Below are 66,589 nucleotides of genomic sequence, written 5' to 3'. Positions count from 1 at the left end.
ATTACATTTTTGAACTCCTAAGAAAATGATTACATGGACCTTACATAAAAATAAGGTTTGCAGAATCGTAAAAATTCTTAAACATCCTGACTGGCAATATCGACTTCTGCCTGCAGTCTTGTCCCTGGTGTTTATTGCCCAAGTTGGTCTCTGACAATTAAGAAACCAGCTTTATCCAAAGAGTGAGGATTAATTTTAATCAGAGTGTTTCCCTCCCAGGGCTAGCTGCTTTAAATAGCACAAACTGGTGGAAATAGAGGACTATGGGCGGTCCCAGCAATTTGTCTATGGAGCTGATCATCTTTGCCTGAGCTTTGCCCTCGAACAGCTTATCTGCACCATCTTTGCCCCCAAACACCTGGTCTTTGCCATCATTGCCATCAAACAGCTTATATGTGCCTTCTTCACCAACATACACTCTGGCACACATATATAAAAACACAAATTTACACATGATAACACACCTACACTGCTTACACATACACTTACTCATACTCAGTAACACACATGCATACACGCATACACAGGATTAGAGCATCTCCAAAACTGGTCTGCAGTGGTCGCTACCTATCAAAAGTGGTCTAAGAAAAGAAAAGGGGTGAACCGGCAACAGGGTCAAGGGCAACCAAGGCTCATTGATGCTCCGGCGGGGCGAAGGCTGGCCCATGTGGTGAAATCCAACAGACAGTGGCGTCGGCCATTTTTTTTGTAATAGACGCGGAGGAGAGAGAGAGGCGCCGAGCGATCGCTGAGGAATAAGTTCTCAGCAACCGTTCGGCGCCTCTCACTCTTCTCCGCGAGGCCTCTGCCTTGGTCGCAGTGCCGGCATTTCAAGCCGAGCGCCGGTATATGATGTCATATCCGGCGCTCAGCAGTGAAGCCGCGCACACTGCGACAGAACCAGGGAGACGGGCACTTCGCGATCCCACCGCTGGACTTCTACAAGCCCAAGGTAAGTGAACTTCAAAGGGGGGAGAGGGTAGAAAGTTAGGAGAGGGTTAGAGAGTGAGAAGAGGTAGAGGTAGGGAGAGGGAATAGATAGGATAGATTGGGAGGGAGAGGGGATAGATAGGATAGATTGGGAGGGAGAGGGGATAGATAGGATTGATTGGGAGGGAGAGGGGGTAGATAGGATAGATTGGGAGGGAGAGGGGGTAGATAGGATAGATTGGGAGAGAGAGGGGATAGATAGGATAGGGAGAGGTGGTAGATAGGATAGATAAGGAGGGAGAGGTGGTAGGGAGGGAGGGAGAGGTGGTAGGGAGGGAGAGGGGTTAGATAGGGTAGGGACGGCAAGGGGTTATATAGAGTAGATAGGATAGATTGGGAGGGAGAGGGGTAGATAGGATAGATAGGGAGGGAGAGGGGGTATATAGGGAGGGAGAGGTGATAGATAGGGAGGGAGAGGGGGTAGATATGATAGATTGGGAGGGAGAGGGGGTAGATAGGGAGGGAGAGGGGGTAGATAGGGTAGATAAGGAGGGAGAGGTGGTAGGGAGAGGGATTAGGGAGGGAGGGAGAGGGGTTAGATAGGGTAGGGACAGAGAGGTGTTAGATAGGGTAGATAGGGAGGGAGAGGGGGTAGATAGGGAGGGAGAGGGGGTAGATGGGGAGAAAGGAGGGTGACAATAATATTGAAATAAAGAGTCAGAATGAGAGAGATAATGAATGGATTAATGTGTGGATGCATTAATGAATATGTGTAAATAATTTGTGTGAAAGAATAAATGATTGTGTGAATTAGTGAGTGACTGTAAAAGTGTTTGTGAATCATAGGTGTATTATTGATTTGTCAAAAAAGCAAAGATGGTATAAGCAGGGTGTTTAGGCAGTGGGGACAAAGATGGCACAGATAGTGTGTTTATGGGGCAAACATGGCTTACGTTCAGCTGTTTGGGGACAAAGTTGACTCATGCTGGGCTGTTTGGCGACAAAGATGGCACGTCCTATGTATGTGTAATTTGGGTGCTGGTCAGGTTCTATGTGGGCAATGTGAACGCCAGGGTTGGCTTTGGGGTGTGTGACCAGTGATCTATGCCTGTCATTTAGGAGGGTTTAGCTTTACCTTTAATGCAGAGTTTATATGTAATTTCCAATTGATATATACCTGCAAAGCTGGGTTTTGTGTTATTCTGTTGATCTGTATCGGCTATATTTCCATACATTATTTATGTTTACCTGCAAATATAGGATTTGTATGTCTTATTCAGTTGATCAATACCTGGAGTGCTGTTTCCATGTGTTGTTTATTTGATCTATACCTTCAGTGCTGAGTGTACATGGGATTTCCAGTTGATATATACCTGCAATGCTGGGTTTGTGTGTTCTGTTGGTTTATACCTGCAATGCTATGTTTCCATACATTATTTATGTATACCTGCAAATACAAGTTTTTTTTATCTCATTCAGTTGCATGTGCTGTTTCCATGTGTTGTTTATTTGATCTATACCTGAACTACAGGGTGTAAGTAAAAGAGCGGTATGGTTTAGTGAATGAGGGGACAAAGGGACTCTGGGGATGATTACAGGGGAGAGGACCTCTCAATGTCACGGTGCAGGACTGACTCTCACGGTCTTCCTCTGATCTGAAGTCAGTGTAGCGGAGGGAGTGATTGCATGCAAGGAAGCGTTGAGCAGGGCCCAAGCTTGGGTAGGGTCCACTTTTTTCACTATAAAATATATTGGCAGCAGGTTCTAATATTTATATATATATTGGCAGCAGGGGCAAATATTTATATATGTTTTGGCAGCAGGGGCTAATATTTATTTATATATTGACAGCAGTGTTTAATATTTATATATATTGGCAGCAGCGTCTAATATTAATATATATTGGCTGCAGGGGCTAATATTAATATATATAGGACGCAGGGACTAATACTATATATATCGGCAGCAGTATCTAATAGTAATATATATCGGCAGCAGGGGCTAATATTAATATATATCGGCAGCAGGGGCTAATATATATTGGTAGCAGGAGCTAATAGTAACATATATTGGCAGCAGGGGCTAATATTAATATTTATTGGCAGCAGGGTCTAGTATTTATATTCATATTGGCAGCAGGGTCTATTATTTATATATATATCGGCAGCAGGGGCTAATATTAATATATATTGGCTGCAGGGACTAATAATATATATTGGCAGTAGGGGCTAATATTAATATATATTGGCAGCAGGGTCAAATATTAATATATATCGGCAGCAGGGTATAATATAAGTATATATCTGCAGCAGGGGCTAATATCAATACATATCCGCAGCAGGGGTTAATATTAATATATATCGGAAGCAGAGTGTAATATTTCTATATATTGGCAGCAGGGTCTAATATTTATATATATTGTCAGCAGGGGCTAATATGAAAGAATGAAAAATAACTGCCAGTTTAGCTGTTATTTTGAAATCATATTTCAATCACGGTCTTTACTTCAAAGAGATAAGTGCATATTATGTAGTTAAAAATGCACGTGTGTATGTGTATATATATATATATATATATATATATATATATATATATATATAGTGTATATGTACCGTTTTATAATTGGCCCCCCTACTTTGGTCCCTGGCCCCCCAAGTGCCCCCCCTAAATATGAAAGCTGGAGACACCACTCCCAACAGACAAGCTACTGTAGCTCAAATTGCTGAAAAGGTTAATGCTGAACACACAGTGCATCACAATTTCTTGTGTATGGGGCTGCATAGCTGCAGATCAGTCAGGGTGCCCATGCCGACCCCTGTCCACTCCCGAAAGCGCCTACAATGGACATGTGAACATAAGAACTGGACTAGGGAGCAATGGAAGAAGGTGGCCTGGACCGATGAATCATGTTTTCTTTTACATCACGTGAATAGCCAGATGCATGTGCATTGCTTACCTGGAGAACATATGGCACCAGGATGCATCCATGGAATGAGGTATCGGTTCTGCTAATATTTATTTCAACAAGGATGATTTACAGTAATTTTATTATAGGAAATTCCTAAATATTACCAGTCTAATTTACCCTCTGCAAGGATTTTTATCCAATATTCCCAAGACTCATTACTTTTATTATTTCAGTTAGTGTGGGTCAAAATCAATCTCTCCATATGACATTGGTGTAATATTTGGGGTTTTATCTTTACCCACAAAATTGGGTCTGAAGTTCTCCAATTTCTGGCAAGGACTATTTTTATTGCCGTCGACAAATGTAGCAAAAAATGGAAATTTTGTTTTGAGGTTTTAGGTAAATTTAAATGGAATAAGGCTCTTTCTGGCGTTAATCGCCAGTGGGGGCCAAATATATCTGTAAGCTTTTGGGAGACCTTCAGCCAGACTCTATTTATCGGGGTACAACCTCACCATATATGGAGGGTATCTCCTTTTAGATTCCCACATCTCCAACAGTTCGACATGTTATTAGAGAACATTCTCGCCAATGTTGTGGGTACTAAATACCACCTGTTCATCAATTTATATTGTAACTCATTTAAATTTAAACAGTGTATATTTTTATATGTTAAGTTCAAAGCTCTGTTCCAATCCTCCGTTTTTATTGTAATTTCTAGGTCTTTCTCCCATTTTTCCAATACTGGAGGGATATATTCCTTTTTGAATAACCTTATCAGATTTAAGGATTTTGAGAGCAATTTTCTCTGATCTTCTCATTCAGCTAAATAGCAAAACCCTTAACTCTTAACCCTTAAGTAATTAAAATATTCTCCTAACGGAAGGTTAAATTCTGTTTGAAGTTGACTAAATGTTTTAATATTAGTTCTATCTATCAAATCTTTTATTATATATATGCCCCTTTGTTTTCAAATTTTTTAATTCAAATTACCAATTACATTTTCTATAATAAGTCATGGGAGACCTGTTATTATCTTATCTTCAAGGCCCATCTTTTTTTGCCCAGACTCCCGGGTGTCTTGCGGGGCTGGCGGGGGACATCTACGCAATACGCGTATACAACTTCCGGTGCCGGCAGAGGACAGAGTGGCAGCATATCTCGGGGGGGGGACAGAGTGGCAGCATATCTCGGGGGGGGGGACAGAGTGGCAGCATATCTATTACAAAACTTTTTCTTTAAAAAAGCACCAAACCTTTAGGGAGCGGCCTATATTCGGGTGCGGCCTATATCCAAGCCGATACGGTATATCTTTACATCTATATTTAGGAGGGAAAATTTTAATTTACTAATCACATTGTACCTGTATTCAACCTGTGGGGGAAGCCCAGAGTTCTCAGGAGGGTCTGGAGAGTGGCGCGGTCACAGTGCGTCCTGTGGTGGGTTTTTGGTGTCACTGAATGCCTTGCTGTCAAGGCTTTCGTCATCTTTGATCACCTCCTAAGTGCTTCTAACTCCATCAAGACTGCCATGTTTGCGCTAAATGACCAGAGAAATTTTTGCTATGTCTATTCAACTGTGATTGCCTACTTACTCATTTAGTGAATGAAACAACTTGTGATTTGTATTCAGAAACACCCCTGAGTACAGGAATACCCCATATGCATGGATAGTGGCATTTCTTTTAGGCACGCCGGTTCAAAATTGGAACATCAGCATTACAGTTTTCAAACATGGAATTTTAAAACCTCAGTTTGCTGGGTCCAGGTCTCATTTAAGACACAGTAGACGTCCCATATTTCATTTTAACCCCCTAAAAGTATTTATTTCCAAAAACTAGACAGCTCAGAGAATCTGGTTTGGGGCATATTGACCTATCCCATGCAGCTGATTGCACACCAGGCCCTTCCAAGGTTGGTGTAAAAAAACAAAAAATATATATATTTTTCACATCCATTTTGCAGTTTCACCAGGTTTAGTTTTCTGAGTGGAAATGTGAAAGAACAAAAAAAGTCTTGATTTGCAGTACCAGCAATACCCCACATGCATGGATAAGTCATGTTTCTCAGAAATTGTGGAGTCAAAACTGGAACATGCGCATTTCGGTTTTCAAAATTGGAATTTTGACAGATCACTTGACCCATCCTAGACACAGTAGAGGTCCCAAATATCAATTTAACCCCATAAAACCATATATTCCCTAAAAGCACGCCCCTTAAAGATGGGAACACAAGAGTTTGAGGTTTTTGTTCCACCTTTTCACATACCATGCACATTTTGGGATAGCTGCTTCACATTGGGTTACCATAAACAAAATAAGCAAACATAATAAAATAATTTCACATTTTTCCTGAGCCCGGAGATACTAAATATGTGTGGTATGTCAGCATTACACAAGAGACCACTAAATCATGAGTGCAAAGAGATTTCAACTTTTTTACAGTTGAACCAGAAAGGTACACCTCATGCCTTTGGGGGTAACAGTATACCTAAACACTTAAAAAACCTTGGCGATTGGGTGTTGAGCCTGAAGAATCGCTCCTGTAAGAGCAATCAAGGGCTATCTGTGGGGGACTGAAGGGGTTAAATCAGGAATGTTCTTCCGTGACGCGCCTGGCACTTCAATTGTTTTCAAGGGGTTAGCGGTATATATCCAAAACAACTTGCTTTAAGATTGACGGTTATCAATTCAATACCAGAGAATGTTAGGAAGGTGGCATCATTGTCATTGTTGATGTTAGTTCACATCGATATGCTTGTTTCAATCATGTGTTTGCAGTTAGCCGGAAACTGATTTTGTAATATTTTTGCTTTTTCAATGAAATCTGAGTCATCCAAGCAATTTCTTCTTAGCCGTAAGTACTTGAATGCCCCTTTTAAGATGACTGGAGGACAGCTATCTATAAGTAAAAAAGAAAACTTGTTGCTGTCTTCTTATGAAAGAGTGTGGATTTAATGTTTCCTGTCATATTCTTGGTTACCTTTAGGTCAAGGAACACCCATTTATTAGAAATAATCAATGCAGATAGTAGCAACCCAAAAGGACAAATTCCTGGAAAAGTTTAAAGTCCAAATTTAATAATATATTTCTATTACAATACAGTTATTCCCAAAAATGAGCAGTCTCAGACAATTAAACCTTTCTATTACTAGATACAGTATAAACAGATGCTAAAGAGACCAAAACATTTAACATTTGATAATTAAATTACAGAACTTGAAAATAAACTCAAAGTTAACTTAGAAAAAAATTGAGTTAAATAACAAAAACAAGGAAGCTTAACCAATATGAAAAAATATAATATATAATTAGTATATGCTATTTTTACAATGTCTATTGACCAATGACCATTTAGAATTAATTAGAAAATTGCACAAATACAGTACAAATAGATAGTTTCTGAATTTTATCTGTCACTGATGTTCATTTGTTCTGCCTCAATAGTTGTTTATAAAGGAATATATTGTATTAAAAAAAACCTGAAAGTTACTATGATAACATTTTATTCAGTGAGAGTTGACATGTGAGTTGTGGCTTCTTGACTTCACCACACATTAAAAAGCACCAACTCCAGCAAGCTTCTGCTGCAGAAAGCTTATTTAGCAAAGTATAAGCTATAGTTAAATGAGCAAGATTCTTCAAAATTTTCTTAGAATTATGCATCATTTTTAGTAGTCTTACCAGTTGTATCCAACATGTGGTGCTATGGAACCGTACATGTGAATTTATATTGTCGGATGATCATCATGTAGTCTAGAAGTTGAGTAAAATCATTTTGTACATATGTCTGTACAGCGCGTTTAGTAGTTTGTTGTAGGATATCTACTTGTGGGATTATATGAATGTATACTAACGCATGTGTGCCTTATACATTTACTGAGCTGTTTAAATGCACTGGTTGAAGACAACCAGGGCATTGCACAACCTGGGGCTGAATGCCAGACATTAAGCCATTACATACCACTTGTATGAATCTCTGATGAATAACCCATTGTTTTGCCAGTACGACATTCACTCTTTCAATGATCTTTCTTTCACCCAAGATGATGTCACTTCACATGTTAGATAGGTCACATTTTTATTTTTAGACTTAAAACCTTGCAGGCAGATGGGTCATCACACCTTTCAAAAGTGATTTCCAATCTAGAGAAAACTGAAAAAGTTGATCTGTCATCTAAATGTATGTGAAAGGAAAGGCTATGTTCTTTTTCACAAAAACATAACACCTGCCTAATGTTTATTTAGTAATCCAGTCATCTATTCTTTATTATTATTATATTTTATTTATATAGCACCAACAAACTAGAATTGACCAACCAAGACAAACCAATACATAAGATGAAAAGAGCCCTGCTTACTAACTAGAGATATTCGGGGTTTTTATTTCTCCAGCATAGTATCCTCATTACAATATTTTGTCTTTACAATTTTTTACCTTATCATGTTTCTGTGTCTCAATTATTCTGTACTCATTAATTAAAATGCATAAAATAAAATGAAGGGAACATATAAGCCACACAGTGAATGAGTAAATTATTTCTAAAGACCCTGTTTCACTACACAGCGGCTAGTGGCTCTATGTAGCACTGCAAGCCAAAAACACTATAAATATTTAGACGGAGTCCCAAAATCTTTCAATTAGCAATTGCTCCCTCCCCTGGACATGTGTTTCTCAAGAGCAAGTGCTTTAAGTACAGAATGTATAAGATATGTAAAAGAAGGAGCTATAGTTGAGGGACAAGGTTACAGCAAAAGCAAAGTTTAAAAAACATCAGTCCGAGACACGATGGACGCCAGAAATTAACTGGAGCATTATTTATTATTTTATTTTACAAATGTATTATTATTTATTAATAACTTAACTATTAAGTTATTGGTAAAAAATTTATATAAAGTCCCGAAGGTGCTAAACATGACAACAGACATCCATGTGCCACAAAGCTATAGAGCTTGATAACATTGAGTATTGTTTGTGTACAGTCACTAGTTACACTGCACTGTGAATCAAAGCATTGCAAGAGCAATAATTATATCGCAGTGAAAACCTGGGGTTCATTATTTATCATTCATCATTTTTTATTAATCGGTTGCCTTTAAATCAATATGATCCATTGCAAGCACAGCAAATGCTTTTTTCTGTCAAAATGATACATTCAGGATACATGTCCTTGTGTATATTCGTACAGATGCTTGTAAGGACTTCCACCACTGGGCGAGTGAGTTTGGCTCAGCTTGGATTTGCCCTGTCCAGGGTGGATTTAGCCGTCACAAGTAAAGCTACAAAACTATGCTGCTTATCTATTAATGTGACCCCTGTCCAACACCTTTCAGATTTGTTTTTTTTATTCTATGCTCTATATCATTTTCAGTTATAACAACCAATTATCAATGTCCAAGACCAAAATGCATGTAATATTACTGTTTATGGGAGGCCTGTCACTTTTAACCGATAGACAAAGAAAAAACACATGCCATGTATTTAAAAACCTATTCCGCAAATACCATTCACATTGCTTTTAAATATATTGTGAATGCTTTTGAAGTTTAATCTTTTAATTACACTGTTTAAGTTTCAAGCATCTCACTCAATGTTGAATGATGGGATGCAAATAATATGACTCTGTAGTAGGTTTATGGATTATAGCAGTCATTCTTTTTTTAAGCAACAGAACCTTAGGTCTGATTGCACAAGAATTCTGTATTATTTTTTCATACCTACTTAACGCCACAGATGCTAGGCTTATATTTATAAGTACAACAGAGCATACTGTGCTAAGCGTTACACAAGATGGCAACCAACAATTTAACTCTGTGATTAATAGTTCCAAAGTGCATGCATATTACTGTTCTTCAAGCCCTGGGGGTATTTTGAGTTGTAGCCAAGTATTTGTTACATTTGACTTATATCTGGCTAACCAGTATGTTAGCGGGACTGGCGGGTCATGTGATGGGCAAATAACCCTTATACCAGTTATTATAGAGGAACTAAATACAGCTGCTGTTAAAGAAATAGTTATGCTTCTACTTTTTGGTTTAAATGCCAACTCCTGTTTGTGATCTGTGTGAGATCACAATAGGGAAGTTCAGATGTACATAGCTATTTGTCAAGAGACAGACACACATATAGTATAAGAGTGTGTTACAAATGGGTTGATTCAGTAAATAGTAAGTTTTAGGAGAGGGTTGAAGTGGAAAGAAACATTTCATCTCAAGAAACTACATACACATTTTACCAATTCTCATGTTTATTCAAGCGTGCTTACAGAATTTCCCATAGAAATCGTAATTTTACTGACTGATAATTGCTTTAATAAAGCATTGTTTATGAATTTGTCCCTTATGATGGTTAAGAGGGTTTAGGTCTGCATGCATATGTGTAAACTGCTCAACTATGTTAATTCTCCAGCCTAACAATACCCACATGAAAATGGCTTGGTCAGCGAGAAAATCAATCTAGCATAGAGTACAGGGGTAGCTAAAGCAGTTACATACAACAGTACAGGATTTGCATGGGTAACATTTACTCTTTATTTACTATTTATTTATTGCCTCTCTCCACAGTGCCCATACCCCTAATGCCTTCCACCAGGGATTAACTTGAGTGTGGGATTTCTTTTACATCCCTCCCCCACACACATACTAACACACAGGCTCATCCTAACACTGGTTCAATCTTATATTCACACACACACTTTTCCTCTCCTCTCTTCCTTTCCCAGTTACCACTAGACACTACTAGACACTATACTCACCCCTGACACTCAAACACTATACACTAACACGTTAACATGAAATAAAAGCACACACTCATGCTAACACCATTCATGAACACACATTCTAATGCCTTACAGTAATGTTCATTCATGCTAACAGCATACAGTAACACACTACTACTGATGGGTCAGATAACCAAGGTCAAATGCTAATGCTTGCAAAACAACTTTCTGGATTACTAAAATGAAAGTAGTTTGTGAAGGCCTGCAACTTTACATTTCCAAAAGTACTTGCATGTCCTTGCCTGAAACTTGCAAAATTACCCTGAGCGCTGCAATACATATGAAATAAATATAAGAAAGTACATGGGTCACTAGGACTTCCTATTATCCAAGTAGAAGCAAATATTAGCCTATTTTCCCCCATTCATGCACAAACGAGCATGGGATAATTAAATAAACTTGGAGTGGGATTTTATTGACCAGTCTGTGGGTCAGTTTTTTTCTTTCTCAAGGCGGTGGCATTTGGCCGTGCCCATTCTCCACCTACTTTCGTCCAACTCCACCTCCACCTCAGGCTTTCCTATGAGGAAAGGGGAGGGCCAATCAGCAGTGAATCATAAAAGGGGGGGGTTATTATTTATTGTTTTATATAGCACCATCATATTCTGCAGAGCTATACAATGGGTAAACAGGACATAACAAGTAGCATGCAACACAGCAATTTGACTTACAGAAACAACAGGTAAGGAGGGCTCTGGTCAAACAAGCTTACAATCTAGAGTGAGTTAGGGTAAAAAAAGAGGTAAAAGTTCCACTGTTAGGAATAGACCAGCCACACAGAAGAGACTATTTAGAGATGAGTCAGGAGATGTAAGTAGGGAAACTGCTATAAAGAGCTTCAAAGATAAGAGTCAGGATTTTTAAATGAATCCTGAAGAGTACAGGCAGCCATTGAAGAGACTGGCACAGGTGTGAGGTATAACCCGATGGGAAAAAAAACCTGCCAGTAATGTTCATGGTGAATTGTAGAGGGTTGATGGGTATGGGTGAGATCAGCAAAGACAGGGTTACAACAGTCTAGGTGGGAGATAATGAGGGCATGGACAAAAGCCCTGGTGGCATCTTGCGTTAGGAAGGGACGAATGTGGAATTTTTTTTTAAGATAAAGACTGCAGTTTTTTAAGACAGACTGGATGTGAAAGAGTGACACCAAGACAGGGAGCTCTAAATACAATACATATATTCAAGGTGTATGACAAGATGAGAATTGATAGACTAAGACAAACCGATACATTAGGTGGAGAGAGCCCTGCTCGCAAGCTTACAATCGTACTACTAATTATTAGTAAAGGCAGTCTCAGTAAATTGCCGGAAGCGGAATCCAGGTTGAATGGGTCGCGTAAGGAGGTGAAGTTAAGAAGTTTAGTAAGTTGGGTGTATACAATTATTTAAAGAAGCTTGGAGGCGAGAGTAAGTTGGGTAATTGGACAGGTAAGTCAGGTGCAGAGAGGGCTTTTCCAAGATAGGAGTTATGGTAGCATGCTTGAAGAGGAAGTGGACAGATCCAGTAGAGACTGAGAGGTAGCTAGTGTAGGAACAAGAGTAGATTGGAGAGACTGAATAAGGTGAAAAGGGATCAGATCAAGGGGACATGTGGTTGGACAAGAGGAAAGGAGAAGAGCATGAACCTGGAATGGCAGTGGAGCAATCCCAATAAATAGTAGGCAGCAGTCGGTGACAGTTCAGTAGAGTACGGGTCTCACATGTTTTCAAAATATTGGGAGGTTGAAGGAAAATGTGAAGGTAGGTTTCATAGTTAACGAGATTGGTGGTAAATGGAGCTCTCAACTTTACATGGCTCTGTTGCATCACTCCCCATATTAAGCATGTTTCACTACAAAATGTGCATTGCGGAAACATCCAGACCACCAGACTGTTTAGGACAAGTAAAAGAAAAAGGAACATTCCTGGGAACCCTTAGTGTAAATGTAAATATTCTTAAGGACTACATAAACTGTAGTTGGCACTCTCCTCCATCATCATTTATTTAGATTTAATTATATTATCTGGACATCCTAATTAGTGCTTTTGTCACTAACACATGAAAGTAATAATCCCTGCTTCAAGATATGAAACTTTATTGAGAACATTTTCACCACTTGAGAAATGTTAGCACCATTATTAGAATAATTGTGTTATCATCATTAGCAAGTCACTTTAACAGAATCATCAAAATGTATTTATATTAAGTTCCCAGATATAGCCATGACCTTTCTCCATGTGTGTATTTTGCTTTTGATCTTAGTGGGCCTATAAAGAACAACATATTACATGTATCAAACTTATACTTCCCTATGGGGTTTGACATGGGCGACCTAGCTCCTGACACAGCAAAAGCCAAGTCAAACCAAGTTAGACCCTGAGCTTATGTTAACAAGTTGATTGCAATCTAAACTACACTAGGACCAAATTACTAAACAAGAGTGGAGTATAAACTGACTTGGGTCTAGCTCAAACTCTTCTACTCCCCCAGCTATATTATGACAAAATAATAATATTTGCACAAATATCCTATAGTCATTAGTGTCAACTCAAAAGGGTCAACTTGTATACCTCAAAGCATTTTGGGTCTCCTAAAACTCTGGGCCTGATTATGGTGGCCAGGTGTCCAATTCTCAGGGGGTAGTCCACGATTAAAGCTTCTGATCCTGGTTTCTGTTCTTTTTACAGAATTGCCCCTTGAAACCCTCTTATGTGTAACGGTATATTATATATCAAATGGCGTGAAAGGTATTCACCATAGTCAACAACATTTACAATGACTATAAAACGACATGTTCTGTGAGTTTGGAAAAGGTCCAAGGGCTTAAAAAGTTCAGAAGCACTGATCTAGTGGACAGATCACACTGGATAGGAGACAGGGCTTTGACCTGACTTTTCGTGATCTAAAAGAGCTAAGTGGGCGCATTAAGTAGGGTATTCAGAAGAATAATGTATATTATTTACATAGTTTCATTTCTAAACACATTTTATGCTGCTTTTATGCACATTATAATGACTTTTAGGGCTGTAGAACACAGTACACTTTTAGCCAGCAAACCTAGAAAAGAGTGACATCAGATGAGTAGAGACAAAGGAATTTGAGGCCAAAGAGGGACTGTACCTCCTAAAAATTGGGACGTATGTATAACTCAGGTGAGGAATTCTGACAGTCACAAATATAAAAGTATTAATGGGTCATTTAATATTTGGTTACATACCATTTCCTTATATTAGCACGTATATACCATAGACAACAGTTTAAGTATGTATTAAATTTATTTAATGAATTGATTAATGAGTTTACTTTCTGTAATTAACAGTTCGCTTCACCCTTTTCCGGGAGAAACCATTAATCCCATGAGCTCTAACTAAAAGGTTCCCTTCCCTGCCCGACACAAACATGGCGGTCTTGGGAGCACTACCTTTGTCAGCGTCACGCCCAGCTCCGTCATCGCGCTGCCTGTCACGCTGTCAGGATGACGCGGTGCTGGAGGATGCCGAGGCCGAGCTTACTGCTCTAGGTCCCCGAATCTAGATCCGTCTGGGGCCAGGGATGGCGGACCCGGATCCTGCTGCACACATGGACGGTAAATCTCTTTCTATTCAGTCTCGGCCCTGGCGGATAGGACGGCATAACGGTGCGGCCCGAACACACCCGGGTTTAACCCCCCCCCTGTCCAGCGGGGAAATGGGGAGAGGGGGCGGGTACATAAAGCAGTACACCTGGTATCCCTTGACAAGCGTATTTGCTGTATCATGTATCTCCTTCCACTGTCTATGTATGTATGTATGTATGAATACATACATACATACATACACACACACACACATACATGTATGTGTGTGTATGTAAATATTTGTGTTCTTCTGTGGGTGTTAACTTAAAGTGACGCTCCAGCCACTATCTGCACTTTAATGCATATGATAGCTACTTGATTCCTTTACATTATCATGGTGTCCCCTTTGCCAATGCATGGGGGGATTCTGCAGCCTCTTTTACAACCCCCCCCCCCCGGCTGTAGAGTGCATCTCCTTCCACGTGATATAAGTACCACCAATCCGCACTTTTTCGAAACCTCCTGCGCACGTGTGGGAAACTGTCCCATTGATAGAAATTGGAGCGCTTTTCTGCCAATGATTGGCTGCTTCAGAGTATGGAGGTGGAGGACAGCTGCAAGGCTGCAGCTTCTACTTTAGATATTTTTAAATATACGTTCTATAGTAGTGCTATCGGTGCAGCAAACTGTCCCTTTTACTCTTCATGGGGTAGTGGAAATCATAGAAGGGACAAAGCAAGCGATATGGATATGTGCTAATTTCTTAAACAATTCATCCCAAATGATGCCAATTCACCCTGCAGCTATTCGGATCTGCGCGGGTAGAGATATAACTATCCCAGGTAATAGTTGTATATTTAGGGGCTCTGTCCCGATTTCATACACCTGTATAAAAATGGCAATAAAGGAATTTAGCATTAGTTGCCAAAGTAATTTTAGCTGTGTTCTAGTTTGTGAAATCTTTGGCTCCTTGAAGCAGGCTAAACCAGTCTACTTTGGCAGCTACCAGAGCTAGCACAACTTGGGAGGTTTGTGGCAATGCTGACTGACGTGGAGGAAAATAATCTAATTACATTTGGTATGCAACACCGGGACAAGTATTATCTGGGTAGAATACCTGATGCCATGTAATGAGAAGGCCATTGTAAACACATGGCATGTCATCATAGTTGGGATATGTTCCCTCAAGATTGTAAGCTTGCGAGCAGGGCTCTCTCCACCTAATGTATCGGTTTGTCTTAGTCTGTCAATTCTCGTCTTGTCATACCCCTTGAATATATGTATTGTATGAAGCTCTGGGTAAATTGTTGGCGCTATATAAATAAAAGATATGTTCCAATAGGCAATTAGCTGTTATAAAACTGGACTGATGGAGCCCAATCTGTGTAGTGTTCTATATATGTCTTCGATTTGACCTTGTTGCCAGTTTGTACTAAAGTTTGTCCTGCCTGGCCTCTGGTAAATGTTCCATTTTAAAATATTACACAAAAATGGCAGACAGAGGTATTTGGCCAAGCCTCTTATTTCCATCTGAAGATTAGGCTCTGTAGACTTACATTGGACTATTTGTTCTTCACCATCTAATCAATCTCCCGAATCCAGTTAAGTAGCATATACTACATGGTAACTTTGTGAACTGTATTAAACTGCACCTTTTATGTGAAATAAGCAATTTACGGGTGTGATTTAACAAGGAATAGAAGCAGTGTAGTCAAATACGTTAATGCTTTGTAAGTGTGACTGCATGGAATAAAAGCCTACTTTGTTTCTTCCAGATAATAACGGGAGAACAGTGGCCTGGATAATGTAGCATCTTCTTTCATGTAACCCATAGGTAGTAAGGTTAGGATTCGCACTTATTGCATATGCAATAACGGAAGGCTTATAGTAAATGTTAATTATGAAGCAGCAGGTGTTGTAAAGGGTTATTGATCTGGTACACAATAAGTGGTGATAGCATCCTCCCTGTACCATTTGACAAAACAATTTCACTAGCGTTATCAAATCTGAAAGTTATTCAATGGCACAATTTGTAAATGTAATATACACCTTAACACATCCGGACTGTGCGACTGCTATTGCTAGTCCAAATGTTACCGTGGGCTGCTAATGTACACACACTGGCATGCAAGCATGTGCTGCATTAACGGACGTGCGGCTCATCTGCTTACATTTCAATCACGCGTTATGACACGGTGAGATTAGGCATGGAAAATGCTGGCTGCTACCTGGAAAGCATTTAATTGCATTATTGGTGCATGTGCCCGTTAATGACGTCATGGAATTTATTGATGAGCTAAGGGTAGTTTCGCCAGTAGAGGATGTAGGTGGGTAAGCTACCTATGCTTGAAAATATTAACAGCCCCTCTGCCGTATCTTTTGTCTAATCTCCCAATTTCTTGGGTTGGGTACTGAAATATTGCATGAAGCGTGGATGCCCCCCGCTCACCGATACAGTGGGCTAGGTACAAGTGTGGCTAAAAACTGATTAGCCACCTTTTTTGATTTTGTACTGATTATTCACCTCTTTGAAATGTCTACCTTGTTTACCGGAGGACTGTGGCAGAGCCGTGATTCTAAGTACTGTTGAATGTCCACACCTTTCTCAGAAATAATGCCTTAATACAAAGCTTTTTCTTAATTATCAAGAGACACAAAAGCAGACGGTGAAAGGCTGATGCCATGATAAAAGCTTCTCGTTAGAGCAAAGAAAAACTCAGAAGATGTTTTCCTAACATGCTAGAGAGCTTCATAATTGTGTTGACTGGAACAGCAACTTTAATTATGCAGACTCCATGCAAATGTGTAAGAGTAGCTGTGTACCTGCGGTTGGGACTGCCAGGAAAGACACGGCATCAGAAGTCTGACATTAATGACCGTGTCTTCTGGCACCTTCTTTTTGGACTGCACCTATATGGACATAGCCCAACTTCCCTACAGGCAACTGGAAAAATGATGTTCTTAAAGGGACAGTCCAGCCATCGTGTACAGCTTTAAAATAACACCCCCCCCCTCCAGTGCAAATGTATGATGGGATTATTGAGAATCCCCTTCCTTGCCTATGCACCGTGCAATATTCTCACCACCAGCCAGCTCCAGTGCTGAATCAAGATAGCGTTAGCTGATCTCACAAGAACCCCCACTTACATAGAACTCTGTTCATTTCCGGCAGCCAAAACTGGTGCGGAGCTGGGACTGCAGAGGCGTCGCATTTTAAGGACTTTAATTTAAAAATGGATTTCGTGTCCAGTATGGATATAATACGTTGCTCTCTTGCTCCATTATGCATAGGGAAGGAGAGATGAATAGTCCTCTGTGCTACACAACATGGTGATACACTTAATGATTTACAATCTAAAGATCCCTCTACATCCCTGTAGGGCTCTTGGCTCATTTTATTTTTTTTGCATTCTTTGCATTCTTCCAAGTTGTATTGAACAATGCATCATTATCTGCAGCAAGATGATCATGATATCACACTGTACTGTTTGAAGCCACAACAGAAGTATCTTATATTGCCTTTCAATGCAGTAGGGTACAGCATGTTGTGAGTTATGTTTTTTGACTCTCTGGCAGAGAAATGTATTTGTATGAGCCTTTCTACGGGGATATTCTAAAAACGCTGAACTGTGAGTGCAGCAAAGTATGTGAAGAATTTAAATTTTATGTGTATGTGCAACGTTCGCTTGGGGCAAATTACCTACTGGTTTCAAAGAATTGGAAAATAATTATGAAGCTGTGTAGGAGCTTAAAGCAGAAGTTGTGGTCGCTTCTGTTAAAGGGGCAGTTTAATGTCGAATACAGCCTCGCTGTAAGTGCTTTAATACAAGTTATGTGCCTTAGGAAAAAAATAAGGAATTAAGTATTTATCTTTTAGGAGAAGCTGTATTGCGCTGTCCTCTCTGTTGGTCCAACCTTTTTTGTCACTTCTGTCTACTTGAAGGTCACCTGGAGCTCTTTTGCCGGCCGGTGAGCCTGTGCACCAGCAAGCGGGGCTGGACTAGCGATTCTCACGCAGTGGGCATATCCAGCTTCTGGCCGACGGCTGATCAGGTCAATGTGCGGTGCTCTCTGTGCCCGCAGGGAAGTAGAAGTCAAGATGCAAAAAGGCAAATCTATAGGAGGGTATATTCTAATAAATCCCTCTGTGCATTTGCCCAGGAGCGTGTTATATTAACGGGGGCACTTCTGGTGTGTATGTTAAAGTGCATATGATGACAGTTTAAGGGAATTCAGCATTACTGTATTAAATTCATACCCACTTCTGATGAGAAATTGTATCCCGATTGACAGAGGTGGGATAGCTGACTGGTAGCTTGAATATCTTTCTCTCGATTTGTTCTTTTTTAGGAAAACTTTCTAGCTGGAGATGGTTTCTTCGTGCTTTTGGTATTCATAGCAAATCCTTCTCATACCAAGCAGGAAAATCATAACTTGTATATTTAATGGTAAATAAGAAAAATACTTCAATTTATGTAAAGTCGGAGGCAGACAGATAATTATTAACAACCTTTGGCAGTTCATGTACATCTGCCTAGAAAATCCTACTTTCCATATGTTCATCAGCGTGCTTTATAGAATATTTGAATATTTTGTTAGATTAAAATGCCTTTACATAACAGACAAGTTTTACTCCATGAATAATTCACATGCTTTAGAAAAGGAACAGGCGCTTTCAGCTAGTATTACCTCCTATGTCGATGATCTGGAGTTGAAATACCCAATAATTGCATTTCATTAACTGATTCAGCGAGACAAAACTTCACCACCTATAATTTGTTTTAAAATGTATTGTAAAATATACATTAAATATATTGCTGACCAAATCTATAGACTTTTTTGGATGCCGTAATGAGCATTCCACCGCTGCAGGAAGGTTTGTGCCGTATTCCTTTTTTCCGTACTATAACTGCGTTCTTGGTTTTGTGGCACACGTTTCTAGCTTTAAATACCCCGTTTCAGCACTGCATCTTGTTTACTTTATAAAAGTTATCCGCATCTTTCATGTTCATTTTTTCCCCTAGTTTTCCATAGTCTTCCGTTTTCACATCATGATGAGCATAAATGTCCTCTAAAGTGTAATGCAGCGCTTTGAGACTTCACTATGATCATTTACCTGCTAAACTATAGTTGTAGTGCAGAAAATGTAAGTGCTTGTTAAAAAATAAAAAAAAAAGCATTTATGAGAATGTAACAAAATACCTGTTTATCAAGGATACCAAAATGCATCCTGTCATGTTGATTCTGTGGCATCTTTTTTAGTAACGAATACAGTAAACCACCTACATGCTAGGTGCTTACTGTGAGGCCTTTTTGTGTTGATTCAGCTCATTGACTTCACATTATATCTTAAGCTTGACTGGCCCTGTATAATGTATCGTTAAATACACACTGAAGCATGCACTATACAGGGCCAATTTACACCGCTTGCTGGAGAAACTTGCTATTGTTGTCCCCTCATAATGAATAAACCCCTCTGTGCTGGATTTGTTGTGGGGTTTACAGATTAACTTTTTATTTATTTGTTGGTAAATCCAGGTGAGTTAAAACCTTTCTATGCACATGGTGCGAGGCGCAAATCCTTCGATGTAATTTGTACCAAGATACTTGTAGAGATTGTACTGTGGTTTTGATGTCTGATCTTCACAGGAAGTATCAGAGATAAAACTTCGCAAAACCGTATGCAGAAGATAACCCACCAAAACTCAGTTGCCATGCCTTTAATAACAGTTCAGAGAATGTAGTGCTCAAGGTGACCAAAAAAAGAATCGGTTTGTGAAATGAACAAATTTGAAGCCTTTCCATTCCTTGCAGAAAGGGCAGTGAGGCGTATGATCCTCTTAAAGTGGATCTTGTGATTGCAGAGAGTACTTTTTTGTTTATTAGAAATTGATCTTTTTCACATTGGTCAGCGAGCAGACTCACAAGTACTGCTGGTTAAATTGTTTTTTTGTATTTTATAGCAGTAAGATAATATTACAAGTTGTATTAGCCACCTGCATTCACCAAGGTTAACGGCTGTCGCATAGTAAATTTGTCAAATGCTTCCTTTGTTTCCATGTTGGTTTCACGGTTTGTGTAGCTGCGGGGGATGCAGCTGGGCCGTGACATGGCTTCCTGGTGCTACCATAGCAGATACTGGTCTAATAAAATCATAGGGGGGATTATGGCCGCCGAAGGTCAAACTAACTCACTCTCAGCCCCACATAGTTACATCCCTGCACTCGCTTCATCAGGGTGGCTTGTACTTTTGTTTTTGTTTTGTTTTTTAAACCTAATGATAAATATGATTTCCATGTTTTGTTATGATGGTTGAATCCTGCTGGTAGAGTTAAAATGACTTTCTCGCCTAGATTTAATCTTTCTTTTAATCCGATTTGGCACCAGATTATTGTAAGAAATCGTGGTAACTGTGAACTAAGGAAACTTGTTTTTCTGCTTTTTTTCTTCTTCTTTGTAATCATTGTCCACCTTTTAAGTGACACTCCAGCCATCATATGTACTTTAATCCATTTTTGTGTTCCTCTTGGAAATGCATGGAAGGATTCCGGATAATCCCCCCTCTCCACACATTTACTTTTTTCCTAGGCTTGCAGGAGATGTTTGGCATCACCTAGTTGCCAAAGCACATGCACAGTTTTCTCACCTCCAGCCAGCTCTGGCTCATACAGTGGCTTTGGAGGGTCCAATGAGGCCCCCCTGCTCATGTGCAGGAAGCACTCCCACTTCGGGATTCCAGCACTTTCTCGCCACTCATTGGCTGCTTCACGCAGCCGCAAGTGGGGCAATAACAGGGCCATGGTGCTGCAGCTTCTCTTTAAGGCAAGTACCCCCCCCATACAGGTTAACTTAGAGTCCAAAGTTATTTCTTGAAGGGAAACTCAGACCAAACAATTATTACAAGTAGCAGCTTTTTTTAATCTTTTTGCATAATGTTTCTAGGCCAGTGTAAATTAGCTATTTGTGTGTCCTAGATGTTACCTTAGCACAGTCCGCTAGACAAACGCCCTGACTGGTTTCGGTCTATTCACCATACCATCAAAGCCTAGTTAAATCAGTGAGATTTCCAAGTCTCATTTAATTAAATTATGCATTTATACAGGGCGACCTCAGCCCTTCTTGCTGGAGAAACCCGCCAGCATTGGCCCTTCATAATTTAATATTGAAATGAGGACCTTAAACCACAACTCTTTTTTTTCAGACCTTCCTGCCAACTCTACTGAGTAGACCCTCTTGTAATACTGGCTGTGATAAACAATAGAATGGCTTAGTCTTAATCATCCGGGCAAACTCTTTGACCAATGAAAGCCTAAGGAAGGACAGACTTCCTCATCAACTTTATTGAAACAAAATGTGCTAAAACCAGGTTTTTGTCCATGCCAACCAGCTCAAGGACTTTCTTCTCCCGATAGGACTTCCTATTAAGTTGATTTACGAGTGGTAGCATGTTCAAAATATTGAATGCAAAAATATAGGGGCTTGCTCAGCAAGATGCTACTATGTTCAGCCATCATTGGAAGTCTTCACATACATGGCTTTTTATAACATCCTCTACTAGATTACATGTAGCTTTGTCTTGATGACTGGTGGTTTTCTGAGGAAAAGCTTATTGCTGTGTTTTTATTTTATGCGACTCGATGGGAAGGATTAATTTAGATGACCTCTTAGACTGTTCTTGGTGTATTGATGGTATGAATGTTAATATGTATAACAATGATGCAGAATGTATTTGATTTTAATGTGCCTTCTAAACGTAAGCCTTTTGTCTGTCACCATAGTGTCTGCTCTCCAGCAGCGGGTCGCCGAACTGGAGAGAAATAATGCAGAGTTTCTTCGGACTAAACAACAACTTGAACAGGAATTTAATCAGAAGAGAGCAAAATTCAAAGAGTTGTACTTGGCAAAAGAAGGTAACCTGGTGCATTTTACCCTTTTTGTTGCGTCTGGGCACAATAAATATATTTAACATCCATAATGGCTGAATTTAACTGGATCTAAGGTAAGCCCTGCTGAAAAATTCTACGGGTAAATGTGCACTCTACTGCCCCAAACACCCTCACCATACACAAATGAATATTTAAGTATTTTGTGAGGACTTTTAAAATGACTTTGTAAAACCTTTTTACTTGAAAAATGGTGCTGCATAACTCCCCATCCACTGGCAGGTCAGTACTCCTATTGAAATCATGGCATGCACACAGAGAATCTCGGTATACCCTCCGGAAATCCACCGGAGCTGACCTGATGTGGGAGTCATGTATGTGGATGAAGACAGGTCCTGTGGGATGGCTTTGCAAGACAAATGAGCTTGGCATGGTGAAATGTATAGACAGGATTCTGATGAATCCTCTTATGCCTTTGAGTGAATAAAACATTAATTACAATGTAACAGTACCATATGCAATTAAGTGTACATGGGCACTGGAGTGTACATTTAAAAGCCGCTCTGATAGTTATGTTTTTAAGTCTATTTATCAATTCATGCAAAGGCATCCAGACTTCGGTATTGCGCTGAAGTCTATGGGTACAGTTCTAAAGGAAGCGACAGACTATATGGATATATCTGGTATGTATAATAAATAGATATGTATAGAATGCCCATTGGGCTTGATCAGCATTTTGGAAACCCACACAGTAGTGCAAGCAATATACGGGAGCTAAGAAGGGTGGAGGTTCAGGCCAGCTTTTGCAGTTTATGCAGTGGTGGGTCCTGTTATCTGATGCTGTAAACAGAAGAGGAAGTGAAGCCATCATAAATGTAGATTAGTAGAAGTACAATACATCACTATGACTTTGAGGGTTATAGTGAAATATGTCAAATGACACTGAGACCCAAAGTTGAACTAGCTGGGCTTCATAGAACAGTATATGATATATGAAGGTAACCAAGCTGATCACATTCAGCTACAATCTCATTTTCTGCTTTTAAAGTCTGCTTTGATTCAGCGTGATAATAAAAATAGAGCTGACGCAGACATTTATAAAGCTGTTTCCTCTAACAGATGATAACAAAGTGCAAGTCAGAATAAAAATAAAGATTGAATTTCCCTTGGGGTTATCTCTCGCTTCCTGCATTTGCCATATAGTTGTGTGTGATTAGCAGAGTTAGCTCATGCGCATTTGTGAACTAAATGATTGTCCTCTAATATATTCTGGAAGGATGTTGTCAGCTGTACACTGAAGGCTATACTGCGTTTTTTTTTTTGTTTGGTTTTTTTTTATGTCCTTATTGTGAGGTTGACGACTAATTGCTTTACCTTTTTAGTTTTTGTGATTAAGTGATAACACTTATGAGTACATCCTTTTCTTGTACTTGAGCCACTAAATAGAAATGGACTTTGAACTTAGGACAACACTCTGTTTACATGACGCTTCCCACTATAAGTTTTTAATTGTTTTTTTTTTTTTTTATTCCCTCTGTCGGCTTATGGTGATGTGAAGAGTTAATCATACAAGGGGTACATTAATACAGTCCTAGACTAGCCATCTGGCATTCTGGGCAAATGCCCAGTGGACATTGCTCCATCCGAGTGATACTTTGTGCTGCCAATGGCTGGATATGCCTGACCACATGCTGCATAAGCATAAAAACATAACCTGCGCCCTCTTTTATATCCAGCCATCATTCACACTTATGTAATGGGCCAAAGCCACCTTGTCGTCTCAGTCTGGTCCCTCGTTAATGAACTGGTAAGCTGTTAGAAGTAGGGCTGAAACAACTAATCGATAAAATCGATAATGAAAATCGTTGTCAACGATTTTCATTATCGATTAATCGAATCGATTTTTATCGATTATAAAAAAGAGGTTTTTTTCAGAGCAAATGCTCTGAAAAACTCCTCTCCTTATATAATCCGACCTCAAACAGAGATCAGATTATAACACTAGAATCCAGATCCCCCGCAACACTGGGGTCTCTCACTTCCGTCTCTCTCCCCTCTCCCATACACCCCTCTGACTCCTCCCTCTCCCATACACTGCTCTGCCTCTCTCCCGACTCCCTGGTATTTTGTGAACCTCCGTTACTGACAGGCACTTTCACTGCAGCCAGAGTGGTGTATGGGTGAGTTATAGTGGTGTATGGGGGGTATTATGAATTTCAGGGCATATAGGGGGTATAAGGCATATCGATATTAGGCATATCAGGGGGGCATAAAACATATCTGGGGGTAAAAGGTATATCAGGGGGCTCAGTTGCATATAAGGAGTATAAGGCATATCGGGGGCACAGTGGCATATCAGGGGGCACAGTGGAATCTCTGGCATATAAGAGGTATAAGGCATACATGGGGGCAGAGTGGCAAGCTGGGGGTCAGATGTGCATAACTGGGGGCAGTTTGGTAAATAAAAAAAAATTTAACAAGGCTTTTTTCTCAAAGTTTTTATTAAATATGAAAAATAGTTAACATATGAATTAATATTTACTCATAACTTTGTATTAAAACCTACTTTGAGAAACAGTGTTTGGGTTCTTGTAGCTTTTATTATTATGTCAGTAAAATAAGAAGGTGAATAGAGAGAGGCCATTGCAATAAAGAAATGAAAGTGTAAACTGTTTTTTATTACATTATTTTAAATTGAAAAAATAATCGGCCAGCTAATCGATTATTAAAATAATCGTTAGTTGCAGCCCTAGTTAGAAGTAATGTAGACAAAGCTTAAGGGGCTAAGAGCTCCAAATGGCTGATATTAGCACTGGTGAGTTTGCTTTAGACTGATTTACTTCGCTATTCATTATTAAGGGAAAACATTGGTAGGTTCCCCCCATGTAAAGGGCTGTGTTGTCCCTGTATAATGCATCATTCAATGTGTAAGGGCACCTAAACAAAATGTTGCTGATTTAGCTGTACATGTGGGGGGATCAAACAAACAAAACTGTCCTGTAAACCTGTCCTTCAAAAACATGAAAAACTACATAACCTTTTATAAAGCCTTTAGTCTCTTGTACTCTTTAACAATCTACCAAACTCTCAACTTTGCTCCAATCCACCTCAAATATGTTCAAAAATCAGGACAGGCGAACGCATAACTGGAATTTTTTTTTATTCATTTGCACAACCTATACTAATAATAATAATGTGTTGTCTTGTGTATAATTTATTAAAACCTCTAACTCATCGACTGAATAAATAAATGTTGAGGGTAGTCCTAGTGCAGAAGGAATCAAGAGGAAAGGTGCTGAAATCATCGCCAGCCCTTTAGGCCTCTGCTGTCTACCTCCAAAATTGCAAGGGACCAGTAAATTAAACATGAATTATATTTTTTGTAATTTAGATTGTGACGCTGCTGCATGATGGTTTCATGAGAGAAACTTTAATGACCATGTGTAATTGTGTCATTTCTGGTCAAACCTTTTGTTCACCCATCTGGTTCTTTTCCTTGCAGTGGACCTAAAACGCCAGCATGCTGCTGTACAGGCTGCCCAAGAAGAGATCGCGCTGCTAAATGTTCAACTATCACAAGCACGGGCAGACATTGAGAACATCAAGGCAATAGCCACTGTGTCGGAGACCACCAAGCAGGAAGCTATTGATGAAGTGAAGAAACAATGGCAGGAAGAAGTTGCATCCCTTCAAGCAATCATGAAAGGTGCGCATGGCAAGATGTTTGGGTAGAAAAGAGTGTACAAAATGGAATATGGATGTGGCGAATATTAAAGATTAATCGTTTACGTACAATTTTAACCCCTAAAGGACAATGGGCGGTCCCTAAACCCATTAAAAACAATGTATTTTGAGCCCGTACACGTACGGGCTTTGTCATTAAGGGGTTAAATTGGGCGGAGAGTAATGTGTGTGATTATGCAGAGTGGGAGATGGGCACATCACTACATAAGAGTATATGTATAGAATTCATTGTAATTAAGCAACTTGTGAATTTAGGGAAAGGTAGAAGCAAGCGGCATAAATATTACCTACCAAACCTTGCTGTGCATCTTTTTTTTTATCTAGAATGAACAGGAGTAAGTATTTAGTGAATAAATGCTGGATATTTCCAATAGTCATCTCGCTTTGCATTATAAAAGCTAACCCCAGTGACTTCCATGGCCCTGTATACGGCATGTTTAAATATGTTAGATGTCTTGATAGTCACATATGCGTTACACAGGGCCAGCTCTTGCATAGAAATTTGCAGGGGCTGACCTGTTATAAAGTATAGTGAATTCAGGAAGTTGAAACCACAACTGTCTTACCAACTCTAGCTTTAGCGAATTAACCCTTCTTTCACCAAATTTGCTTTTAGAGACCATACGTGACTACGAACTCCAGTTCCATCATCGGCTGGAGCAAGAGCGTGCTCAGTGGGGTCAGTACCGTGAATCTGTCGAGAGAGAGATTGCAGAGCTCAGGAGACGGCTGTCAGAAGGTCAACAAGAGGAGAATCTAGAGAATGATATGAAAAAGGTTTGCTGAATGAGAATACATCACGTTCATAGATTGCCATTAGCTGTCTTGAGACTAAATAGTTTAAATGCCAGTTAAAAGGTCAGCCCCACCATATAGGTTTGACCTTTTTGAAACTCATTTTATTAAAACTGTACGTACAGATTAGGGTATCATGAACAGAGTTAGAAATAATTACATTACATCTTCTCCAGTGTGCTAAGCTGCCTTAGCTGCAGTGACTTGTCTGTGGGGAGGCTCCTGATCAAAAATTTGGTTCTCTCCAGTGAGATTAGAATCTGAATGACATTACTAAGAGTATTAGAAACAGAAACACAGAATTTGATGGCAGATGGGAGCCGTTTTGGCCATCTAGTTTTCCTTTTTTTTTTGATGTAAGACGTGGATCTTAAATCAGTCCTTGTTTAAGATTTAAGCAGCATACAGTGGTAGTTGGCCTTCAGCAAAAGGTGTGGAGGATACATGACTGCCAACATACTGATACTAATGCTTCCAGTACATATGGTCTGTACTATCAAACAGGAGCAAAATGGCATAAGTCCTTCTATTGGTAGAGCAAAGGCACATTCACACCAACACAAGCAGAGCTTGGACAACATTTTGTATTCAGTCAGTGGCTAAACAACCAATACATGAATTGCTAGTCCCCTTATACGCATTGATCTATCTGGTTTAAATAATTATAGCCTTACATGCTCAGTCTGAATCTGGTTTTCATGATACTAACAATGTTTTTTGTTTTTAGGCCCAGGAGGATGCAGAGAAGCTTCGTTCAGTTGTAATGCCCATGGAGAAGGAGATTGGGGCTTTGAATGAAAAACTGACAGAAGCCGAGGAGAAAATAAAAGAGCTGGAGGCATCAAAGGTTGCCAAACTAAACATACACTGTAACATACATGAAGGGCAGTCTGTAGCTGTCATGTAGGCTTTACACCTTTGTTGTATTCTCCCTACATCACAGATCACTGATAACACAGAGTGAAGGGGACTTGGTCAGCAGATACCCAGTGGATATCCTCTAAGAGGTTTCAGAACTGAAACCATTTTAAGGGCTCAAAAAAAAAAACAAAAAAAACCAAACAAACAAACACGTTACAATTAGCTGCCCCACCTCCTCAAGGACTCAGACTGTTGCTCAGTTTATTTTTTCACACCCTAGGCTGGGTCTGTGTGTTGGCTAAGACCTCTAGTTTGGTGGTAATCATGGACCTTATAGCCCCTGGTCAGGCTGATCAGTATTGCCAGATGCTGCAATTCACAAAAAAAAGCCAAAAAGGATTTCCTACCTCCTGTGCAGGTTTGCAGTGCTCTAGTTTTGGTGTATCATAAGTCCCTGGTGTCTGCTTCGGCTCCATTGCTTTCATCCACGGTATCTACTCGGGTTCCCTGACCTGGTTATTGGTGTCCCCATAATACCGTCAACCTGGCACTTCTGCCCACTACCACGTCACTTAGTCCAAAATTCCCTTGGGAAAATTGCCTATGTATCCAGAGCTGTTAGAGCCTGACTAGCTCAGATTGTAAGGCAGCCTGGCAGCCAAAGCTCCCAGAGAAAGCATCTTAAAAAAAAAACATTTCTGCAGTCAGATTGGCTGTTGCTTTCGCAGCTAGAAGAGCGCTATGGCTTAGGGGTTGGAGAACTGACACTGTCAGATTGATCCTTTCTCAGGGGAAGTCCTGTTTGGGGCTTAATTGGAAACTTTGTTAGGCTGCTGGTGGCAAACACTGGATACCCCAGTTAATCCAATGTTAATCGTTTTCAGTTTTAAGCCCTTCCATTTGGCCTGGTGGCTGCGCAAAGACTATTCATGAAAATAATTTCTGTGGTAGCAAGCCATATCAGGAGTCTAGGTATATATGTCAATCCTTACCTAGACGACTCCTGCATGCAAGTTCTCAGCACGATCATCACCATCTTCGTTCTTTAGAAACTAGGATGGCTGGGGAACTGGGAAAAATCTAATCTCGTTCCCTCCAGGCGTATTACCTACCTGTGCTTCATTGTCAACTCGTCTGGTGGGGGGGGGGGGTCTTTTTTTTTTTTTTTTAACCTTAGGACAAGCAAAAGACAAACTGACAGAGCTTATACGTCAGATTCACTTTTGAAAGAGACCAACCTTCCGGACAGCTATGGCACTTTTAGGGAGTATGACAGCATCAAGATATGTCATCCCTTGGGCACTGGCGCACGTGGAACCACTCCAGTTTTAGCTGTTATCTCCTCCCAGCAGTGCCGTAACTGTTTCTGGGTGGTCTAGGTGCTCCCTGCCATTGAGATAGGCACAGCTCTTGAAGCCTTAAAGAGGCACCTGTTTTCATTTTCAAATCAGCATTGTTTTTGTACACTAGGTCTAATGTATTATACTCTTCATTATTTGCAGGATATCAGCCTGTAATGATCCTTCTGATCCTTTACCAGAAACAAAATGAAAAGTTTTGGCTAAAATGAATTGTTGACTCTTGTCAACATCATATCATATGCTTGAATTTTTTTAAAAAAAAATGGTTTAAGTCAAATTTCTAACAGGTCTTTGCAGATATCCACTAGTTGGTTCAGCCTTCTCCAGTCAGAGGGTTCCTGGTAAAATGTGGAAATATCCTCTGATTATGCTAGTGTTAAAATGAGCGAATATAGGTCACTCTCTGATCAAGGAGAAATAACTGAGCATCTAGCCATTTTAATTAAGGCTGTTAAATCTGTAATGGGGTAGGAGGAGACATTGATTCAGTGTAACTCCTTTATCATTCATAATCATTTTCTTTAAATCTTGTTTTTAAAGCAGCGATGCAAATGGAATGGAAGTTTCCAGATAAAGCTTATTTCAAAGCCTTTTATATCTATCTTTGTTAAAAAGTAAAAACACTAAAATTTTAGAAACACCTTTTACTCTTGATACCATAGTGTCTCGCTTGGGAAAATGTACTCCTGTGTCTTTAGAAGATTCTTCTTCATGGCCAGAAAAGGCAGACTGTGCTCTTAGAAGAGCTTACCTTGCATTAGGAGGACAGAGGAAGTTTTGTGCTCACAAGGTCCAAAGGATCTGATTTCTAAACTCCTAGAAAATATTAGACCGGCCACAGGGCCGGCCCGACAATGGAGCCAAGTGGGGCAACCGCTCCAGGCGGCACTTTTGAAGGGGCTGCACTTTGCCGCCCCAAGCCCTTTTTTTTTTTTTTTAAGCGAAAGAGAGAGAAAGGCGCGCCGAGTGGTTTTCGCTTACCAAGCTGTCAGTACCCGCTCGGCGCCCCTCTCTCTCTCCTCTGCGGCGAGTCTCCCTGTTCGGTCTCGGTGCCGGCATGTAATGCTGAGTGCTGGAAGATTACCTCATTTCCGGCTCAGCATTACAAGCCAGCCCCGAGACCGAACAGGGAGACTCGCCGCAGGACTGCTGAAAGGTAAGTACAAGGGGGAGGGGGGGTAAGGGTAGATAATAGGGAGGGAGGGAGAGGAAGGGTAGATAAGGTGGAGGGCGGAAGGGACGGAGGGAGAGGAAGGGTAGATGTGAGAGGGCGGCAGGGACGGAGGGAGAGGAAGGGTAGATGTGGGGGGGCGGCAGGGACGGAGGCAGAGGAAGGGTAGATATGGGGGGCGGCATTTTAAAATTCGCCCCAGGCGGCATTTTGCCTTGGGCCGGCCCTGACCAGCCAATGAGTTTCTCTGTGATGCCTCAGAAGCTACTTGCCCGGCAGCCAGATTCATGGGGCTTTCTACTGTTGCTAGAAATGCCCTATGGTTAAAATTTTGGTCTGGGGGTTCGACCTCTAAGCACAGCCTTTTTTCTATTCCTTTTGAAGAAGGCAGGTTCTTTGGTTCCCATTTAGATAATCTAATTGAATGGTTGTCCAATGACAAAAGACCATCCCTTACAACAAAAAGTCATAGAATTCCAACTTTCCCCTTCTACCGAGCAGCAGTATACCCTAGGGTTTTCTTCCTTGCTCCTTAGGGCAGGACAGGAAACTGGGGGGAAAAAAAGTTAAGTATACTTCCCACGCCCGCTTCCACCAGTATAAATTCAGCAGGCAACAGAAACTCCCCAGTATTTTCCTGTCCTTGGCAGGGGCAGGTCACAGTTTTTTCTTTCAGGTACTTACCAGAGTTGTTCGGCTTGTAGGTCCGCAGAGGTGACTCCTATTCGGGCAGGCACCCTGAGTTCTACCTGTAGACTCCAGGACAGGTTCAGCTCCCATTTGTTGCAGCCTCCTAAGGGAAACTGCCAAAGACATCCACCATCTTTATGATGTTTGACGGAGTTCAGGCACATGCGCTGTCATGCATGGTTATGATGTCACAAGTTTTGGCGCAAAATTCAAATCTTAAAGCCGAACAGTTATCCCTAAAGCACTATACTGTTTGGGTGAATTGAGTGCTCCCTGCCATTGTGTTTTGGTACAGCTCCTCATGGTAACAAGTTTCCTGTTTTATATTATGTTCTGGGCTATTAATACACTAGGTCTAATGTATTTTATTAAGGGCTTTTTAAAATTCTTTCAAGATGTCCACCTGTAATGATCTTCCTCAGGAGCCTATTCCTAATCAAACCATTTGATTTGTTCCTCCTGTAATTAGCTCTTGCCTAATGGCTAGACTAAAAATCTGTCCAATTTATATTAAGTCTAATTTACATTCAGCCTTTGCAAGTCCCTTCTAACCCCTCAGCTTACGGTGTCTGTAAAATGTAAATTGAGGAATTCTCGGATATCCAGGAAGTTGCATATTATCCTCAGAAGAAGGTGAAATTGTTGATGACTTGTCTGCTTTTTTCTGTAGAGGATACACCCAGATTGATCAGGGCTGTACAGATGAATGAATGTTACAACCCACCAGTGTAGAGCACCTTGTTTTCGCCACTAAAAAGACCTTAGGTTTTACCTTTGGGAGTTCAGCCAACAGACTTTTGGCAGAAATTACCCACAAATTTGGAATGTTAGAAATCGATCTCATGCCTACCAAAGAAATTTCAAGCTTCCCTGGTTGGGTTCTTTAAGGGCAGGAGATGAACCAGACATTCGTGTCTTTCGTCCTGATCCTCTGATTCCCCAGCTTCTTTGAAAGATTCGGGAGGAGAAATCAAGAGTCTTTATCGTAATGCCATTCTGGCCCTGGAGAGCCTGGTTCACCGATCTTCATTGGGGAAGATTTTGGACATATTAGAACATACTGAAGTTTCCCTCAAAGTATTAGATCATGGCAGCTGACGGCATGGCTGCTGAATGGAGTATAGTTAAACAGTTCTTACCTGATCTCATTGAAGTTCTTAAGCCGTCTACTTCCATCATTTATGACAGGATATGGTGAAGTGTTTTCCGAATGGTGTTCACCTTTGGATCCCCTCTGCAAGGAAGTTGTGTTGCCTCTCATCTGTCCAAATGCTGTTTCTCCATCAGAGAAAAAAATTCACTTCTTGAATGTAAATGTCTGTTTTTTGGATAGGACTTTAGTTTCGAAAATCTGATCTTTGTCCTGTGTTTTGGTACCAAAAATGGGTTGTCCATTTCTCGACGGTTAAAAGGTACTATTAAACTATCCTATGGCTTGGAAGTGCTCTCTCCTCCATTCTCTATTACGGCCCATTCTAGTAGAGCTGCGTCTGCCTCGCCTGACCAGATCTGTAAAACCACCAAAGTCATCTCTACAAACCTTCGCAAAACATTACAGGCTAAAAACATCCTGGTATCTTGCCGTTTGGGAAAGGGGAAAGACAAAATGTATTGCCGTAAATTTCTTTTCCACGACACCAAGTGGCAGCACTTGATTTCCTCTCCAATAAATACATTTTGTTCTGGAAGGGGGCAGTTTTGTGAGGGAAGTTTACTCAACTTCCTTTTTCTTTCAGTTTCCTGTCCTGCCCGAAGGAGCAAGGAAGAAACCCAAGGGTATACTGCCCCTTGGTGTGGGGGAAAAGACATTTACGGTAAGAAATTCTGTCTCTTCTGCTCCTCTTATAGAAAAGAAGTGATAAAGTTCTGACTTCCGGCTACCGGAGGAAGGTTGTCCTCGTTTTCAACATCAATGGTCCCTTTCTACTGGAGACAGAGGAATGCTTTGCCCACGTACAGAAGGATACCAATTCTATTTTTACCAACCTCCAAAACTGTTCTATTTACCAGTCTGCTCTCGTGTCCAAAGTGCTGAAATTAAAAAAGTGAGTGTTTTTATAGAACCAGTTCCTTTGCAGATAGGCACTTACTCCAGGATATTTTAGTTCAAAAACCAAACAGAGCCTTGCTTCATATCCTCAACCTGTCTTCAGTAAACACGATGGTAAAAAAAAAGGGAAGACTTCATGGAGTCCCATTCATCAGTGGCAAATCTTTTACAAAGAGGAGATTTCATGGGGTCCCTAGATATAAAATGCACATCATTTTTCTTCAGCTCTTTCACAGACAATTTTTAAGATTTGATGGTCCAAGTGTTCACTCTATACTCTACTTCGTGTTACGAGCTCTTACATTCTGACTTTCATCCGTTCCAAGAGTCTTCACCAGGGCTGGACTGGGAATGAAAAGCAGCCCTGGACATATTTGGATGCCAGCCCCATATATTTTATTGCGTGGGCAAGCTCATGTGCCCACATGGCAAATGAGGGGCGTAACTAGAAAACACAGGCCCTTGGTGCGACAATTCCCCTGGGGCACCCCAGCTTCACAAACAACATATCCCACAGTGCTGACTTTGCCCCCAGGCAGCTTGTCTGTACCACCGCTGCAGCACCTCTGCCCCCTAAACACATTTTTTTCAATCTCTGGATGGGTTAGAGACAAAAACAGTCTTATCTTCCTCCTCCGTTTGGAATTACCGCCCATTCCACAAGAACCATGGCTATTACCTGGGCTGAAAAGGCTTCTCCTCATTCGGATCTGTAGAGACGCCACATGGTCACCTCTCCATACGTTCTCTGAGTATTATAGGCTTAATGTCCTTTTCCTCTGAGGGGGCTGCTTTTGCTTGTAAGGTTTTACAGGCAGTGGTGAAGCGTTCTAACCCTAGTTTATCTTGCTTCCTACATCTTATCTGTATGCTGCCGTTTGGCGCCAGGAAATGAAATTATTGGTAAGAAAGAACTGTCTTTCGGTAGAAGGCTGTTGTGTTTATGGCAATGTCTGATTCTCATAAATGCATTTTTGTGTTTCTCATCCCTTTTTTTTTTTAGTCTTTTAAATCTCATGTTTTGTGCCGCCATGGTTGGCAGGGAGACAGTCTACTTACAAATAATTATCTTTTCCCCGATATTACCTTGGTGGCACAGTTCTTCTCCCCTCCCTTTTTGTTTTTCAATAATAAACCTTGTCACTTTTTTGCAGTAGCCTGTTGTGCTTTACTTTTCCTCAAGCTTTCCTTTTTATCCATTGAGAAGGCCTTGAGGGGTGGGGGGCTGTTTGTACGTTTTTCTTTGAGTCCTCTCTTCCTAGGAGGCAGGAGTCTGTCTCTCACGTGTTGTGCCACTGAGGTAATAGCAGGGAAAAGAGAAGTCTCAATAAGCACAATCTGTTTCTTGTGATAACTTGCACTATTTGTTGATTTACATATTTTGTTTGTTTGCCAGGTTAAAGAGATGAATCATTATCTTGAAGCTGAGAAGTCTTGTCGGACTGATCTAGAAATGTATGTAGCAGTTCTTAATACACAAAAATCTGTACTCCAGGAAGATGCTGAAAAATTGAGGAAAGAACTACATGAAGGTAATTTGTATTGGAATGCATTTAGCACTGACTGTACATGTGAATTATTTCATTACATCAATATACTATGGTATAATTTTGGTACAAAAAAGGCTGGCCATGCATTTGAGTAGCTGAGGAACTATCAAATATCAAGTATACACCACATTGCTGTTCAGGTATGTATTATGGTCTAGAAAAGGTAGCTATATTGAGAGATTGGGCTCTATATTCTACTGCTGCTCAATGGGCTGGTTGGATAGATTAGGGATCTCTTTTTGGAATTGGCCCAATTACCATGTTTCGCATTACCTCTTCTTCAACATATAACCTGCTGAGGTAGAGGATGGGGATATGACATCACAACCCAGTGCTTAACATGCGTAATGAGCATTACAAGGAAAAATTGTTCTTTTCTAAGGCAACTCATAGGGTTCTGTTGTAGACAAAGTGGTTATAGGGGCCAGAGAAGCAATGTAATCACACCTTTTAATGCTAGCTATAGGTTATGCTCAATGACAACTCAAAGTAAACAGGTGCAAGTTGCGCCATAGTTACAGGTGTTTCTGTTCTGTTCGTTCAGTTTGCCATCTTCTGGAGGAGGAGAGGCAGCAGCACAACCAGCTGAAACATACATGGCAGAAAGCAAACGACCAGTTCCTGGAGTCTCAGCGACTGATGATGCAGGACATGAAGCGCATGGAATCCGTCTTGACCACAGAGCAACTGCGTCAAGTAGAAGAGAGGAAGAGGAAAGACCAGGTTCGAAGGAACATATTTAGAGGGCTGTATAGTCCTTATTTATTATAAAGTCTCCCCTCCTTATTTTGAGAAGTCAGCTTTGTATTCTGGAAGCACTTTCAGTTACATGTTTTGTTAACCAGGGTTGTGAGAGGGGATCTTAACTATATCCCCTCTACTGTTTGTGGGGCAATCAGAGCAATCCTCACTGCAGGAGCAGGATGAGAAGAGAGCTCTTTTAGCAGCATGTCTCAACTGGTGCTCTGACATCACCAGGATGCTTCTGCAGCCCATCAGCTCAGTAGATCCAATAGAATTTTCAGATTTAAGATGAAAAATGACCTTGGCTTCTATCAGAGAAGCCAGTGTTTTAGAAGTGTACTGGTTCTTTAATATGCGGCATGAGTACCATAAAATGTAATATGATTAGGTGTATTGGTCGTTTTTCATATTTTTTTATTTTTTTAGCATGAAGATGAGCAACGAATGAGAAGAAAAGAAAGGAAACAAAGAAGAGGGGCAGAGAATCTGAAATCACTAGGAGTATCCTCCCAGGATGATTCCCTTCCAAACCTGCAAAATAAAGAGGTTGATTTTTGGTTGTGTTGAGTTTGCGTTTGTTATAATTCTAAAAAGAAAAGAGAATGAATTGAAACATAAGGAATGCAAAAAAAAATAACTTTTAGCTGTATTCTTTATTTTGGGAGCTACAATGATGAAATACACAAAAAAGCATCAATGCAAGAATTATTCTTTTGCATAATTAATCCAGAGCAAATACATATAAAAGGCTGCTCTTGAAAACACAACCATAACTTTGTTTTTCCTTTCTAAACATTGTATGTATTGCCGTTTCTTCAGCTAATTCAGCTTTTCCTTTTTTTTTAAGGACCTTTTGAATAGTACGCATGGCTCAATTCATTCCTTAGATGCAGACATAGTCCTGCATGAAGGGGAGTCTTTTAAACAAGAAGACTTATTTAAAGATGGACTTCGAAGAGCTCAGTCAACTGACAGCTTAGGGACTTCTGGGCCATTGCAAGCAAAAACATTGGGATTTAACAACAAAGCAAAATCAGCTGGAAACCTGGAGGAATCTGATTTTGGGCCACTGGTTGGAGCAGACTCTACAACTGAGAACTTTGACACTTCTTCCCTTGGATCACTGCAAATGCCAAGTGGATTTATGTTAACCAAAGATCAAGAGAAAGCAATAAAAGCCATGACTCCTGAGCAAGAGGAAACCGCATCTCTTCTCTCAAGTGTTACACAGAGCACTGAATGTGCATACGTCTCACCTTCTGGCTATCGACTTGTGAGCGAGACAGAGTGGAATTTATTACAGAAAGAGGTGAGCTGGAAATTCTCTGGTAGGGTTGTTTTTGCTCACAAAGACAGCGTAGTAAACATGAGAATGCAACCCCCTACTATACATTAAAATCATAAAACATTAACGTGTGTGTATGTATGTACACATACAGTAGTGCACAAAAGTTTTAGATATGTGTGGGGAAAAAATACTGTAACGTAAGAATGCTTTCAAAAATAGACATGTTAATAGCCTGTTTCTAGGATTTAACAGAAGAAAAATCTTAAATCAAATCAGTATTTGCTATGACTACCCTTGGCTGTCAAAACAGCATCGATCCTTCTAGGCACACTAGCACAGTTTTGTTTCTTAAGGAACTTGGCAGGTAGGTTGTTTCAAACATCTGAGAACTAACTACTGTTCTGTGGATTCTAGCAGACTCGGTTGTTTCTCTGTTTTTATGTAATCCCAGATCGACTCGATGTTGAGATCAGGGCTCTGTGGGGGCCATACATCACTTTCAGGACCTCTTGTTGTTCTTTACCCTGAAGATAGTTCTTATTAACTGTATGCTTGGGGTCACTATCATGCTGCGGCATACATTTAGAGCCAATTAGATGCCTCCTTGGTGGTATTCCATGATGGATAATTATCTGCCGGTATTTCTCAGTATTGAAACCATTAGTTCCGACCAGATCCTCATCTCCATTTGCAGAAATGGAGCCCCTGATTTGCAAGGAACTCACACAATGCTTTACTGTTGCTTGCAACAGGGGACCCAGGAAGTTAATAATGAGAACTGGGCACCGGATCAGACCGAAGGGTGGTAGGGAGTTTATTTAACTTGCAGACCGGAGGGGGTTAATAAGGGGATCAGGTTGGATGAGAGAGAGAGAGACTGGGACCGGATAAGACCAAAGGGTGGAAGGGAGTTTATTTTGGAGTTAATGATGGGATGAGAGACTGGGTGCAAGAGAGGGAGTTTAATTTGCAGGCTGGCGTGTGGAAGGGGGTTAATGATGGGAATAGGGGGGAGTTAATGATGGGATGAGAGAGACTTTGGGCCAGATCAGGCCGAAGGCTGCGAGGGAGAGATGGGGAGTTTATTTGTAGACTGGAGGGAGGGGAGTAATGGGGGGTACTGGGGATTTAATGATGGGATGAGAGCGAGACTCTGGACTGCATCAGACCAAAGTGTGGAAGGGAGGAAGTTTATTTTATTTGCAGACCAGAGTGTGTAAGGGGGTTAATGAGGGTCATTGGGGAGTTAATGAGGGCATGAGAGAGAGAGACTTTGAACCGGATCAGACCGAAGGCTGGGAGGGAGGGATGGGAAGTTTATTTGCAGACCAGAGGGTGGGAGGCGGTTCATGATGGGATGAGCAAGAGACTTGGGTCCAGATCACACCAAAGGGTGGGGGGAAGAAAGTTTATTTTATTTGCAGACTGGAGAGTGGGAAGGATTTAATGATTGGATGAGAGTGAGATACTTTGGATCGGATCAGACCGAATGGAGGGAGGGGGACAGGGAGTTTTATTTGCTGTCCGGAGGGTGGGAGAGGATTAATGAAGGTACTGGGGTAGTTAATGATGGAATAAGAGACTGGGGACCGGATCAGACTGAAGGATGGGGGGGGGTTGATATATACCTTACAGCAGCTTGGATCCTCTGAAGTAAGTTAGACTTTAACTTTACAGTAATAGTGTGTGCTGTATTCAGACCAACAAATCAAACAACCAACTAATCGATAATGAAAATGGTTGACCACCATCCATTTAGTCATTGTTTCAGCCCTGAAGGCCACTTCTGGACAGACTTCTCCAGACAGTAGATGGGTGTACCAGGGTCCCACAGTTGCTGAGCTGATGGCGCTGCTGGACACCCTGGCTTTCTTGACATTTCTGTCGATGGGGGATCTTCTGGTGCAGTATAACTACCCTGTGTCTTGTTGCTGTGCTCAGTCTTGCCATGTTGTATGACTTTTGACATTAAACGGTCTTCAGCAACCTCACCTTGTTACTGGGTTTATCACCCAGTTTTATTCCTCCTACGCAGCTGTTTCAGTTGATTGTGTTTTAATCTACATATTAAATTGTTGATCATTAGCACCTGCTTGGTATAATTATTTAACCATACATATACCCTCACTTTGTGCAAATTTACCTAGAAGAATTGATATCAACCTGGTACTAGAAACGTCTTAGTTTCTAAAATGTTCCTTTTTATATATAATTATCATTATAATTTTGTGTAGAAACATACATACAAAATACATTTACATAAAACATAAGTTTTTCAAAATCAACCGGATTTCTTTAATTCCATACACCATCACTGTTATAGAAAACAATGTCCAAGCAAGCAGTTGGGCTCTTCTTTTGCCAGTGTGTTTAATCATTTCAGTGTTTTGAATAATCTTGTTTTGAGCCAGGAACTGCATAAGTACAGGAATGGTCATATCTTATTTGGCAAAATAGCATATCAATTCTGCAGACCTTTTTGAATATTCTTTTAAAATCTTAGTCTGTGACACTTCACTATGAGGGTGTAGTACTCTTTAATCATCTTTAATCCCACTATAACCAACGTAGTACACCTGCCAGTGGATACTCAAGGCAGATTGTACAAAATCTCACCAACCTTGCTATTTGGCATTTTTTCAGGTACAGAATGCTGGGAATAAGCTGGGCAGACGCTGTGATATGTGCTCAAACTATGAGAAGCAGCTGCAAGGGATCCAGGGCCAGGAGGCAGAAACCAGAGATCAAGTAAGGGCATTCATCTTCAAACTTTCTGATGTAAACTAGAGGGAGTGTAATCCTATGGCATCTGTGCTGTTACAGCATTTGCCCGTTTCTAGTGTAGATTCAATCTAGTATGGAGCAAAATACATTATATTGTCCATAGTTTTTCTCGTTGACACTTTGCAGGGATGTTATTCTGCTATTGAAATATCATTTAGAAGAGATTTATTATAATGCTCTGATTAAAGCTTCAGATGACAGGCTGTTGCATTACCTCTGGCAGACATAGTCCACTGTGGCATAGCTACCGTCAGTATGAAGATATGTGTTGAAATGGAACAGTCCCTCTTTGGGACCCAAATCTCTTGTATTTTCTTATAATTGGTTGCTTTCTCTTGAGACTGCATCAGACCTTATTCTAATAAGCAGTGCATTGTTTTGTAATACAGGGTCCTGTGGGTTTTAAAGCATGCAGACTTAACGTGTTAATAACACAATTATGTTAAGTCTAATTGGTAGACAAAGTATTACAGAACAGGCTGACTCCTGCAGCCACAAAGGACGTTGACAATGCCAAGGCAGCTTAAAGAAAGGAATCAATGCTGCCATCGCCTTTAGCAGGGCCAGGCAAATCCCAGTATAGTTCTTTTATAGGTCCTAATTTGAGTGAGTTATAAGCGTGTTTTGTAGTGAGAGTAAACACTTTTCTCACTAAACTATGTATTATCCAGAATCAACCATTCTTGCAAAATAATCTTGTGAGGGTTGGCTCTTTGCTTTTGACTTCACTATGTTGTATTAGATTTAGTCTAATGAAAGAAATGAAAACTAATATTCACCATTAAGAGAGCAATGAGAGAATGCTTATTGTGGTACTAAAAATCCCTGCTTAGTAATTGTGGAGCAAAGTTATATTGTTGGCATCCGCATAGGTATCTGTCCAAGAAGGAAAGGTTGCCTTTAATGATGCAGTTACAGAATTGCGTCCTATTATCACAGCTTTCTGCCTTTTACATATTACAGTGTCATTTATTGTGTCTTGTTCCGTAATGAAATCATAGTGTTTGTGACTGGAAGCCAAAGCTGCTGTGGTTGTAATTATCAGGTTAAGAAGCTGCAAATGATGCTCAGGCAAGCAAATGACCAGCTGGAGAAGAGCTTGAAAGACAAGCAGGAGTTGGAGGATTACATGAAGCAAAACACAGAGGATACCAGCGCCCAGGTGCGTAATTGTGTGACATTGAGAATATTCATGGTAAAAGTTATGCTTTGTGTGTGCGTGTTTGAAGCCATTAGCCAGCTAAAAGTCAAGGCAATAACTCGCAGAACTGCTTTCTTTTTGATACCTCTTGATCTCTTTTTAAACCTAACATCGCGACAAAGAAAAAATGAAAAATAAAACTAGCTATGTTAAGTTTTACTCGAAGCGTAGAAAAACCTGTTACTGTTGCATTCCACTGCCGGTGTATATGTCTGTGCGGCACTCCTACCGCTGGCAATCAATTCAATAAACCAAAGGATCGGATCTGTAGCACTGTTGGTAAAGACAGATGAGGATTGCTTAACTTTTATTACCTTTTACAGACTAACAGCAGTTGTGACTCTATGTTCAGTTTTACTGCCTGCTATTATTGATCTGAAATGCAGTGTAGGCTACAGATTGGCTTTAGGAGTCTTTTGTAAATTACAGCTAACACCTTTTTGTAGTTCCTTAAAGGGGAACTCTCACCATGTTTTTCTTTTCTTACTAGTATTAGGCTAACAATATCTTTCAAAAAAATATTTTTATGCGCTTTAGATTAGTTATCTTAGCCCTGTCTACTAGGCAAACGCTGATTAACATTACAATGGTTCATTCATCCGGCCCTACACTCTGCTTCCCTCCATAGACTTTCATTAGTCAATCGGCTAAGCATGGGGTTTGAACAGAGACGTTTGTGTTATCACATTACAACTATGGCAGCCTCTGTGCGGTTAAAGAAAGTGTATTGCAACAAACTGTTAATGCTAACATACGTTACCGTGTACACGGCATTGACACATTTGGTTTGGTTTTATGAGCCAGCCAAAAAATGTAGGAGATGGTTTTTTTCCAACGATACTAACACACACGATAACATAGTTATTTACGCGCACACATGGTAACATAGTTATTTACACGCACACATTAACATACTTATATGCACAGGGGCATCCACCACACCAGTGGTTTCAATGGAGCAGGTGAAGTGCTGGTGACAGCGCTCCCCAAAACCCTATGTGCCTGGTCGCCATGGTGACCTGGCGCCTGGGGTTTTGTCAGACCCTGACTATATATAGCATTGTATTTTATGCTTAAAGAGTTGTGGTTGTAGTTTTGTTTTAATAACATTTGAAATCAGTGTTTTGTGTGTGATTGTCCTTCCAGATATCTACACTTGTGCTTAGAGCTCAGGAGTCTGAAACACAGCTCAGTGAATTGCAACAGGCCTTCTCAGTGGCAAAAAGAAGTGTTCAGGAACAAATGGTAATTCTTCCACCGAAAATTTGTTTGTCTCCTTTTTCGTGTCAACTACAACACAGCGACATGCTGACTTACCTTTTTTTTTTTTTTTCTCCTGACCATTCACTCTCCTTCTAACTTACCGAACTAAAATGGAATTGCATCATGGATGCGGCCCATTTCCCAAAACTTTGGTTATCCCATCTTTTCCCCTGTCCGCAATTCCTGATATCCCAGTGTATGGCTCAATTAAAACAATGGCACTCAAGGGGTAAAAACCACCTTCCATACAAATCCTTATTGTACCGAGCGCTGCCTTTTTGAATATATACAATGCAAAAACGATATAATATTTTAAGCAACTTGGCCTTATAATTATTAAAATCAATCACAAACATACACGTAAATTATGTTCAGGGATAAGAAGAATGTGTAATGTTATGACCACTCTCTCTATTCATATTTTAGTTATATGCTTGTTATCCTACCCGTAATATTAGAAGCTAGCTTGTGTTGATATCCATCAACAAATGAGTAAACGTGTGAGACTCGGGTATTCTTGTCACATAATCTTGTACAGTTTGTGTTTTATATAAGCCGAGTTGCCACTGTTTGGCTCTTGCAATTCTATTGACCTTGAGTAGTGTGCAGCCTAGAATATATTTATGAAATATGCCCAGGTAAACACAAGTGTTTATTCATGGTTTATATATATTCTAAGGCGGTATTAATGCAGTCTCGGGAGCAAGTATCTGAAGAACTAATCCGATTACAGAAGGATAATGAGAGTCTACAAGGAAAGCATGGGCTACATGTTTCTCTTCAGCAAGCTGAGAATTTTATCTTACCAGAAACAGTCGAGGTAACTTTTTTTTTTTTTCTTGTGCATGATCAGGGGTTGGGGGCTAGCACGTGATTCTTTGTGCGGAGGGGACATTCAAGTTGTCATCGTGAAAAAGTGAAATGTATCAAGCCTACTTATTGCAGCATAATTCCTTTGGGCACAAGATTGTGTAGGAGAGCTTGAGGTCTATGTACTTCAGCACAGAACAGTCCAGTCCAGTGCAGTGGCCCCATCACTAATGTATACGAAAGATTTGCAGCGTTTGTGGTAATCTATAGATTATACCAATTTCAGTGGCCATGGTAATTCTCTTTGCGTTAGATAATGAACATAAATGAAGGTGAAACAAACATTTTTTGGCCTCCTGATTTAATTTAGGATCTCCATGAACTGGTCCTAAAGTACCGTGAACATATAGTGAGTGTTCAGACTGCGGCGGACCATCTTGAAGAGAAGCTGAAGGCAGAAATCCTTTTCTTAAAAGAACAGATCCAAGCGGAGCAGTGTCAAAAAGAGAATATTGAAGAAACGCTTCAGATTGAGATTGAGAGTTGCAAAGAGGAAATTGGTAAGCATACTAATAGGTAGTATTACAACAAAGAATACATTTCTGTCTATTATAATTGTCCCATGAAGCACGTGCTTATTAACCCCCTGTATCTTTAGCTGTGTGTGTCTATATATGTATAACAAGTATGGTCTAGAATTATAAATGTCATTTTTAGGTAATTGATATCTAAATATTGATTTCTATGTACTATGTAAGATCTTTTTATATTCCTTTCTTACACATATATTTCTGTTTTGTTCTCTTATGTGAATTCTGTCCTTTTTCTTTTCCTCTCTCTCTGGTCGATATGCAGACATCATAGAAGGTAGGAGTTATCTTTGCACTGGTGCGTGTATAATATTTGGGGTCCTGTTAGCGTTGCCTCTTGGTAGTCAGATTTTTCAGATCCTGTTATTAAAAATGTGTTGCGTAAACCTCACAAATGAATGCCGAGATATGCTGCCACTGTGTCCCCCCCCCCCCGACTTACCAGAGCAGACTCCCGGGTGTCAGCGGATGTGCCGGCACCGGAAGTTGTATACGCGTATTGCGTAGATGTCCCCCGCCGGCCCCGCAAGACACCTGGTAAGTCTTGGGGGAAGAGGTAAAACGCATTGTGCGGACGGTCACCGGCTGCGGCGGGTAAACAACCTCCGCTGCCGGGACATCTGCACGATGTGCTTTAACAATCTCCCTTGCCGGGACTCCCCCCGTGGGAATTCCCGGCAAGGGAGATTGTTAAAGCACATCGTGCAGACGTGCCGGCAGCGGAGGCTGTTTACCCGCATCGCCGCAGCCGGTGACCGTCCGCACGATGCGCTTAGACAACCTCCCGTGCCGGCACCCTCCCATGGAAAGTGCTGGCAGGGGAGCCTGTCTGAGCGCATCAGAGAGTAGGATGCAGGTCCCCTGCACCGCTGCGGAGGATCTGTATCCTAACCCCGCTGCCTGCCCGGCGCCCGGGACTGCATGTCCTGGGCGTCGGGCGCTAGACCCCGAATATAGGCCGCACCCCCACTTTAAAGACTTAAAGTGGGGGGGGGGGTGCGGCCTATATTCGAGCCAATACGGTATATATGCAGTTGGGCACCTATACTTAACATATTGGGCAACACGTAGCAAATATTGTTTAAGCCGATGGATGTCATAACTAAAAAAAAAAAATAGCTTACTATTGTGTTCCAGGAGTAGCCCATGTAGCTCTCCTGTCTGAACTGCAACTCCCATAAGTCTTAAAGGGACAAACTGGGGCATTGAAAGCTTGCGAGCCGGGCTCTCTCCACCTAATGTATCGGTTTGTCTTAGTCTGTCAATTCTCGTCTTGTCATACCCCTTGAATATATGTACTGCATTAAGCGCTGCGTAAACTGTTGGCGCTATATAAATAAAAGATGATAATGATAATTGTGGTTGTAGTTTCACAATAGCTGGAAAACTGCCTTTTTTTCATACACATACTATGTCAAGTAACGCTGTACTGTATAGTAGAGTAGTGGCTGAGATGGCAGTAGGGGTTTGTATTTTTTTAAGCTAGTTTTGTGCGTGTTCGCTTGTCTTGTATGCTTCCTGACCATCGTGCTTTTGTGAGTAATTAGGATCTTTACTCTGCAGAGTATCATACGTTTGATTGCGGATGTTTGATTTAATTATCTTGTAGTGAAATTATAAACAGACTTAGTTAAAAACATTAGAAGTGGAGTGTTAAATCTGTCCATACATCATTAAAAAATCATCCTATGTATTTGCAGTTGCTTTCACTGTCGTTTTACAGTTTGTTTCTGTGCGTGAAATATATGTACTGTACTCACAATATGAAAGCATATTTCCCAAAGAAAATGTTTGACAGTCGTTGTTACTACTACTACGGTTGGACTGGTATATTTAAAAAGAGCAGAACTGTTGGTTCACCGGGAATTGTGTACAATGCAAACTGAAGCCACATGATTATGATCAAGCTTTATGTATGATTAGGGTTTGTTCACATTGATTGAGAGCCTATTTACTCTTGCTGCACGTAATTTATATATTGCTCTTAAGCGTTGTTACCCCCAATGTAGTTTGTGTACTAAATTCTTTTTTGTTGCAGTATTTTCAACTAAGTAGTCAAGTAAATTTTTTTTATTTCTAATTTATTTTCTTAGTTGTGGTGTTACAATTATCTCTGTGTGTGTATGTATATTATATATATATATATATATATATATATATATATATATATATATATATATATAATTTTATTTCTTTTTACAGCATCAATTTCAAGTTTAAAAATGGAACTGGACAGGGTAAAGGCAGAAAAAGAACAGGTAAGCTTAAATATTACTTTTTTCTTTCTCAACTCTTTTTTACATGATTACTTAATTTTTTGGGTTGGATAATATGCCTCTTGACACGTTGCCATTCCTTCCTTTTGAAGGAACATTCTGACTCCATTGTGTGGATGCTATTTTACATGTCTGTATCCTTGGTCAAGCACATTTCCATACTTAGGGACCCAAACACAATACACAGGTAGACAGGTCTTCTGCGTGATTGGAGCCTACAAGTTAATTTCCTGAATAAAGCCATTGCCTGAAATGCATTGTGAGCACCTTAGTTATTTCTTTGATCCCATCTTGTCTTGGTGGTGATAGTGTAGTAGATGAAGGAGATTGAAGACTAAGGGCGGATGTTCAGCTGTTAAACTCAATAGTATGCTAAGATCTCAAATTAGTTGTGGCAGAACCCTTTATTTATTTATTTTTAGGCGGCTTTCTGGTTGCTATGTCAGTTTCTATGCCAGTTGACATAAAATAGCGATGAGAGAAAAAATTCCAATATTTTTTTGTTACACAGTTAGAGGCAACTTTGCAAGAAAAAACACAGGAACTTCAATCAGTCTTGGCACTCAAGAACTCTCTTGAAGATCAGCTTAGGAAAGAGACTGCAAGCAAGGCAAGTACACGGGCTTGTTAAAAAGATGCCATTCTTATTTTGGAGAGCTCATGCAGATAGAAGGAAAAGTGAAATATCTTTGAGTGAGAAAGTGGTAATGTATGGAATAGACTTAATGTTAAATGTAATATTATTTGACCCCCCCCCTGTTAATCTTAACATGTATCCTGAATTATTAAAAGTGATAGTTATACACTACAGCCATCGTATGTGCATTAATGCATATGATATCTTGCGTGGTCCTTTACATTTTAGTGTTGTCCGTTTTGCAAATGCATTGGGGGTTCTACACAATCCCCCAAGGGCATTTTTCTTTCTTCCACCTGCCAGCTAAGTGCCCTACAGTAGATGCACAGGACCAAATGAATCTCCCAGTATTTAATGTACTCACCACCAGTCACCTCCATCGCTTGCTCTGTTGAATGATGCGTGAAGGGGTCTGTTTAGACCCAGGGCTCTTAACCTGTGTGGTACACCTCCCCTTCATTTAAAAACAGGAGAGCTTCAGCAGGGTTTTTCTAGACTCTCTGGGTTCTCCCAACACTCCCCTGCTGGCTGGTCGCAAGTATTGCAATCAGCAATGCAGGACTATGGCGCCCTGATTGCAGTGTGATCAGCACAAACAAATTAGGAGGAGAAATTGTTTCTCCAGCTTCCAAAAAATGTAAAAAATAAATTAAGGGAAAGAAAGGGCATTATAAATGAAATTTAAAAAAAAAAACATTGATTGGGGACAGTGCAAAAATGAAAACAAAACATTCAAAATAATAAAATACAATTATTTATTTTCTAAAAATATTAGCCCTTCCACTATAAAGAAAAAAATATGTATAACAAAAATCGGTACTCCCAAATCCCAAAAGCCTTTATGTATTAAAAGTAAATGTGTAATATGTAAAGCATGACTGTGACCCCCTGGAACATTAAAAAATATATATGTATTTGGGGTATCAGGAGATGTGGCTGAACATAAATCAGGCCATTGATCAGCTGAGGCGCTTTACAGAACAAGAACGTGAACCCATGATTGCAAAATGTTTGTTTATGGTGTTAATAAAATTGGAATAAACCACTTCTTTTCAGGCAAGTTTAGAGCAGCTTTATTTTGAAGAAAAGGACAAAGCTCAGCGGCTACAGACCGAGCTGGACGTGAGTGAGCAAGTACAGAGAGACTTTGTAAAGCTGTCTCAGACCCTGCAGGTAAACGAACAGCCTAAGCCAGTATCATACATGCATTAACGCTTTAGTTCTGGTTAATCATTTTGTCTTTATAATCTAAATAAACGAATTACTACGGAAGTTTAGTTTAAGAACTGCCTATTGCATTATTGTAGAACGTTCAGGTCCATGAGTCTGTGCATTCCTTGGTATTGTAGATGTTAGCCGAGAAGCCCAGGACACTCTATATATGAACACTCAACACAGTTATTGGTCAATATGACTCTTTATACAATACGTGCTGATTACTCGTTAGTAGATAGTGTCACATATTTCTGCTCCTGGATATTTGTGTTGGTAAGTGCTTTTTGATTAAAATTTATTTCACCCTACATTTCCTACTTTCTCGTAGGTGCAGTTGGAACGGATTCGGCAGACTGAGACTTTAGAGGCGATTCGTGCAATCCTAAATGATACAAACCTGACTGACATTAACCAGCTTCCTGAGACATGACCCCTCTCTGATCATAACACAGGGACTTGAGGCTGCAAATGAGTTTTTTTTTGTTTTGTAAAGGAAAAACTCGGGTTTCTAGTAACATTAATAATTATTTAACTCCTATTCGAGATCAGAGGGCGGAGGATATGTGTAAAGGAGCAGTCAATGAGAACACTTTATAAGGGAAAAAAATTCTTTGTGTAGGTAGACGGGTCATGCAAAGAAACAAGTATCATATATGTTGGGAACACTAACAAAACACATTGTATCTTTCTAAAAGGAGTTTTGCCTCAATTAAAAACAAAACAAAAGTTTTACAGGTAGAAAGCACGCAGCATGAAATGGTACTAGGTAAGGAGTTAGTTAAAACTTTTATCTTAAACAGTCCATCTGTTAACATGGCAAAAGAGGCTTTATTTTATGTTTTGGCAAACTGAATTCATTTTAGAAGCCCTAATATTCGCTGTACTCTGAGGCAGACTTATTTATATAATGTTTATAGAGACACCAGTATAACACGCTTCCCATTGCATGCGATACATTTCAGAAGATCCCCCCTCTGTCAGTTTTTTGCCTTTGAGATAAATGTGTATGTTCCCTCTGTAACATTCGGATTTTGCCCCGAGAAAGTATTTTACTTCTCTGGATTTATCAACCATTAATAAACTAGTGCAAAGTAGGTCCATGGTCGAAGAGGTGCCGCTAAGCTACAGTGGGACAAGGGTTCTAGGTAGTTCAGTGAGCTATTCACATGGACAGAAACTCCTAGGTCATGGACAGCTCACGTTTGCTTAAGACATCATATGTTGTACAAATAAACATAACAAACTTTGCAAATGTGATATAATTACATTGATTCAATGTCCCTTGAATTTCCTTTGAAAAATAATGTCAAGATGTTCTTTTAATGTTCTCTGTGGTTTGGCTTAACAATACTGCTAGTGAATGATTTCACTTAAACTCTAGTTGGCACAGGTTTCTTGGAGACAACAAATGTTCATCTTTAAGCCTGTGGGTTAAGCTATGCGGGCTATAAGACACCTGAAAAAACACACACACACACTCACACTCAAGCAGTTTCCCCATTGGGTAACGTGTGTGGCAGACAGATGTAGCCTTAGAACGTTTAACCTGCAACCGTTGTGCAAAATGTAAAAGAGGAATGTTTGGCCAATGATATTAGATCTTCAAGCAAAACCTAGTATTAAATAAAACTGAAACAGAGTGAAGCTGCAACATTTATTGTTTTGAAACCCAATGCCCCATGAAAAGTAACCTCTTTTATAAGCAATAACTGCAGGCAGTGCTTCTTGTATTTATTGTTCGGGCTCCCTCAATGGGGTTTAGGACTCAACTAAAATGTGTTCTTTGTCCATTCTGAAGATGCTTTAGTTCATCATTAACTAGCTATACTTTAGCAGATGGGTGGACTGGCATTCTTCGGTAGACCGTTTCTGATATAATGCACTTATGTTTCCTTTAATTATGGAAAAAGTTAAGATGATGCAGAGCATCCCTAAACCAGGCCATGGCTAACAACACATCTAACCATTGGTAGGTAGTTCTTAATTTGGAATACAGAACAGCATTCTGGTGCATTATGAAAGTTATAAGTGTAATTACCTAGCACATTAAACAAATAATAATCATTTATTCTCCCAGACTCCTATTGTATTTTGCTCAAAGCTATCATCTTTTATAAAGCTCACAGGTACCCCCAAAGAATGTATTATTTGCATAAATAAAACACAAATGATCCCAACCTATGCATATAGAGATGGAGGACTGTCCTCAACAAAAAATGAAGATCTTTCCCCCCAAAAAAACTTTTGGCCTCACAATGAGTCTTTTTCAAGAACTTTTGGAACTCTTGAATGCCTGGAGCCTTTATTTACCTACTGGATTTATTGGGGAACTGGCCCTTCCTGGCACAGTTAAGCACCTGGGTTCCCTTGGAGTGTGCAGATTCCTCATTCTGGTTATTCCTTAATTAATGAGACGCAAAAGAAAACAGATCACTCTCGAAAGGGTGGGTATCCACAATTGTATATTGTAATACACTTGTGCAAACTTGTTTCATGTGATCATACGAATCTCTGATAATGAGGGAAATACCAAAGCTGCGGAAAACGAATCGCAAACGCGCCAACATTTCGTTAGGGTTTGCCTGTTTGTTGCCACGTATAGCCGCCACTATTAGTCTGGTTTTGTGCTTCTTGATGAGGTAAAATGGGGAGGGGTTGTGTGTAGGAGGGTGCATATCAATGACTGATATGTGGAAGTAGCCAACAAAACGAGAGGTGGTCTCATTAATGGTTATGGCTGTGATTGATGGGTCCAACAATCTGGGAGTGTTTCCCCTTCCTTTCTCCCCCCCCCCCACTCTAATCAGCATTTACAAGGGGAAGGGACAAGCATTAGATCTGTGTGTGCGGACACTGTTTCAACTTGTCAGTAGCAGCAGTTACAGAGGATGAGAGTTGGAGTGTGAGACAGTGACAGAGGCAGAGATTGATGCTCATTGCTCATATACAATACTGCAAGTTAATTAATAAAGTACCGTATTTGCTCAAATATAAGACAAGGTTTTTCTTGTATTTGAGGTTGTCTTATAATCTGACCTCAGAGGTCTGACTTATCAGACTAAGATCCAGATCCCCGGCAGAGCCGCAGGGGACTTGGATACTCCTTTCTCGTTTGACTGCTCGCACAGTGGGTTTTAGTGGTTTATTAAATACAATTCTGTTCCTGTATGTAGTTGATTAAGACAGTTGCCCATTTACACTACCAGCCAAACCTTTAATTTGTGGACACATTTTTTATCAGTCTTATTATATCGTATATTTTTCTACATTGATTAATATTGGTTACAAAAGCAGGAATTATAATATGTATAATAAATAATATTGGGGAAATTCAGTCCTCCAAGGGGCTGCCTGCATGTGCCAGTGCCTGCCTGTCTGCCCAGTGCCCTGCTGCTGCACATCCTCTCTCACTTTTTTTTACTCCGGGGGATAAATTCTCAGGGGGGAGGGGGGTCCTCTAATATGAGGGGTCAGTCGTGTGGCTGGATGTGTCTGTCGGTCCTTATCCTGGCCTGCCCTTCCTTACTTTGGGGTATCGCTTATTTTTTCTAATATGGGATATCGGTCTTGGGGCTGGATGTGACTGCCTGTGTGTGGCCTGTCCTGCCCTGTGGCACAATGCCCTTCCTTGGTCTGGTTGATCAATTGTTCTGGTTTCTAATATGAGGGAGAGGGGTTTAGTCTTTCTGCATGTCTTGTGCCTTCCTCTGCATCTCAATTTCCTTCCTTACTCTGATGGATAATTATTTTATTAATTTGGGGGAAAAGTCATTGTCTGGATATTTGCCACCTACTCCCAGTGCCCTGCTGCTGCCATATCACCTTCCTTACTCAAACTGGTCCAATTATTGGAGAAATTGAGTCCCATAGCACTCTGCTGGATGTGTGTTTCTATTGGTGCAGTAATGCTGTTGCTTGTGGTCCTGCAGTGTAAAACAGTATGGATCTTTTGTTTAACTTTGAGATGGTGCTGCTGTAGGTGAAAGGTGAGTCCTGAAGTTTCTAACACACAATCACTCCTTTACATCAGAATCTTCTTCAAAGCGATGTGTACACTGTTTTTGGCATGCATCTGCCATCAGATTCACTAGTCTCCGCAACGCTACTCCAGAGCTGGGCAGGCTTTCTCTGAATTGGATTGTGATGAATGCCATAACTTCCACTCCTCAGAGTGTTTCTACCGCAGGAGCTCTCAAGAAGATACCAAAACTTGTCTATTACTAAGTAAATATCTTCCATTGTCCTGTCACAGAATTATCCGATAAAAAAAATGTATTTACATACATTTGCACTAATATAACAATTCCATGAAATGTATAAGCATCACATTTTTATAAATAATGTATAGGTACGTGTTACATGAAACTTGTAAGTATGTACAATCAATATATAAAAAGTACCCTAAATAACACACTAAGCTGTGAATAAAAAAATGGGAAAGTGTATAGTAGTAAGTAAATATCTATTTACTATTGTCATGGGCAAAAAAGATTACATTACATAATTCATACATGCCCTACTTATAAAGGGTAGAAAAATCAATAAATCTATGAAAACATTCTGTATTTAACTGTTAGCTGATGTCTGATAAAGAGCAATCCAAACTAGTGTTGACTAAAGTAAGTACAAAAATTGTGTTCAAAAACAACCTTTGCTTCCCACCAACCCAAATCTATTAAAGTATTACAAGTAATGTAGAGTGTAAAGAAATATTTGCTTTCCAAAACCTATGGGGTTTTGTAGGGTATTGAGAAATGTTGCTGAACATAAATTGGGTGTTTTTAGCAGTGTTGCCTATCAGGAAGACAATAGCTTCAAAACCTTAATACATTTCAAGGAGGAAAATACTTTCCTAGTTCCAACTGAGCAATCAGTGTTCCGTTTGCAAGCAGTCAATTTCAGTGACCAAAGATTGGGGTGTAGGATTGGTGCCTGATGGAGATGATTGTCCCTCAAGGGAAACCTTATGTAGCCCGTGGGAAAGTCAGAAAAACGTATATCCTCCATAGCAGCCTTAAGTGAGGACTGCATTGGGTTCAGGCTTTTTCGGGCGGTCAGACAATGTACCTGTGGGTCCCGGTAATCCCGCAAGGCTGCCTTTACCTCGCTTCCATACAGCATCTCTTCTCTTGTTCCGCCCTGGAACCCAGCAGAATCACATGAAGTGCCGTAAATTCACGTGACTCCGTTGGGTTCCTGGATGGAACAAGAGAATAGACGCTGTGTGGGAGCAACCCGAAGTGGAACACACACATTGCAGGAGTGGGCAGTAATGGTCACAAATTCAGCAGGAGCGGTATTATAATAATAATAATAAAAAAAAACAGTCCTGCGCAGGGCTCTAGTCCCAGGTCCTCACAAATGTGTCTATCACAAATGCAAAAGGTGCTCTACTTATGCTGGTATGTTTTGAACCCCCGATATGGAAGGAGAAGCCTTGTGGTCCTTGGCCCATGAGCAAAATCTAAGTAGTGGTTTCTTGTTCTACCTTGTTTGTTCAGGTAAGCCATGATGTTACGTTGTCTGCCAAGATTCGTACTGCTTTGTGGTAAATGTGAAAGGCCAGTCTCTTGAAAATTCCCTAAACAGCTAAGAGCTCCCAGAGATTTCAGCGAAGTTTCATTTCAGAGGGGGACCAGAGCCACTGAACTCAAACTCTCAAGCAAGCTCCCCAACAGAAAGAAGCAGTGTTAGTGACAACAACCTAGTCTTGAACATGCCCATGTAAGCCCCTAGAAGATGATGGGAAAGTGACCACCAGCTCAGAGAACTCTTAATGGATACAGGTATTAGAGGGGCTATACTGAGGGTTGGGTTGAGATCATCAGACCCAACATGGAGGTTCTGATAGAAGACTAACATCTTGTGCTGGGACAAGAATGTCCATTCCTGTACCAAATCCAGGATCATGCCTAGGAACAAGGATTATTTGGGTAGGAATCAGATGTGACTTCCGCTGGTTGGGGAATGTGGAGGAGAACGGAGACGATGGTAAAATGATTTTGCAGATGTGCAGCTGAGTCGAAAACACTGAGCCGTCAAGGTAACGACTGATTCCATGAGACAGAGCTGGCACAAAAAGTATTTTCGTAAAGGTTCTCAGGGCTGAGGAGATACCGAAGGGTAAATCCGGGGGGGCATTGCAACTGCTACGTTCCAGAACTGCTGGTGAGGGGGATAAATAAAGTCCTGTAATTTCAGACTGGCTATAACCATAGGCTGAGAAGATTTCCATTGTTGAGCAAAATGTTTTCCATCTTGAAATACACAAAATGGACAAAAGTACATCAGCACACCTGACCATTACACCAACAGGGACTTTTATGACCCCGTATTCTAAGTACATAGACGTTGATATGTAGATGGTCCCCCCCTTTGCAGCTATAAACAGCTTCTGCTGTTCTGGGGAGGCTGTCCAAAAGATTTTGGGGTATTTCCATGGGGATTTTTGCCCTTTCATCTAGTAGAGCATTTGTCAGGCACTTAGCTTGTAATGTTCGTTCCAGTTCCTCCCAAAGGTGTTTGGCTCAGTCAAGTTCTTCCACACCAAACTCATCCATCCATGCCTTTACAGACCTTTCTTTGTGCAATGGGGCACACATGCTGGAATAGAAAAAGGGCCTTCCCCAAACAATCAGAAGAATAGCATTGTCCAAAATGCTGAAGGGGACATACCAAGACATTCTGGACAGTGCTATGGGGTATCTCCATCAGACACTGCTTCTTCAGCACTGGAATCACAAAGAATAGCAATTACAAGACGACCCAGATGCTGGAGAAGAACAGGAGCTCACAGGAAACATCACACAGGGGTGTCTATGGGGATGTTGAAGTCTCCAAGGATGACCAAAGAGACATCAGAGGAGAGGAAATGGGGAAGCCGTGAGAAGTGGTCAAGAAAGATACACTTGTCAATCAATTCAACAGACTTATTTTGACCATGCTATATACCGTATTGGCTCGGATATAGGCCACACCCTAAAAATTTTGGTGCTTTTTTAAAGAAAAGTTTTTTTTCTTTAAAAAAAGCACCAAAAAAACATGCTGCCACTATGTCCCCCCCCCCCGAGATACGCTGCCACTGTCCTCCCTCCCCGAGATATGCTGCCACTGTCCTCCTCTGCCCCCCCCCCCCGACTTACCGGAGCAGCCTCCCGGGTGTCTTGCGGGGCCGACGGGGGACATCTACGCCGGCACCGGAAGTTGTATTGCGTAGATGTCCCCCGCCAGCCCCGCAAGACACCCGGGAGTCTACTCCGGTAAGTCCGGGGGGGGGGGTCAGAGGTTAGACAACCTCCCGTGCCGGCCCCTGCCCCCCGTGCGAAGTGCTGGCAGGGGAGGCTGTCTGAGCGTATCGGGGAGTAGGATGCAGGTCGCCTGCACCGCTGCGGGGGATCTGTATCCTAACCCCGCTGTCTGCCCGGCGCTAGACCCCGAATATAGGCCGCACCCCCACTTTAAAGACTTATAGTGGGGGAAAAAAGTGCAGCCTATATTCGAGCCAATACAGTAGCTCCAAACACTAAAGGGCTTTGTTTACCACACATTTTGTTCATTCACAAGCCATCTTATGCAATTTCCCCACATTTAAAGAACCCAAACACAAGAATGAAAAACTTCAATTCATTTTTTTTTTCTTACAAAGTTCTGTGACCAAAAGCATACATATACATCCAAACTGTTTTAATTGCAGAAGAACAGTCCATTTCTGAAAACAAATCTCACTTATTAGACTTCTCAATGAATTATATATAAATTCTACTTGATTTTTCACTCTCCAGATTTTACAGATTCACTTGTGAAGCTGGCCGCACTCCAGTGCCCCTCGATTGCTGTTATGTTAAAAGTTCACATGGTTTCTGATGTCATTGATGAGTTTCATCATTTCTTGAATATGTTTTCCCCTACAAAACGGTGGAAAGGAGAAATTGGTAAAACATTTACAAAAGCCATGTTTGAGCTAGTCTAGCTTTTGATAATGTCAGATATTTTAGACTACATCAGACAAATTCAAGTTTTATGATTTGCACTAATACAATAATGTTCCCATCATATTGCAGTATACATCTCCAAAACATTACTTAGACATCTCCCAGTTTCCTTACTTAATGAAAAGTAGACAACGCAATGCAACCACCCCCATCCACAACGTGCATTCACAATCAGCGTCTATTATACAGGAACAAACGTAAAAAATATAAATCGCTTTGCTTACTCTTCTTTCAACAGTGACTGCGTATTCCTTTTCTGATAGTCACTAAGAGTGAAGCTTGATGTTTTAGGGCCTCTCTCTTTTTCTATCTGCTTCTGTTGATAAGAATTTTTCATTTTGACCTGTCGGTGGAACAAAGAAAAATATATATTCGTACCAGAGGTTCAAACAAATGTTCTAGATGGTATACCTGCATTATTAAGATTGTCAAATCAGCCACATTTAAACATATACTGTGTATGCATGGCGGCACCTGTTTTATAGCATTCTCCAGATGGTGAAGCTGTTCCCTTGTTGTTTCCAGTTCTTTCCTCATATCTCGTTCTTCATCAGACACGACGGGGAGCTGAGCATGCAAGTTGTGCAGTACTCTCTTCAGTCTAGGAAATCCGAATAAAGAAAAACCAAATGTTCATTTGTGAACCCCAACACCAAGGCAACTGCTTCAGTACACATGCTACAGTCTTCAGGAGCCACACAAAAATCAATCAAGTATCAAAACATTTTTGTCTGAGCACAACTGATTATTATTAATTCCGTTTACCGTTTTTTTAAGCTTGGTTTCATTTATGTTTTGAGCATTTCAAACATCTACTCAGACAGAACACTATATTATTGCCTGCTTACTGACAATGATAAACCTTTCTAGGCATGTTTAGCTTTCAATATTAAAAATAAGTTTAATGGCTACCATTCCCAGTATTTCCAGTATTTTGAGTAATAGAATGTAGCATCTAAAATGTTTTGTAAATGTACAAATGAGCTGCCAAACCATGCCCCCCGCACCTTTTTCAATTCCGTATAAACCTTTTTGTATAGAGCAGTTGAATCCGCAATATAACAGAACATTTTTATATGCACATATTTCAATGTCAACCAACCTGTTAATTATATCATCTTGTTTTTCTTTGGCTTCTTCAAACTTTTCAGCAAGACGTTCTGCCATTTCTTTAAGACTCTGCCTAGATGCAAGTGTAAGTATGAAGCAGCGTTAAGCTATGAGAAACTAAATACTTAACCTTAAATATACATCTAAAATGCAGTAATATAAAATACTATTTTAGTATTGACTATTTCTTTAAAGGGGAAGTCCCATTTATTTATTTATTAAATTATTACTAGAATCAGATTAAAAAAAATTTCTGGTTTCTGCATATTGGCCACTTGTACTTGTTCCGGTTGTTATTTTAGACAAATTCATTAGACAAACGCCCTGGCTCCTTACCATGCTGCATGTGGTAAATTATTATTATCATCTTTTATTTATATAGCGCCAACAGTTTACACAGCACTTAAAACAATACATAAATTCAAGGCATATGACAAGACAAGAATTGACAGACTAAGACAAACATTAGGTGGAGAGAGCCCTGCTCGCAAGCTTACAATGGGGTGACAAACATAAGGCACAGAGAAAGGGTGATAGGTAGTGTGGGGGTTATGTCAGTGACAGGAAGTTCTAGCAGCTAAGATGGTGTGGCTTTCCTGAAGTGGGTTTTGAGAAGTTTCTTGAATGTTGGGAGGGAAGGTGAATGCTGAAGGTTCCTTGGGAGTAGATTCCAGAGATATGGGGCAGCTCGAGTGAAATCTTGTAGACGGGAAAAGGAAGAGGTGATAAGTGAGGAGGAGAGCCTTAGCCCATGGAAAGAACGTAGGGATCAAGTAGGAGAGTATTTGCTAATGAGGTCAGAAATGTATGGAGGAACAGTATTATAGAGGGCCTTATAGGTCAGTACCAGGATTTTGAATTACATTCTAAAAGGTAATTGGGAGCCAGTGGAGGGTTTCACAGAGGGGGGGGGGGGAGCAGAAGAGGAGCGACGTGCAAGGAAGATGAGCCTAGCAGCGGCATTAAGGATAGACTGTAGTGGAGAGAGTCGAGACAGTGGAAGGCCAACCAGAAGAGTGTTGAAGTAGTCAAGACGGGAAATGATAAAAGTGAATGAACCAGAGTTTTTGTGGATTCTTGGGTGAGGAATGGACGGATAAGAGAGATGTTTTTTAGGTGCAAGCTACAGGATCTGGCGAGGGACTGAATGTGAGGGATGAAGGATAGGATGACCCCAAGTAGTAGGAGAGATAGTCATGTTGATAATGGTGATATAGAATTCAGGTAGTGGAGTGGAGATGGGAGGGAGGGAAGATAATGAGTTCAGTTTTAGAAAGATTAAGTTTCAGGTAGCGTTGTGACATCAATGAAGAAATAGCAGACAAGCAATTGGTAATACGGGACATGAGAGATGGAGAGAGATCAGGAGAAGACAGGTAGATTTGGGTATCATCTGCATATAGATGATACTGGAGGCCAAATGAATTGATTAGTTTGCCAAAAGATGAAGTATAAAGAGAGAACAGCAGAGGGCCAAGGACTGAACCTTGGGGGACACCAGCCGAAAGTGGAAGGGGCGATGATGTCTTGCCAGAGAAGAAACGGTTAGACAGATATGAGGAGATCCAGTAGATGCACCAAGGGGTGGACATAGAGACTTTGTCAGCTGGGATGGGGTCAAGGGGACAGGTTGTTGGGTGTGAGGGAGAAAGAAGAGTGGCTCTCTTCTTCGGTTGTAGGGAAAAAGGCAGTTAGTATGGAAGGAGTGGAGAGAGTGGTGGTGGGTGGTGTAGGAGGGGGTTGTAAAGAAGAGAGGTCTTTTCTAATAGTCTCGATCTTCTCTTTGAAGTGGGTAGCAAGATCTTGGGCAGTGAGAGGTTTGTGGTGTGGGTGTGGAGGGACAGAGAAGGGAGTTGAAAGTAGAAAAAAGGCATTGTGGGTTGGAAGAAAAGGGATGATATGAGAGTGGAGAAGTAGAGCTGTTTGGCGAGAGAGAGGGCAGAGTTGTAGGTGTGAAGCATGAATTCATAGTGAGTAATCAAAAAAAAAAAAAAAAAACTAAAAATCGCTCACCCAACCTGACACTCTGAATAATAAAAGTCTATGGGGGAACAGACTTCATTAGTATTGTTGTAAAGAATCAGCTCAGTGTGGTGTTTGAGTCACCATGCCTCATGGCTGACAATGGTGGTCTGCAGGTAAAGGAAGTTTATTGGAACAAAATTGACAGGGGGGGGAGAAAAAAAAAAAAAAAAAAGACTTTGGTCTGTACTAATCTACATCACTGTATAGAGCATTCTATTTGGTGCTCAAAGAGAGAAAAATATCTTTCCATGACACTTACTCTTTACGAATACTAAACTGTAATATGCAATCAGCAACTGCACAGGGGTTGGTGACCAGCTGCTTCAAAGGGGTGCACTTACATCGAGTACAATAGCAGATATGTAAGAATCTTGATAAAAATATGCCCCGTGAAAGCACATGGCTGAGCTATACCTCGGACACGATACTGTGTATATATTTTTAAAGATTGAGTACATAAAGGGAGATTTTTTTTCTGCAGAAAGAAAATTGTAGGGTTTAGTTTACAGCCAGTACTTTGCAGGCATAGTTTAAATTATCAAAATAACACTGTCACTCTGGGACGGGCAAGATATTTTAGGGAACAAATAAGTTATTATGAGCACCATCAATAACACTACATCATGTTCCCGAGCGCAGCTGTAACAATTTTAATATCTTAAAATTATCCATACAATGGAGGTTAGTATATTATCATACGTTTGTTATGTATGATAATTGAATATGTACACTAGTTACTGTTGAACGCCAATTTGAGCTGGTGGATTAATGGGAAGGGTGTAACAATTATCAATTGTCAATCTGACCCCCCCCCCCCAAAAAAAGGAAGATAAGGGAAGAAGGAAATATTCATAGCAATATGGAATTATTAGTCTTGAAAGTGACACTAGTTACATACCTCTCTTCTTTAGAGTGATTCAGATCTTTCAGTTGCTTGTCTTTCTGTGCTATTAACAACTTTACCCTAATTCAAAGACAAAATAGAGCTTAAACATCCTGCTGTAAATCAGTGAATGAAACAAAGACTATATAACCATCTGATTATAGTGACAGCACAAGTACATAACAATGGCATAATATGTCTGAACTACAATAAAAAGGAGATTGGGGGAAGGAGTCTAATCTGCAGTCTGTGGTGGGAAACAGACAATCATCTATACAGCCATATATCACACTATTCTTTACCGCCTCTGCATCTCCTCCCTGGCAAGATCTTGTTTTAGTAAATATTCTTCCCGAAACACTTGTATAGCTCTTGTCAGTAGCTGAAGACATTCATCAGGTGGTGGAGAACTTTCTTTATTTGAGGAGCTAAGAAAAATAAAAATTATAGTATGTAATTATTGATGTTTCATGCCAAAAATAATGCATAAATCAATGTATTCAAAAGAAAAGTACCAAAGGATTCCTTGCAAAGAAATGCCTGTACAGTACAATTTGTTTAAATAGTATAGGGATTGTGGAATGCGAACAAGGACAGCAAATCATAGATAATACCTACTTTAATAACAGAGGATTCGTAGAGTTGCGTCTCAAAATGTCTTGGATGTGATTTTCAAACTGCCTTTTTGTATCTGCCGTGATATTTGGTAACGGCTGAGAGCCCAGAGTGAGGGGAGATGGTGGACGGATTGTTGCTCTAAAAATAAGACGGACAAAAAAAAGTTTTATTAAAAAACAACAACATGTACCTTCTTTACAGGATACATGTTATGACATTTTATGAACTCTACCATTTAAATTGTGCATTTTCAAATGTATCATAATTTAAAGCAAAGTGAAATGGCAGCAGAGTTCTTATGCAAGGTCTCCTAACAGTGCCCCCAGATACCCATGTTACAAATACCTACACCTTTAGGGCAATGCATAAGCAGTGTTCAAGGGAGTTGGAACATACGCAAATTACATTACCCTGATGGTGGCCCTGATGCTATTAAAAGCAGTATTATTTAAGTGAGCTAGCCAAAACATGCTCTTTCACATTTTTACAATGCATGCGCACAAGCAATCAGTACGTCAAAGTTAACCTTGCGATGGCCAAGTCTGTACAGGAGTATTGTTAAACAGAAGATGGTTCAGTATTAATAAAAAGGTATACATACAAGAGTGGTCTTGTAATGCATTCACAGCCACTAGTAATGCATATCATAGTTGTTCCCAGAGACACATCATGTATGATCCAAAAGCCTTGAATAGGAGCTGGTAATCTAAATATTGAAGAGAAAACGTGATAAACAAATGGGGAAAAAAAATGTTAATATATGTTTCAAAACAACTACCACAACTTAGTTATAAAGTTATATACAAGTATGTCACATACAAGAAATTGTCAAACTTTCTGCAAGCAATCATGCTTCTTTCCTTGCACACCTCATATAAGGTAGGTTGTCAGATATGCTTCTCCTAACTCAAACTGTAGTGCTAGATCATATATAAGCAGCTAAGGATGTCACTTTAAACGCTAACAAGTACATCAAACTGAACATTGTAAAAACAACGTAGATCTAAAAGGCATTTCTAATTTCGGACACGTAAACACTAGCTTAAGAGATTAGATAGACCAACAGTCTGCAAAAAGGCTTTTACTTGTTCTCCACAAAAGCCCTTAGCCATGGATATATATATACACACACGCATATATACAACTCCAAGTTCGAGGAAACCAAACATGACACAAGTTGCGGATATCCCAGCTTGAGAACAGACATCTCAATTTAAAACTCATTAAACTACTTGTTTTCAAGGCAAGGATATACAGAATTATGGGCATGTTTGTGGCCCTCAAGCACTGGAATTGTGCAGCAATGCTCTACATAAACATAGCCTAGAACTCAGAGGTTATCCAAGTAAGCCCCTTCCATTGATCTTTTCTCATGCACTAAGTTTTATTGTAGAACCAAATTTTTGTACTGCTTTGCTACCATAAAAACCCTCGTTGTGTGCTTCTTTTGCAGTCCATTTCATATCCTATCTCTGTCCGGTCTTTGCACATTTGCTTTAGGTGTTGACATTGATATGCACTATATAGTTTACCGTAGCATTTTTTGCTAAATACATGTGGTTTGGTAGTCATGTTTTTACACCTTTCACTGGAATGGATATGTTTTACAAGGGTGTGCAGACAGCATGGCTGTTAGTGACTTGAGGTGTGCTGTTATACCTGCAAGGTAGAGGTTTGGTGCATAAGATATGCTCCACTAAACATTTCTGTTCTGCTGCCAGTACTTGCAAGCTGTCTTTGTCCTCTTCTCCTGCAAATGATACTTGGTTATTTAATAGCATAATGGTATTTGACTATATTAGTTACCTGGTAAGGATTCATAAGTACCTGTGTCAAGAAATGTTTCCAACTTGCTGAGCCATGTCAGCCCCACACTATGAACGCCGGCCACATGAGTACAGTGGTAACGAGACGGGCATATAACATCTAGCATTGAAAATATAAGAACCGGTCAGGTCAACTTAAAAAAAACAAACAAAAAACATTTACACAAACAAGCAAAAACCTCAAAAGAAAACCCCTTCTCATAACATCAAACACTCAACAGGCCACATCTATTCCATGGACAAGTCACCCATATTTTTTTGTATAATCATATACATTCATGTAGATGGTTCTAATACTGGATTAACTAAGTGCATGCCTTTCTCTGTCTGACACAACAGATATCACATTAAATATTGACTTTATACTTGTGACAGTAACCTTTGTGTAGTTTAATCGGACAAGAGAAGTAAGAAACGACAGATTCCTCGTTGTCTACAGGTAGTTTCAATGCAAGCTCCAGCTCAACACATTCAAAGACGTACAAGGATGGTACAAGGTCCATGTTGGGGTTCCACGACTTTTCTGACTGAAGATGAACCAAAATATGAGAGACTGAACAGGGGCAAAACGGGCACACTATTTGTACTCTTACTATGAATACTCTCAGAGCTATTAATTGCTTAAATTTTCCATACCGCCTGTTCATCTTCCTCCCCTTCCAGCACCACACAATGATATAGTAGCCCTGATTCTGTGGCAATGACGAGAATGTTGGGGACACAGGGTAAACAGAGCACAGCACAGGCATCATAGCCATAGTTGTCATCTGCAGCAGGATGCATTGAAAGCGGGCCCAAGAGCTTACCAACATTTGTGGCACTGAAACAAAAAAATAACCCATCAGTATCAATTTTCAGTTTACGTTGCAGAACAAGTAAAAATCTTGTAAGCCCCTGGGTGTAATGTCTGATAATCACATCAGGATGTTTTGGGCAATTTGTGGACCACCTGACAGTACCACAGCGAAACAAACTCATTTAAGGGAAGACAACAGAGGAAAAAAACAAATAAGCAAATGCTTGCCAAAATGAAACAGCAAGTCTCACCTCTTCTGTATGTCAATGTACATCAGGAAGGTCTCGCCATTCTCATAAAGAATGTAGAGAGGGTAAGCTAGGGTTTCTTTACTGTAAATGCCAGAACCTTTAGAAAGTGTCACCAATGGGCCGAAATCACAGGCAATTGCAGTCTCACCAAGAGATGCTTTGTAAGATCGTCTAAAAAACAAAACAACTTGTTTTAGATACTATAATCTTTAGACACCCCCCCCCATGCAATTAAAACACCGCTGATGCATTGATTGCACTGTTTTGGCAATGGGTATTATTTGAAAATTAAAAAAAAAAAAAAAAAAAAAAAAGATTTTGCATGTGGAAGCAACTCCCTGCAACCAGGATGATCTGCACTCTTCACTATTCATTTTCCTGGATTTTATTAGGCATGGTTATTGGAGGACACATGCAGCAATATTCACTTTCCACCCCATTTACAAGAAAAAAATAAAATCCATAAAACCATAAATGCCATATGCCAATTATATGCTTGTGTGCATCATACACCACTATGTATAATTTTTTAAGGGTACGGGGCACTGTGTGTGTCTCATGGCATGTTATATGCAAATATACATACCCACTATGCGGAAATGTAGCTTCTTTATCTGCATTACAAAGCCTGATGACTTTTTCAGGAGTCAAAGGATTTTGAAGACTGTATATGCTAGAAAACCAAAGATCAATTTATTTTCATATACTTTACAATACCTTAAATAGTTTTTTTCAAAAACCGCATCACTTAGTATGAAACTATGCAATATATATATATATATATATATATATATATACACACACCGTATTTATCGGCGTATAACACGCACTTTTTTAACTAAAATATGAAGCTGAAACCCTACCTGCGTGTTATACGCTGATAAATCCTAGAGCCAGTGGCGGAACTACCGGGGTTGCAGGGGTCGCAACTGCGCCGCCGCCTGCCTCAGCGCTTCAACTCCTGTGTTGGAAGCGTGAGGCGTTTGTCTCGGGTGTCGGCGCTTCACGCTGGGCGCCGGCATATGACGTCAGACGCCGGCGCTCAGCAGTGAAGCGCCGGCACCCGAGACAAACGCCTCACGCTTCCAACACAGGAGTTGAAGGTAAGTGACCGGGGTGGGGTTAGGGAGAGAGAGGGGAGATCCTGAGAAGGGGGGTTAGGGAATGAGAGAGGAGACCCTGAGAAGGGGGGTTAGGGAGGGAGAGGGGAGATCCTGAGAAGGGGGGTTAGGGAGGGAGAGGGGAGATCCTGAGAAGGGGGGTTAGGGAGGGAGAGGGGAGATCCTGAGAAGGGGGGTTAGGGAGGAAGAGGGGAGATCCTGAGAAGGGGGTTAGGGAGGGAGAGGGGAGATCCTGAGAAGGGGGGTTAGGGAGTGTGTGTCTGAGTGTGTGTGTCTGAGTGTGTGTGTGTGTGTGTGTGTGTGTTTGTGTGTGTGTGTCTTAGTGTGTCTTAGTGTGTGTATGTCTTAGTGTGTGTGTGTCAGTGTGTGTGTGTCTGAGTGTGTGTGTCTTACTGTGTGTGTGTCTGAGACTGTGTGCGTCTGAGTGTGTGTGTCTTAGCGTGTGTCTGAGTCTGAGTGTGTGTGTGTCTGAGTGTGTGTCTGAGTGGTTTCCCAGATAGCAGTGATTCTGATGAAGTTTTTTTTGTTCAGTTTTTTTGTTCAAAAATGGGGGTGCGTGTTATACACCAGTGCGTGTTATACGCCGATAAATACGGTATATACACACACACATATATATATATATATATATATATATATATATATATATATATATATATATATATATATACACACACACATACACACACACATGAAAACCACCTTACAATGCATACAATAGAAGCAAACATAGTCACAAAAATTGGAAAATGTAATTGAAAGAGTATTAACTTGATTCACCACACTACCTTACTGCATTATCAGATGTCAGCAAAATCAAATACAGCTCCTCGGTCTTACTGGGGAACCAAATCGCTTGTTTCAGAATTATTGAAGTGGAGCTGGCAAATATCCTTTCGGCAACCGGAATAGTCCTGGCATTAAAGGGAAGAAAAAAAAAAAAGGCTTAAACACCCCATAAATTATATATTATCATTATTTGCTTTATATAGCACCATTATATTCCGCAGTGCTGTACAATGTGTAAAGATGCCATAAGTAGCAAATAATAATTCGACTGACTTACAGAAACAAGAGGTAAGTAGTGCCCTGCTCAAACGAGCTTACAGTATTAAAATGCATAAACTAGAAACGGACCTTTTTTTCATCTTTATCATTTTATAAATCACATCACTAGATAACTAGTTTTAGCACAAGCCAAAATCACTACTGCAATATTTTAACACAACGACATAGCGCACACACAAAAACATATTTACTGCATAATTCTATATTACGGAAGATTATACAAACTATTTAGGTCGCACGGGCACATTATTGGTTTAAGTGTAATCGTTTTTCACCATCATTTTATATTGTTAAACAAGCAGCAATAATTCACCTGCAGTTCACAGTACTTTCTCCACCTTCAAACTCTGAGTTTTTCCCCCAGCGCTTGGGAACCTCCAATACCATCAGGCCTTTGGTCCCGATCAGTGCAATGTGATGCTGTGTTGGACTCAGTAGGACCTCCACAACATCAAAAAGAGGAGGGTTTATGCACAGAAGTTTCTGACAACAAAAAAAAAAAAAAGAGGAGAGGTTTGGATAAGAAAGGAATACTAATCTAACACTGGCACGCAATCCTGTATGAATGATGCATAGCTACAGCCACATACAAGCATAACTACAGTTAAGCAAACAAGCTTATAATGCAACACTTAAAAGCTATATTTTCCTATTAATTAGACTACAACATTAACGTTTTTCATGCTGCAACAGGATTCAATTTCTTAATGTTATATTACAAGGCACTGGATTTAAAATGAATGTTTCATAGCACAGTACTATAGTTCTGGAACTTAATGGACATGCCTGATAACACAGCGAGGGTGGATAGAGAGAGCGAAGGAAATGATATCCTGGTGTCATTCCTTATATTATTGATGCATTCAGGCAAACTTGTACCAATACTGTATCTTAATAGTTGTTCCCAAAGTGCACAAAAAGAAAATCGCGCTTTAAATCGGTTTCTCATATAGAGTTTAGTAGACCGCTACAACTACTAGTGCCCTGAGAAGTGCTGCCGAATACATCACCTGCACGGCAAATGCATTTGCAAGGAGAACACATTAATTATGCGCTAAAGTGGATATTGTGACTCGAGTGTCCCTTTAAAACACGGAGAGCGAGCTAGGGTTGAAACAAATGTATCTGCCGCAGCGAACAGACTCTCTGCGTGCATATTAGCGTATTTTACACACAAAGACCTAACTGCCTTCAAGTTCATGAATAGCATTCCTAAGCGCTTTTTTCTCCGCCGTCATATCTCACCTGTTCTCTTCCGCTCCCTGCCATGTCCGAGTCCAGGCTCTTCAGTCGGATGGTACAGAAGCTGCATTCCTCCTGATCCCAGACCAACAGATCTCCGTCGACAGTGCATATCAGGCTCCTGAGCTGCAACGGACCGCCGGACTTCCCCTCCGCATTTTCTCCTTTTTCTTCTGCTGCCCTCGCCCGTTCCCGCAGCCGGGAGAAGAGCGCATGTTTACTCAGAGCAGCTTGCCACTGGTCCCCAGCTTTCCCGACAGACGCCATTATTTTCGCGCCCCCTGCTCTGACGCGCCGTCCTATGGTACTGACGACAATAAAGAGCGACGACCAATCAGCTGGAGGGTTGACGCTACGCTACGTAACGGGGCTTGTAGCGGGAGCGCTTGTGTATATGACCAAAACTTAAAGTAGCTGGCATTTACGATTAAAACCCCTAAGGCCATGTGGCAGCTTGCTATTTTAAAATACGCGTGGCTTTTTCGTGTCTCCATAAATTAGTGCCATCTCGTGAATGTAATGTCTCGTGTGCTTACAACTCGGCGGTATCTGCATGCACGGATTGCTAGGTATACAAATACTATAAGCGGA

The 66,589-nt window shown here is 40.5% G+C and overlaps 2 protein-coding genes across 3 annotated transcripts; one reads left to right on the top strand and one right to left on the bottom strand.

Annotated features, from left to right (window-relative positions):
* The first annotated feature begins 14,054 nt into the window (after positions 1–14,054).
* Positions 14,055–48,330, top strand: RABEP1 (rabaptin, RAB GTPase binding effector protein 1). 2 transcript variants are annotated; one of them, XM_053454961.1, is made up of 18 exons: positions 14,055–14,184; positions 21,933–22,064; positions 25,540–25,743; positions 26,398–26,558; positions 27,304–27,423; positions 34,106–34,241; positions 34,804–34,982; positions 35,430–35,549; positions 35,851–36,312; positions 38,935–39,039; positions 40,121–40,237; positions 41,423–41,521; positions 42,219–42,359; positions 42,720–42,909; positions 45,142–45,197; positions 45,727–45,825; positions 46,909–47,025; positions 47,396–48,330. In XM_053454961.1, exons 1-18 carry the CDS (start codon positions 14,151–14,153, stop codon positions 47,495–47,497), a joined length of 2,574 nt encoding a protein of 857 aa, XP_053310936.1. In that variant the 5' UTR covers positions 14,055–14,150; the 3' UTR covers positions 47,498–48,330. The 2 variants fall into 2 exon arrangements, with proteins under 2 accessions (XP_053310936.1, XP_053310935.1); XM_053454960.1 differs by lacking the exons at positions 46,909–47,025; positions 47,396–48,330 and adding an exon at positions 32,396–32,473 and having other exon boundaries at positions 45,727–46,501.
* A 6,338-nt stretch (positions 48,331–54,668) lies between these two features.
* On the bottom strand, positions 54,669–66,322 carry NUP88 (nucleoporin 88). Its single transcript, XM_053454962.1, has 17 exons — positions 66,002–66,322; positions 65,070–65,239; positions 64,477–64,602; positions 63,154–63,240; positions 62,568–62,738; positions 62,157–62,340; positions 61,900–62,047; positions 61,522–61,620; positions 61,354–61,444; positions 60,296–60,400; positions 59,695–59,832; positions 59,379–59,504; positions 59,092–59,157; positions 56,161–56,241; positions 55,533–55,659; positions 55,283–55,401; positions 54,669–54,971 (listed from the first exon to the last, which is right to left on the bottom strand). The coding sequence occupies exons 1-17, from the start codon at positions 66,263–66,265 to the stop codon at positions 54,908–54,910; spliced, it is 2,166 nt and encodes a 721-aa protein (XP_053310937.1). The 5' UTR covers positions 66,266–66,322; the 3' UTR covers positions 54,669–54,907.
* Positions 66,323–66,589: the final 267 nt, after the last annotated feature.

The sequence above is a fragment of the Spea bombifrons genome, chromosome 2 (genome assembly GCF_027358695.1).
Source record: "Spea bombifrons isolate aSpeBom1 chromosome 2, aSpeBom1.2.pri, whole genome shotgun sequence".
NCBI classification, from domain to species: Eukaryota; Metazoa; Chordata; class Amphibia; order Anura; family Pelobatidae; genus Spea; species Spea bombifrons.
Note: the sequence above shows the minus strand (reverse complement) of the source record. Positions and strands in the feature narration are given on the sequence as shown.

Bases quoted from the DNA above. Each gene is read 5' to 3' on its own strand.
- NUP88 (XM_053454962.1), bottom strand. From the start codon at position 66,265: ATGGCGTCTGTCGGGAAAGCTGGGGACCAGTGGCAAGCTGCTCTGAGT. The intron at 59,505-59,694 runs GTAGGTATTATC...TATTTTTCTTAG, and splicing joins ACGAATCCTCTGTTATTAAA to CTCCTCAAATAAAGAAAGTT. The intron at 56,242-59,091 runs GTATGTAACTAG...ACTTGCATCTAG, and splicing joins AATCACTCTAAAGAAGAGAG to GCAGAGTCTTAAAGAAATGG.
- RABEP1 (XM_053454961.1), top strand. From the start codon at position 14,151: ATGGCGGACCCGGATCCTGCTGCACACATGGACG. The intron at 25,744-26,397 runs GTGCGCATGGCA...ATTTGCTTTTAG, and splicing joins CCTTCAAGCAATCATGAAAG to AGACCATACGTGACTACGAA. The intron at 27,424-34,105 runs GTTGCCAAACTA...TTTGTTTGCCAG, and splicing joins AAGAGCTGGAGGCATCAAAG to GTTAAAGAGATGAATCATTA.